Source organism: Vanessa atalanta, chromosome 3, assembly GCF_905147765.1.
Source record: "Vanessa atalanta chromosome 3, ilVanAtal1.2, whole genome shotgun sequence".
Lineage (NCBI taxonomy): Eukaryota > Metazoa > Arthropoda > Insecta > Lepidoptera > Nymphalidae > Vanessa > Vanessa atalanta.
In genome coordinates this window covers 14,359,445-14,420,670 of record NC_061873.1, presented here as the reverse complement: position 1 = coordinate 14,420,670, position 61,226 = coordinate 14,359,445, and the positions used below count along the sequence as shown (strand labels likewise).

The 61,226-nt window shown below is 38.8% G+C and overlaps 4 protein-coding genes across 8 annotated transcripts; 2 read left to right on the top strand and 2 right to left on the bottom strand.

Moving 5' to 3' along the window:
• Window positions 1-7,932: 7,932 nt before the first annotated feature.
• On the bottom strand, window positions 7,933-15,128 carry LOC125077119. Of its 4 annotated transcripts, none has more exons than XM_047688930.1 (12): window positions 14,612-15,128; window positions 14,369-14,532; window positions 13,829-14,021; window positions 13,481-13,632; window positions 13,313-13,386; window positions 11,354-11,474; window positions 10,963-11,264; window positions 10,672-10,833; window positions 10,374-10,494; window positions 10,083-10,156; window positions 9,534-9,776; window positions 9,107-9,374 (listed from the first exon to the last, which is right to left on the bottom strand). In XM_047688930.1, exons 1-10 carry the CDS (start codon window positions 14,913-14,915, stop codon window positions 10,133-10,135), a joined length of 1,617 nt encoding a protein of 538 aa, XP_047544886.1. In that variant the 5' UTR covers window positions 14,916-15,128; the 3' UTR covers window positions 9,107-9,374; window positions 9,534-9,776; window positions 10,083-10,132. The 4 variants fall into 4 exon arrangements, with proteins under 4 accessions (XP_047544885.1, XP_047544886.1, XP_047544884.1 ...); XM_047688928.1 differs by having other exon boundaries at window positions 10,073-10,156; window positions 10,374-10,542; window positions 14,612-15,126; XM_047688927.1 differs by having other exon boundaries at window positions 10,374-10,542; window positions 14,612-15,123.
• Window positions 15,129-16,544: 1,416 nt separating this feature from the next.
• On the bottom strand, window positions 16,545-19,419 carry LOC125076938 (dynein intermediate chain 3, ciliary-like). The gene is made up of 7 exons (XM_047688681.1): window positions 19,223-19,419; window positions 19,003-19,150; window positions 18,081-18,818; window positions 17,825-18,003; window positions 16,994-17,126; window positions 16,816-16,920; window positions 16,545-16,742 (listed from the first exon to the last, which is right to left on the bottom strand). The coding sequence occupies exons 1-7, from the start codon at window positions 19,417-19,419 to the stop codon at window positions 16,545-16,547; spliced, it is 1,698 nt and encodes a 565-aa protein (XP_047544637.1).
• A 2,245-nt stretch (window positions 19,420-21,664) lies between these two features.
• On the top strand, window positions 21,665-23,586 carry LOC125077084 (putative OPA3-like protein CG13603). 2 transcript variants are annotated; one of them, XM_047688882.1, is made up of 4 exons: window positions 21,665-21,992; window positions 22,736-22,922; window positions 23,019-23,098; window positions 23,410-23,586. In XM_047688882.1, exons 1-4 carry the CDS (start codon window positions 21,909-21,911, stop codon window positions 23,569-23,571), a joined length of 513 nt encoding a protein of 170 aa, XP_047544838.1. In that variant the 5' UTR covers window positions 21,665-21,908; the 3' UTR covers window positions 23,572-23,586. The 2 variants fall into 2 exon arrangements, with proteins under 2 accessions (XP_047544838.1, XP_047544839.1); XM_047688883.1 differs by lacking the exon at window positions 23,019-23,098.
• Window positions 23,587-26,299: 2,713 nt separating this feature from the next.
• LOC125077249 lies at window positions 26,300-27,494 on the top strand. Its single transcript, XM_047689137.1, has 3 exons — window positions 26,300-26,505; window positions 26,642-26,718; window positions 27,022-27,494. The coding sequence occupies exons 1-3, from the start codon at window positions 26,382-26,384 to the stop codon at window positions 27,289-27,291; spliced, it is 471 nt and encodes a 156-aa protein (XP_047545093.1). The 5' UTR covers window positions 26,300-26,381; the 3' UTR covers window positions 27,292-27,494.
• The last annotated feature ends 33,732 nt before the right edge of the window (window positions 27,495-61,226 follow it).

The window sequence follows — 61,226 nt, the reverse complement described above, 5'->3', positions numbered from 1 at the left end:
GGAATCCATCGGCCGACCTTCCTTCGGCAACAGGACCAACTTTCCTTCCTTCCAAGGCTTCGGAAACTGCCCGCTGCACAGGCACTCGTCGAACAGCTCCCGAAGCCTTGCACCCAGGAATTCCAGGGCGTCGCACAGAACACGCCCTGGAACCCCGTCCGGACCCGGCGCCGTGTTCTTGGCCCTCAAGCGGCCGAGGGCCATCTCCATCTCCCGCTCCGTGATCAGTGGTGGAGCCACTGCGTCTTCGATCACGGAGCGGGGGGCCATCTGCGGAGGGACATGCTCGCCTGGATGGGGAAAGAGTTCCCCGACCAGGCGCAGGAGGAGTTCCGGCGGCAGCGTCTCAGTGACGGGGGCGCCTTGAGTGCGGAACTTTCCGCGTACGCCGCGGTACGGGCGCCCCCACGGGTCTCGATTGAGACCCGCCAGAAGCTCCTCCCTGGCCTTCTCCTTGGCCTTGCTTATCGCCAGCTGCAGATCTTTTTTCAACTGGCGATAAGCGTCCAGCATCTGTCCCTCCAGGTCCGTGTCGAGGCCGTTGCGCCTTCGACAGCGGACGTAGGCCCTCCGCGCCCGGCAGCACGTCGCCCGAAGGTCGGCGATTTCGGGCGACCACCAATAGACGTGCCGGCGCGGAACCCTGCGCCGGGTCCGAGGCATGGCCGCATCGCAGACCTCCTTGAGCGAACTGCGCATGCGGCCCGCCAGCTCCTCTGCGCTGGCGCCCTCCGTCCTCCCCGCGGAACCCCACCGCTGCACGATGGCGGCCTCCTTGACCAGCTCTCGATCGACCTGGCCGAGAGACCACCTCGGCAGCGTAGTCGGCACCCTCTGGGGTTCCGCCGGCCTGCGAGAGGTGGAGATCTCAAATCGGATGTACCGGTGATCCGATAGAGTCTCCACCTCCTCCTCCACTCTCCAGTCGACCACTCTGCGTGCAACGACGGGGGTGGCGAACGAAACGTCCACCACGGAACCCCCCTGATGTCGCACGCAGGTGTGAACCTGCCCCCTGTTGAGAAGGGACAGGTCGGAGAGCAGGGCCCACACCTGGACGGCCCTCCCTCGCGGATTCGTGGCGGGGTTGCCCCAGGCACGCGACTTTGCGTTTAAGTCGCCGAGAACCAGTATCGGTTTCGGCGACTGCCTGGCCACCGCAGCTCTGACTAAGCCGAGGTAAGTCTCGAACTCAGCCAGGCTGCGATTAGGGGAGAAGTACGTACCGACGACGACGTACTCCCCCCACCCCACCACTACGTAGCCCGAGCCCCTCTCGATGAGTGAGAGGGGGGGGCCCGTTCCGCTCCTCGTGAGAACCGCCACGGTGTCGTCCGAGTCCCCCAGCCAGTGAGGTAGGGGAGGGACGAAGTAGGGCTCACAGGCCACCGCCAGGTCTACCTGCCACTCCGCCATGGACTGCAGCAGAAGGTCCTGCGCTCCGGCGGAGTGGTTCACGTTCGATTGTAGGAAGCTCAGGTGTGCTGGCATACTTGATTCTTCTGAGCTTCCTCCGTAGCCTGGCGGCTTTCCTCGCGCGGGGCGGTCCTGGTTCCTTGGACCGCTTTACCCTTCGTGATGGGGGGGTTGCAATCCCTGGCCCCCATCAGGTGCCCCGAAGGCTTGCCGGCCTCCGCGCAGACCGCGCAGCGCATCTTGGCCGTGCATTCCGCTGACTTGTGGCCGTCCGAGCCACAGCGGTAGCACAGGCCTCCCCTCTCCGCCTTCGACGGGCAGAGCGCCCGTGTATGGCCAAGGCCCATACACTTGTAGCAGCGCATAGGGCGCTGCTCCACGACGGCCACCTTGGCCGAGCTCCACCCGACGAGGAGGCGACCGGCAGCGGCCAGCTTCTTCGCTGCCGTGAGGGGGCAGGTGACGCGGACCATCCCCATATAGCCGGGTCCGCGCTGCATCACTCCGCACTTCACCGCCTCGGAGGAGCAGTCACCGGCGTGCGCGATCGCCGCGGCCAGTTTCTCCAAGGTGACGGAGTCGTCGAGCCCCGTCACCTTCAGGTCGGCCTTCTTGACCGGGCGCACTACGTCAGCGACCCCGTCGAGCACTGTGCGGAGCTTCGCCGCCAACCTATCGGCCTGCTCCGCTTGGGCCTTCGGCAGCTCGAGAGCCCTGGCTCCGGTCGCCGTGCGTCGCACCTTCAGCCCACCGCTGATTCCTAGGTCCTGGAGCTTGACACTTTGCTCCGCTCTCTCCAGGACCTGCGCGTAGGTGACGCCCTTTCCAACTGCTTCCGGCTGCAACGTGAGAACGATTGCAGCCGAGCGAGGGGTGGCCAGCTTCGATTTGGCTGGCTGGGGCGTCTTCGGCGGCGCCTTTGCGGCCGTAGCGTCGGCGGAAGGGGTGGTCTTGCTCCCCTTCCTGCCCTTCTTCACCACCGTGGACCAGGACGTTTCCTTGTTCGGTGGTGTCTGGAACGTCGCCGGTGCAACCGGGGCGCTTACCGTCGCACATGGAGGGCCTGCGGTCGGCGATTGTGCCACTGGTGGGGCCGTTTTCCTGGCCTTTTTCGGTATCGCCGGCTGACGGGCCGCCGGCGCGTGAGACAGCGTCACCTCTTGCGGTTTATCTGCCGCGGAGGGAGGTCGCTGCATCCTCGTAGGGAGGCGCTCCTCCAGGCCCGCCAATTGGTCCTTCATCGCCGCGCCGATCGACCTGACGATGAAGTCCTTGAGCTCCTCCATCGAAGGAGCGCCTCGCGGGGTGTTGGCCGCCTCGGTCGCCGCTGCCACCGTGGTACGCATCTCCGCGTACTCACGGCGGTGGGCCTTTAGCTCCGCCTTGAGGTTTTCAACCTCCCTGTGCAGGCGGTTGTTATCCGCCCGGAGCCTCCTGCTCTCCTCGGCCTCCGTCCGAGAGGCGAGGGCCTCGACCACACCCTCCAGAGAGGTCGCTGCGTCCTTTAGCTTTTAACCTAACCTAACCTAACCTAACCTAACCTAACCTAACCTAACCTAACCTAACCTAACCTAACCTAACCTAACCTAACCTAACCTAACCTAACCTAACCTAACCTAACCTAACCTAACCTAACCTAACCTAACCTAACCTAACCTAACCTAACCTAACCTAACCTAACCTAACCTTTTTTTTTTTTTTTTGTTTAACGAGGAGGAAATGCATTTACGCATGCCGCCCGGTCGGGGGACCGGGACGGGTATGTGGGACTCAACCGGGAACTAATGCCCCGTGCCAGGGCACGCTAGTGCTAATGCCCTGTCCTACCCACTAAAACCATCCTCGGGTTTCCACCATGCCGCCGAGTGGTGAGGCCACGGGATCGCCAAGGGCATGCAACCGCGACCCCACCAGCGGCAGCCGCCCTAAGGCGGCTGAATATTCATGGAAAGCGCGCCTAGTGCGCGCCTTCCCCCTCATCCTCCACGTAAGAATGTAGCGAACTCCCCCGAGTTCGCCACTGGAGGCTGGGCGTCAACGAAGCTGACGCCCTGCGGCGGATAAGATGGTAGGCTCCGCCGCTGACCGCCGGTGTAGAACACCTGGGAGGCTCGAGTAGCGAGCCCTCCCACTCCCTCCTAGCCAACGAGGCCACTGACATGGTCCGCCCTGACGCCGATCAGGGACGTACCAGGAGCAGCCCCGCGGCATCCCTCCCGCCAGTCTTAGCCGTGGCCGACGAGCAAGCTCAAGCCGGCCCCGTTGCCCAGGGTACACCACGAGGAGGTGACTGACATGTACCCCAACCTAACCTAACCTAACCTAACCTAACCTAACCTAACCTAACCTAACCTAACCTAACCTAACCTAACCTAACCTAACCTAACCTAACCTAACCTAACCTAACCTAACCTAACCTAACCTAACCTAACCTAACCTAACCTAACCTAACCTAACCTAACCTAACCTAACCTAACCTAACCTAACCTAACCTAACCTAACCTAACCTAACCTAACCTAACCTAACCTAACCTAACCTAACCTAACCTAACCTAACCTAACCTAACCTAACCTAACCTAACCTAACCTAACCTAACCTAACCTAACCTAACCTAACCTAACCTAACCTAACCTAACCTAACCTAACCTAACCTAACCTAACCTAACCTAACCTAACCTAACCTAACCTAACCTAACCTAACCTAACCTCACCTAACCTAACCTAACCTAACCTAACCTAACCTAACCTAACCTAACCTAACCTAACCTAACCTAACCTAACCTAACCTAACCTAACCTAACCTAACCTAACCTAACCTAACCTAACCTAACCTAACCTAACCTAACCTAACCTAACCTAACCTAACCTAACCTAACCTAACCTAACCTAACCTAACCTAACCTAACCTAACCTAACCTAACCTAACCTAACCTAACCTAACCTAACCTAACCTAACCTAACCTAACCTAACCTTTTTTTTTTTTTTTTTTTTGTTTAACGAGGAGGAAATGCATTTACGCATGCCGCCCGGTCGGGGGACCGGGACGGGTATGTGGGACTCAACCGGGAACTAATGCCCCGTGCCAGGGCACGCTAGTGCTAATGCCCTGTCCTACCCACTAAAACCATCCTCGGGTTTCCACCATGCCGCCGAGTGGTGAGGCCACGGGATCGCCAAAGGCATGCAACCGCGACCCCACCAGCGGCAGCCGCCCTAAGGCGGCTGAATATTCATGGAAAGCGCGCCTAGTGCGCGCCTTCCCCCTCATCCTCCACGTAAGAATGTAGCGAACTCCCCCGAGTTCGCCACTGGAGGCTGGGCGTCAACGAAGCTGACGCCCTGCGGCGGATAAGATGGTAGGCTCCGCCGCTGACCGCCGGTGTAAAACACCTGGGAGGCTCGAGTAGCGAGCCCTCCCACTCCCTCCTAGCCAACGAGGCCACTCACATGGTCCGCCCTGACGCCGATCAGGGACGTACCAGGAGCAGCCCCGCGGCATCCCTCCCGCCAGTCTTAGCCGTGGCCGACGAGCAAGCTCAAGCCGGCCCCGTTGCCCAGGGTACACCACGAGGAGGTGACTGACATGTACCCCAACCTAACCTAACCTAACCTAACCTAACCTAACCTAACCTAACCTAACCTAACCTAACCTAACCTAACCTAACCTAACCTAACCTAACCTAACCTAACCTAACCTAACCTAACCTAACCTAACCTAACCTAACCTAACCTAACCTAACCTAACCTAACCTAACCTAACCTAACCTAACCTAACCTAACCTAACCTAACCTAACCTAACCTAACCTAACCTAACCTAACCTAACCTAACCTAACCTAACCTAACCTAACCTAACCTAACCTAACCTAACCTAACCTAACCTAACCTAACCTAACCTAACCTAACCTAACCTAACCTAACCTAACCTAACCTAACCTAACCTAACCTAACCTAACCTAACCTAACCTAACCTAACCTAACCTTTTTTTTTTTTTTTTTTTGTTTAACGAGGAGGAAATGCATTTACGCATGCCGCCCGGTCGGGGGACCGGGACGGGTATGTGGGACTCAACCGGGAACTAATGCCCCGTGCCAGGGCACGCTAGTGCTAATGCCCTGTCCTACCCACTAAAACCATCCTCGGGTTTCCACCATGCCGCGCGAGTGGTGAGGCCACGGGATCGCCAAGGGCATGCAACCGCGACCCCACCAGCGGCAGCCGCCGTAAGGCGGCTGAATATACATGGAAAGCGCGCCTAGTGCGCGCCTTCCTCCTCATCCTCCACGCGGGAATGTGGCGAACTCCCCCGAGTCCGCCACTGGAGGCTGGGCGTCAACGAAGCTGACGCCCTGCGGCGGATAAGATGGTAGGCTCCGCCGCAAACCGCCGGTGTAAAACACCTGGGAGGCTCGAGTAGCGAGCCCTCCCACTCCCTCCTAGCCAACGAGGCCACTCACATGGTCCGCCCTGACGCCGATCAGGGACGTACCAGGAGCAGCCCCGCGGCATCCCTCCCGCCAGTCTTAGCCGTGGCCGACGAGCAAGCTCAAGCCGGCCCCGTTGCCCAGGGTACACCACGAGGAGGTGACTGACATGTACCCCAACCTAACCTAACCTAACCTAACCTAACCTAACCTAACCTAACCTAACCTAACCTAACCTAACCTAACCTAACCTAACCTAACCTAACCTAACCTAACCTAACCTAACCTAACCTAACCTAACCTAACCTAACCTAACCTAACCTAACCTAACCTAACCTAACCTAACCTAACCTAACCTAACCTAACCTAACCTAACCTAACCTAACCTAACCTAACCTAACCTAACCTAACCTAACCTAACCTAACCTAACCTAACCTAACCTAACCTAACCTAACCTAACCTAACCTAACCTAACCTAACCTAACCTAACCTAACCTAACCTAACCTAACCTAACCTACCTACCTACCTACCTACCTACCTACCTACCTACCTACCTACCTACCTACCTACCTACCTACCTACCTACCTACCTACCTACCTACCTACCTACCTACCTACCTACCTACCTACCTACCTACCTACCTACCTACCTACCTACCTACCTACCTACCTACCTACCTACCTACCTACCTACCTACCTACCTACCTACCTACCTACCTACCTACCTACCTACCTACCTACCTACCTACCTACCTACCTACCTACCTACCTACCTACCTACCTACCTACCTACCTACCTACCTACCTACCTACCTACCTACCTACCTACCTACCTACCTACCTACCTACCTACCTACCTACCTACCTACCTACCTACCTACCTACCTACCTACCTACCTACCTACCTACCTACCTACCTACCTACCTACCTACCTACCTACCTACCTACCTACCTACCTACCTACCTACCTACCTACCTACCTACCTACCTACCTACCTACCTACCTACCTACCTACCTATCTACCTACCTACCTACCTACCTACCTACCTACCGAACCAGAGTCGATCTGCATATTAAACGTATAACACCAACTTTTTGCTAATCGCTTTGTTTACATTTTACTTCAATTCTTACGCCTTAATTCGTAGCCGTTGATTGAGGGCAGTACTTGCGACTTAAATGAATATTTGTGTTTTTTGAGGTTATGGCTGAACCCATAAATAAAAAAATTTTTGATTCCTATTGTTTTGTTAACTCGCTTCTGTTGACAGACTTTTGATGACAATACATAACTAGCTAAGAAACTTCATTACAAATCAAATATGTTTACCACCCCAAGATGGCGGACCGGCAGTTTGAAATCCACCTTAATGATATGGATATCAAATGAAAAGGTTTGCTGTCAGGAATACAAATTTTTTTTTTTAAACTACACCATTAAATTAATATCACTTTTGTTACAAAAAAAAAAAAACATATTACGTTACGCCAAAGTAATGTCATATGACGCGCGTCTAGATGCGTGATCACAACGTCATATGCGTTGAATCACTCTCTTCTTATACCGATTACCCGAACCGACCGGTCGCTATTTTACGCGCACTGATAAAAAAAAAAAAAAAACTATGATTCACTTTTTAACTGTCAACTGTTTTAACTGTTTAACGGGAGACACTCCCTCGTTCCTTGAGCAGCCTACGGAAGACATGATATGTATATATGGGAAAACCAAAGACTTCTACCGTCGTTATACCCTCATAATTCGATATTTTTTTTTTGTCATCAACCCTAAAAATCAATGAAGTATCGCTCCGAACTTAATATCACAAATACCTTTAACATCGAGAGGAAATACATTTATATAAATTTTTACATTTACATTTATTTATATACAATTTTACATTTACATTAGCCTGTAAATTTCCCACTACTGGCCTCCCTTTGAGGAGCGCTCTACGCGTTCTAACAACTGGGCCATCTCGACTCTATTTATATACACTAGAATTAAAAAAAAAAAAGGACCTTAAATTCAAAATTAAATGGATCAAAATAAAAGATAGTTCATTGTGAAACATGTAATACTATAAAATTTACGAATTTACAATAGTACAATAATATAATTGTGCTCATATTGAAACAATACTCTAATATGGTTGTAATATATTGATCAACTAGTAAGTCGTTAGAATGTTTTGCGAGATGTATTGCGACGTGCTTTGCTTCGGGTATGGGGTGCAAGGTGACTGAGAACGAGGGCGTTGTAAAGGCGGTGTGTTTGAGTGAGGAGACTGTACGACTGGCTTTTGACTCCTTGGAGGCAAAGTACATTCGGGTCTCTTTTTCAAAATGGATGTATTTTCATCACTTGGACGTTGACATGTCCCATAGTTCCCATGACTTTTATTTTCTGTTGAAACATCATTTTTACGATAGCCTGAAAATTTTTTTTGAAGGTTTTTTATTGATAACCAGGATTCAGATCCTACAACACTATGACAAGTAGAGATAGCATGATCATTGAAATTCTTCAATTCTGCAGGGTTTCTTTTACCTGTAGCAATATCTACGGTTTCAAAATCAAGTGATACACGAACTCGAACGGCCTCGGAATTGGGTGGAACTTTCAGTTCCAGGCCACCAGAACCAAAATTTGTGCTTTTGTTTGATTTTTGATCTGTTGTAACCACTCTTCCCCGTCCTGCTTCTTTTAAATGCATCCTTTCACGCAACACACTTGTAAGTCTATCTTGTTTTGTCTTTTCTTCTAAGCCTTTATTTGATTTAGGTGTAGGTTCATTACATATTTGTGAATGCAATTGACGTTGCGGGTTACATTGTTTACCAGGCGCACTTCCTGGCTTTTGACGAAGACGTTCAAGAAGTGATTGCTCTCTACAGCTTACTGGAACTGACTTCGGAGGAGATAAATTCACACACCAGCTTTTTTCAGTAGATGATGACTTACATGCTTGTCGTGGGCAAACAGTGTTTTCATTACGTTTTAGGCTCTTAAGTAAACGTGTTGTAAAACGTCCTGTAGTTGACATTTGTTTCGGAGATGAGGTGCCTGCGGCATTAGACTCATCGTTTTGTTTGGCTACGTTGTAAGATAATTTTTCAGGGCTTTTGTTGGATGCACTACGATCTATTTCGAGAAAAATGCGTGGATGGTGCTCGCAAGGATCAAGACGGTGACCACGGCTTATTTCACACTTGTCAACAGGCTTTAGTTTCACTGGACAAGGAGGCGTGGAATTTTGTGTGGACTTGTCAGTGTTAATACTTGATTTTGATACTGTATAATCGCGGCCATCTATCGCTCTCAAACACTCGTGTTCGCTGGTGAGGTGATAGGGTGCAGGAACTGGAGCTGGGGGCGGAGTTTGCTCTGCTACTTCACGCTCATAGTCCAAACGACGCAAGCGCTCAGCAGCTGCCAACCGCATCGCTACTCGGTCCAACTGAGCCCCACAGAAATTTTTGTGTTCGTCACTACTCTGTCCTTCAGTATGTTTCATTGACTGCACCTAGGAAGCAAATTAGCAGGTATATATTATTGAAACTACACTGACTAGAATCGAATATATTTTTTTCCCTCAAATATAAAACTACTAATAAGGGTGATAAAAAATAATATGTATATAGGACGTAATTTTATGTTAATGTTAAAACATAAAATTATTTACCTGATTTCTATTACGTTCGCAGGATAATGGAGGAGGAGGGCTCGGTAAATCGCACGGTGGACGCTTTCCGGCGGACGGTGGGTAACAAATGAGGCGCAGGCCATGGGGGCACGCCGCAGAGGGCTCGCGGCACACCGGACGCGGCTTGGGTACACACGGTGCGCATTTTTGTACTTTAATGGGGGTGCACGATCCACGTCGCGCTCTATCTGTTTCCCTGCCGCTAGTTAAGCTTCGTACTATCTGTAACGAAAAGGAATTATATTTTTTATAATTTGTAGGATATAAGAAATAAAACTTAGATATTTTTATTTACAAGTCGGCCGAGATAAGAAGTACGAGCCAGGGCGCGAGGTGCATCGTGCAGGCCCATTCTGTGCGTTGTTATTGAGACTAATGCCACTAGTTAGTAAGCATGTCTGGTCTATGAGGCTGCGTGATCTAGTTGGTTACGATCCTTTATTATTAAAACAAAATATATAACCTTTTTCAATTTAATTAATCATTGTTCTATATTCAAATTGATACAATTGTATTACAGAAGCTTACTTTGCCATACGAGTTGGTCTTGAACACGGTGCCGATGTTTGAATCTTGACTCAGTCGACCAGGCTCCGCCACACCTGTTTATCAATATTGTGGTGATTCACATTAGATTAAATTTATACAGTAAGGTTATTTCATGAACAAATTTACTTTTAATTATTCAATTTCAAAAAATAAAAGAAAACGTTTCTCTTTAATATCGTTTTGTTTTAGATCGATTAAACTCATACTCGGCAATGGTTATGAAGTATAATGCAAAAAAATTGTTCAAAATAATTAAATGAAAAATTGTACATGAAGTGCATCGGCTGCGAGAACGAGTAAACGACGCGAGCCGGGGGCTGAGCGAGCGTGCTTTAGCAGAAATACGGCAAGTGCGGGGGCGTCATGTTGCAGCTGTGTACTGCAGCGGCCACTGCGAATGGTCCACAAGCTTACGCGACCTGAACCGTAACCTGGTGGACTAAACATTACAATTTTAGCTTTATTTTAAATCCATTGCGTAGCTGTAAAGGGGAGACGCAGTACATATTTCCTTTCACAGCTATTCAATAGTCATGTGGTATAGCCATTAAATAAACTTCTCAATTACGTAATAAAATAGTCATCATCGACACAGGGAAAAAGGTAGTGCGGTGGTAGTTCGGCCACGCTGGGTGCAGCGGCAGCTCGCGGCAGCCACAACACTGGCTTCAGGGCCGGCAGCGACACGCACCATGCACCAGCTTCAGTTGTTGCCCATACGCAGCCTCCCCTTAAATAGACACATTTATGATCAAAACAATTTATTAATGCCTCCTATCTAATTGAAAGTATTAAGATGTGTTTGAATAAGTATTGGAATGCGTTGTGTTATTTATTTATTTTATTCCAAAATATATACCTAGGATGTAAAACTATTCCAAAGATTTGTGCTTGTAGACAACAAGATGTCGCGGGCGGGCTGCAGAGAGCACGCAAGGCGTCTTCGTCCGGTTCCTCATCAGGCTGTGGCTCCGGCGCGCGTGCGCGGTTGCGGTGTTGCTGCACGCGCTGCGCAAGGTGGTCCCCGACCCACAACATGGGCATCTCCAGAGAAGGCAGCGGCCACATCAACAAGGCCTGCGCTTTTCCACGAGCACCGCCAGCAACGCCACCCGCTGCTATCAGAATTCGTTGCTTGTTCTTAGCTTCCGTGAACTCTCGCTATTTAATTAATATCTTAATGAATACACGAAGTTTAAGGAGCTTCAAAACAACACATTTATCATTCAACATTGCTGTCAGTATCGTACCGGTCGGAGCGCGCAATAATAAGATGCACGTGGTTCGCTGCTCGCTTGATCGGTTCTGTCATTAGTTTCAGTCTCAAAGTAAGCGATTTCTTCACTAGGAACTTCTGCTACCAGGATTTGTCTGCGTTTAATGGACACAATTAAAGGCATCTATGTAAACCGAAGTAGACTCGGCCTGCGCATTACACCCTACAATCTAGAATCGTTCTAAAGTTGTGTTGTATTTTTATGATTAATATTACAACCAGTAAAATAAATTTTGTCTTTCTCATGGTGGCAGGAGGCCCCATAATATGAATTACTCGTACGATTTTGATGCGGTGTTTTTTTTTAATAGATATACTGATTCAAGAGGAAGGTTTAAATTTATAATACATGTACAATTTATAGTAGAGAAACAATGATAAATTTAGAGGTTTGTAATGTTATTTCGTAGATAAACACTTTTTTTTTTGCTTACATTGCAAACGCGGGCTGATTACTACTAGATAAATCAAAATAATGTACTACAGCATTAATCTTTGTCCAATTAAGTTCCATACATTAATTAAGTTTCCATTGTGCATCTAATATTGAATAATATGATCCCTTACAGCATGGAATTTAAATGGATATTTTCGGAGATATTACAGGATTAAAATGCAGCGATTTGTATTGTCTAATGACAAAAAAGGTGCGATCGTTGTATATAAAGACATTGTGTAGTATTATTGCTGATAGGATTGCACCCGAGCGAAGCTGGGGCGGGTCGCTAGTATTGTATAACTAAGATATTTTTATTTTGTTAAAAATATTCTACATCTTTTTCTTCTTTTGTCAAGTTTACTTAAAGAAAACGGACTTGTGCCCGGTTTCTGAGGTACTACATATTACAGACGTTTTATTTTATCTGTCTGTCCGTACGAGCTGTCGGCTCGATAACTTTCAAAAGTGCGTTTCCAAATAACGTCGTGTAAGATATTCTCCGTTTAAGCTTGGGTTAACTTAACCGACCAAACGTATTTAGGTTTATCCTTTATCGATTCAATAAATTTACTTGGCATTGACTTGTAAGCCCTAAAGTTATTACGCGTTATTTGTATAGATGTTTACAAACAATAGAAGAGTACTCAACATTAATATTATTTAAATGAAAAAATAAAATTAGCATAACTCACCAGAGCCTGATTCGAAAGTAATAGAGTTTAATTCAGCGATAAGAGAAATCAATCGTTTTTTTTCCGGATAAAGAATTCAAATTGAGATACCGCTTTGATAAACGTATTATAATATTAAATTCATAACTCCAGCTCCGAAACTAATTTATAACAATGTTTGGACCTTTTCTCTTTTAAGTATTAGGCAATGTAATTACTAGAGAAAAATATTCAAATACATGCAATGCACACAGGCGCTGAAACGGCTGTAATTGCTAATGTATAACGATAATTAGTTTTGGTCAATTCTTTATATTCGAAATAAATATTATAATTCATAAATAAAGAAATAAAATGATGAAACCAGTTACCGACTCTGCTTGTCGACGACACCCGCCCAGGCGAGTGGCTCATAAGGAAGTGGCTTTCAGTTGATAGTTACTGAACTTATCTATTACACAACTTGATTGAATCCAAAGCGATTTTAATAAGTATAGTAGTAGGTAGTCTTTGATGGATCCGATAGCTACAGAATTCAGAATCCGGGAATTAAAAATAATTTGTAATAAATATAGTTTTCTTGCAGATACTAATTGAAAGCAATTTACTGGAAAAGTGATATCTATTATAAAAAGATTAATATTCGCTTCGTTTTTCTTTTCCCTTTAATAAGTATTACGAATGCTATCGCTTGACAGGCGATATAAGAGCTCTCTCTAACTCATAATATGCTATAGTAAGGAGTCATATTATGTAAACAATTTTGACTTTGGTATGTAACGTAATGGGTCAAACAATGAAATATAATGGAGTTCTTCCTTACGAAATGTGCGCCGCGGCTTCGTTATAAATGCGTAGCAGTGGTGACGTCACTCCCGCGTATTCTGAATAAATTTCCTAAAATTGACAATCTGTTAATTCCTTTTATGAAGTTTCATAAAAAGTTAAACATATCTGTGCTCTGTGAAATTGTCGTGAATATTTATATCACCTGCGTGGCTGCGTTGAGCCACAATGTGGTACAAGCTCGTCCTGGAGCCAAAAGTCGTAAGCGCAAAGACAGGAAGGCATCATCATCCACCCAGCACCCCGCGCCCCCCGGCCCGCTCGCACTTCGGCACACTATTCGGCTGCACCACTCTTCTGAAATGTGGAATGTTATCTCTAGGAATACATGTTTCAATAACGAGTCATTGAAATTCAACTTTCATAAAGTTATACTTAAGTGAAACTAATTTACAAAGTGTGGGAGGGGCTTATGCCAATGTATTAATTTTAGAAAAAAAAATACACTAACTGATTCACATTGAAGTACGAGTAGAAAATCGCTCGAACTCACCGTCAAAGTGAACAACGATCATTTCATACCGGTCGACGAGCGTCAGCCGGCCGGCGAGCAACAGGCGCGTGGAGCGCGGCGCCCACTGCGCGAGCGCAACTCCGCGCCACTCGGGACTCACCACGCCGTTCCATCGGACCATCCATTCCGATTCTATGCTTGTATTGATTTTGGAGCGTAAATGCTCCCAGATCTAACATTTTAGTAATCAGAATTCATTTTGTTAAAAAAAAAATAAAAAAATAATAATCTTAAAACTAAGAGTTTGGAAATTCGCAACTCCGATGAAATACAACACTTGTGATTCACTACCGTGTCCGTCTGATTGTCAAAGCATAATATATCAATAGTTATAGGTGTTGCTATATGTATACAGTGGGAAGATTTAGGCGTGAGTTATAGCGTAAATAAAAAATACTGACTAAGGAGGATTGGTGCGATATCCAAAAAATATATAATTAAGATTATCACGTAGAAATTTATCATGATGGGCTCAAAACGTACTATAAATTCGCTATAAGTTAAATAGATTATGTTCACCGTAACGTGTGCGTCCTCGTCAACCAGGGCGAGATATCTGTCGTTGTCGTGCAGCGCGGCGCACATCAGCGGCACCGAACTCGCACCGCGAGCCTGAAGCCGTCCGCATCGCTCCCAGCGTGCAGTCTCTAAGGCGTACTCCTTCCGCCACGACCATACCTCACCTGAAATGTATGTTTCGGGTATAAATATTCCGATACGACGGAGAACTGCAAGTGATTTTACAAAGATAATGTTCTCTACCCTTTTTCTCTTCGACGCTCTGTGCAGCTTCGAGTGCGCGCAACGTGTGCGGCGTCGCATTCGGTAACAGCAAATGTCGCCAAAGAGAGGAGTCGCAGGCGGCGCGGCGCCAGGCCCGACAGACGCCTCCGCAGCGCCACAGTTCTTGTGCCGGCAGCCGAGCAAAAACGCAGTCGAGTACAACGGCTGTACACGCTTCGTATTCGCCTACGCCTTGCCAAAATTGCATTGCTTGCGTTCGTGCCGGTTCCCTCGGCTCTTTTCCTTTATCACATATTGCTAATCCACCGTTATGTTGTGTCATCGCCGCAGATTCATTTTACGATACGTTATTACGATAACGTGAGTTTTGCGCATGAAATATTTTTAAAGCGACTATTCTCGCGACTCCATGCGCGCGCACGTGTGCTCTGTTGTATTTTTAGCTCTGTATGCGTTCCGGATCAGCGGGACGAAGCGACTGCGGGATGATTCGACTATTCTTTGTTTGTTTATAGCTTCACTAATAACTGAATAGCTATAGGACTCAGAGATAGAGTATATATGTATCTATTACAACGACGCATTTAAAAAAATGCATAATACTATCTTATTATTGCATGCAGCTCAAACATCGGTCGCCTCCACGCCTCAAAGCATTATATACGTTACTTTCGTATTAACCTTCTGCGTACACATTTATTGGATTTTAATGAATGAATTGATGGACATTTGTATGGATTGTCTGCGGCGTGATTCGGATTTTTTTTTTGTAGCTATCATCAATGAACTTACATAGTAATGTTTGCTCACTTTCGGATAACTTCAGTACAAATTAATTAATACATAGTATTCATCACAAATTAATAACCAAAAAGTTTTATATGCTGTAGTAAGTATTATGTATCTACGCCCGTATCGCACCGTGTTGCACAATCATATTTTGACTGTCACGCTTGTGTTTTGAGGTGAGTTTCGATTTTTTTTTAATTAATAGCTCTACTTGTGACTTGAATAATTTTAAATTATAGTAATTCTATTACTTATGATGTTATCGGTTATGATATATAGTTTATGAATAAAGGTCTGTCGTTAAAGCGCTTACGAAAAATCATCCAAATTAAATAAAACTCCTTTATTAAATATGGAAGCATTACACTTACTTATTGTCAAATTAAACACTGGCTCTGTTCAGAAAAGAAAATGCCCTGATCTGAGCGTCTTTCTTTTTGTACGAAGTATTTAATTATGTATTTTTACATTTAAATAGGCTTTATACGATTATTCTGAGCATCTGTCCAGCTACGTGAATAAAGAAATGCATTTATTACAATTTTAATGTATTTTTAACCCATTATTTTATTAATTTGGAATGGATTCAATATGACATATTTTTTCTGACTATAAGATACCCCAAATAATTGTCATGTTTCATCTTGTATTACATATTATTTTTGTGTATGTAATATATATGAGAATTTCATAAGAATGAAATATAAATGGTTTTCAAACTTAAAAAAAAAACAAATAATATATTTTTTTATTTTATTAATAATATTAAAATATTAAAATGCAATGATTAAATTAATATTTAAATGATTAATTGAATAAAATACATAATATGACTATAACTATAATGAATTATTTTTTAACATAGATTGTGATTGAAGTTCATATATTTATATACAAATTTAAGTAATTTAAGTAATATTTAAAGTTAAAAATAGTCGGTTTTATAAATTGAACAATATATCTCGTAAGCTAATAATGCTTTCATTTCGATGATAAAAAATACAATACTAGATAAATATGATTTGTATAAAAAAATAAACAAAACAATACAGTATTACCTTGATTTAGATTTAAATAAATAAATACATGAAGCCACCGTCTCCGCATGCTCGCAGCCCGGAGACCGCGGCGACCGCGTTGAGCGCGTCGATGGCGTTGACCTCTAGAAAGTAGCGAGCTCTTTCTTGACGAGCTGAGCGTACTCGGCGGCGGCCTCGGCAAGGTCCCGATCTCCCACCGCCAGCTCCAGCTCGGAGGCGGCCACAGTCGGGCTTCCTTCCTCCGCCTGTCGCAGCTTAAGACGGAACTCTCGCATGCGAGCCTCCAAGATGCGTTCACGTTTGCTTTCACGTTCGAACATCTGCACAAGAGTGTTTGCAAATTAAGGCGTTACTAAAAATAAGCAGTAAGTCATTAATGCCTTTGGTACTCACCGCGGTTAACAAGCTTTTATCGTTTTTGTCAGACTGAGCCATATTTTGGGATAGTTCGATCATGTAAATATTTCCCTTCCGACTTCCGCACGCCGCCAAAGTGCCCTTGAATGACGCAAGCATTTTATTACTTTCGTTATAATATCGTTGAAGACATTGAACGAATGGTTATACGCACGGCTTCATGCATACGGACGCGCAGTAGGGGCTCCTCGCACACTTGCATGGTGAGCACGGGTTCGTGCTGACGCCGCAGCAGATCCCAAGTCGCCAATACTCCGTTCCATTGCAAAACCAGCATCAACGATAATCTGTGCAGTGCAATGTTACTACTGCGTAAACCTATCTAAAATCTTAACATAATGATGTACTTTATTTTTTACTTTAACTTAATTTTTTAAAAACATAACGACAGTTATCTGTATGCCTTACAGTTTTTCAATTTAACTGGTGAATATTTTGCGTTAAGCAAAAATAAAGCAATACGGTAGAACGCCGATTTTCCGAACGCTGTTTAACCGAATCGCCAATTCTCCGAATCAGTCCTAAGCGTCACATAAACAATTAAAACCAGTAATTTTGTTTTGTTTTGTCGTAATTAGTAGGATCTCGCTAGAGTCAAGATATATTTCAACTGATATGGTCGAAACGTAAGAGGCAACACACTATATGTATTGTAGAACTGTGTTTGTTAAGCTTAATAAACTTTATTCTATGTGTGACAGTTCGTTTTTCTTTATTATCAGTTTATGTCCAACTATGTGAATTTTCGATTATCCGAATCGAGCCCGGTCCCAATTAATTTGGATAATCAGCTTTCTACTGTAGTTAAATTTACATAGTATTGTCCCAAAAAGAATTAATAAATTTTACCATGCATGACCTGACCGGTACCAACTCCAAAACAAATAGATTATTTTATATAAGAACAACATTTTTTTATATCCTAATAAAAATATTTCATTTCATATCAACGCAGCGGTAATCAAAAACTAATTATAAGATATACCTGGTAGGGCTCCAGGTTGCAGCAGTTATTTTATGGCGGTGTGGCAGCGACCATAGTACTGCAGACTCACGGCAGTCTTCGCTCCACACTCGAGTCGTCCAGTCGCCTACTGTGAGGAAGTTCTTTAAGAAGCCAGGATTTCGCTCCAGTGACCATACCGGGCCAATATGCGCTTCGTACTATAAATTTATATGAGTTCGCTATAATATTTTATAAAAACAATAACAGTGCTATTGAGTTACCTACACCACCTCACCTTGGCGGGTAATTTCTCCATAGGTGTTTTGCCTTTACGATTTCCCCCGATTACCAGGCCGTTATCAGTGCCTACCATAAAACGTGTGGGTATAGTTGGTTCATATTCAAGAACGCTAATAGCATTGGCCGTTGCCATACTTTGTACGTCGAAGGATGACTTCACAACGTCCATGATCATTTCGTCAGTGGGGGCGCTCATGTTACGGATATCCCACCATTTGCAAGCACCGTCTGATCCACCAGAGAAAAACTCTTGGCCCGATTTTGAGTTTATATATAAAACATTCTTCACAAGTTCCCTATGCGCAACATGTGGCGCGCACGCGACCGTTGGAGTTCCTCCACGCCGCTTGTCCCACACGCCTACTTGTCCGTTCATTAGTCCACCGATTAATACGTTGTGATCGCGGGGGTTGAACTGTAGGTCTAACAGTGCTGCGGGAGGAGTAATTATAATGTCAGGGTAGTTTGCATTTTCCAAGTCCCAAATATAAGATTCAATGGGAGCTCGTGCGCTATGATTAAAGTCAACGTCCACATAAGTTACGGCAAAGCTGTGGCCCTCTGGATGCCAACATATGGAGCTGATAGGTCGCCCACCACCGGCGGCCGCATCGCGATAAACATTAACAGTTCGACAGCTATTTTTCTCAAGAGGCGGTTGTGTCAACATTTCTGCATAGTACGTACCATACATGTCAATGGCGTTATTTTGAAGAACGTAATGTTCCATGCCCTAAAAAATAATAAAATTAAATAAAAACATTAACAAGAGCTTTATGCCTTATTCCTAGTCCTCATTTGTGATAATGAAGATAAGTAAATGATTTTTAAGAAAATAGCTAGTAACTCAATATTTGACGAGATGCAGCAGACTTATTTACGCAAAAGAGATCGCAATAGAAGGAAGATGGACGCACCGAGGACAATGACATGACGCAGTGGATATAGTTGTCATCTTTTTCAATTTTTCTTCGATAACGTTGAGTAGCTTCTGGGTCCACGACATTGACATCCTTGGGCCAACCTCCTTCAGCATGATTAGCGCCAGTTGTTGTGTATTCAGCTCTAAAATATTTATCACAAGGTTTTATATCTCTCCAGTATTTTACAACACTTACCAGAAGTATTAAGACTGACCGAATAGTATTGATATAATCCTCTGAAAAAGACGGTGTGTTCTGAGTGGGCTGGTGTACGGGATTACGCAAGATATATTGTTTATGTTCTGCGACATTTACAGCGATGCTGTCACACAGCTCGGGTCCCTGTTCGCAGAACAGCGGCTGGCGGCCGAAGTCACAGCGCCTCTTTGTGTACGAATACGCAATTTCCATTTAGTCAAATTTTAATAAATTAATAATAGCTAATTATGATCTCTGCGATTTTATTGCGAAAAAATAAACCGTTGACATAAAACGTCAATTGTTATAAATTTTTTTCTTTAAGTCATTCTATGTTTAAAGATCTTATAAAGGAATGTATAATAGTATTCCATCACGAGTATCTATCGTTTCGTCATTAGTAGGACTATAAATAATAATGCCAAAATACACTAGTCTATTTTATAGTATGTTTTAGTTTATAGTAGAATTTATTATAAAATAAAGAGCTATGTAATATTAATTAAGAACAATAAAAAATATTGTATTAATAATTAGCAAAAAAAAAACCACCGACTTTGAGTTCGGTAGTCAGAAGGTGTCCTGTAACTTTTTTTGCATTGAAGATATTATATCCATAGAAGATAGATATTATATCGTGTTTATATACGTGAATACTCGTTACCGGTTATTGTGATTGAGTATTGAGAAAAAAAATGTTTTTTTTTTTTAAATCTTACAAGATGAATTAGTTATTGTTTGTAAATTTATTTAATTTATTTAAGTTTCCTTGTATATTTATTTGAAATTATGTAATATTATTATAAGCCTTTGAGAAATTGCTATTCGAGTCTTAGAAAAATTACAATATAATTATTTAAACAAACGCGATTATAAATGGGAAATAGGATATTGTTTCGACATAAAATACAATATTGACTGTTTTTAATTTATAAGTCCTACCAAACCCTTGGACATTGCTGAGTCAACTGCTGTGATCCAATAGCCCTTACTTTTAACAACATCTAGATCTGATCAATGTTATATTACTTAAATAAGGTGTTTGCTTTTTCTAATAATATAAGCATCGCACGCGAGCGATGCACCGTCGTCGTGCGATCGTCATCTCGACACGTGACCGTATCAAGTCGAAGCTGATACGCGTTCCTAAATGATTAGATTAATTTTACTGCTGCATTGTAATTAATGTGCGGATAAATAATAAAAGTCTTAAATTATCAACTGTTAGTGTGAGCTACTCTCCATCTTAGTATTGGATTCATTTGAAATTTGGCTTTAATTATTTGCTGTCTGCCTATCTGAACGCAGTAAACTAGGAAACTACCGAACGGATTTTTATACGGTGTATAATCAATCAAGGTTTTATGTAAATTGAGTGAAATATGGCGATGATTGTAGAAGATGTCTATAATTAAAAAATGTCTATAAACGCGTGGGTCACAGACAAGAACTAACTATAATAGTGAAAACATAAAGTATTACGCATTCTATAGTAGATGGCGCTACTAGTTTGTAATCGGTGATATTGTCGATACAAACATGGATACAAAATAAAGTTCGCCATTTTAACCAGTATAGTTGTATTTATTACATCCGTTTATTAAGTTGTAATGATTTTACATAGATTTGTATTCGACCCGTGGGAAGGACGGAAAATAGTATTGAATCTGCAAAAAACAAAGAGAGAAGCTCCACGGTTGCTTTGAGTTGGCGAAATCGGTCAATTTCTATCGTATTATAATTATTTTATTTCTATACCTTAATAGCCGTGTGCCCGATGAGATATCCGATCGGTAACATTGGGTTGAACATGTTTCGAAACCCTTTCCATACCCATAAATATAACTATAATTTATGTACGAGCTGCTCACAAAAAATTAACTACCAGGAATCAACTATAAGATTACACGGAATACCTCATTTTGAGGTCAGATATGAAGTCGACCCGTTATCGATTCATAGATACTGCCACAAAAATATAAAAAAAGTTTTATTACAACTATTTACAGCCAAAACAGTTAATCAAATTAAATTATTAGTAAACGTAAGTTACAGTTACATAAGCTTAATAGTTTATACTCTAGTAATTATAAATATACATAATTCAAAGCCTGAATAAACACCAGTTCCAAAGTTTTCCTCTGCAAGAGTAAAGAACACACAGTAATCAGTAGGCGCCCTCGTGTAATGCTAGGCTGATTGGTAGGGAAATGGGCCACCTGATGGTAAGTGGCTCCCACTGTCCACAATTATTGGCGACCGACACACGACAATAGTAAATATTACTCTTGATTGTACAATATATCATGACGAGTGGGTGGTACTTCCCCAGATTTGCATAATTTTCGTTGATAGAGTCTGTGTTTTGTGTAAATGATTTATTCGAGTAGTTTTAAATTGAAATCATTTTATTTGCCATGCATTCAGCAAAATCTATTTATATTTATAAATTTATGCCACATTAGACCTTCTTACTGTTTGACAGAATTCAGTTTGCGACGAGATCACAGACAGCTGTACTGTTCGATATCATTATCTCATTTCTCTTTACTATCACCACCATAGTGAGATAAGTTAATATGAATACTTTGTATTTATGTTGACAAAGTGTAAAACTTACAGTCGTGTCTCGGACATGTAATGTACATGAAACAACATAGGTAGTTAGTTTGTAAGACAAAGCGAGAAGTCTCGCCGAGGAAATGGTGGGTAATCAGTTTCCGATGTTCCGTTTCGCGACTCTCATGGCCCGACAACTTAGTTCACCCGTCGCTGCACGAATTAAGGTTGGATTCGATAAAAGATTTACATGTACTACTCTTTCCTGCTTAATGGCATCATAGATGCCAATTTAACTGACAAAACTGGCGAATATCTTCTTACGGGGGATATTAGTTTTGATCTATAACATCCGTTAATACGCCGTCAATACAAGTATGTATGCATTGCTGCCACTAAATATACTACAGAATGTCTTTCAACGTTCACAGTTTTTCTGTCGTTAGACAATACAAACCGCTATGTCCCTGCGTTTTAAATCTGTAACACCTTCGAAAATATTCATTTAAATTACACGCTGTAAGAAGCCATGTTGATCTATATTAAATGCACAATATATTTAAGGTACTTAATTGGATAAAAATCATGCTGTATTGCTTAAATCCGCTTCGAAAATAAGCCATTATTTCCCGTAATAAGTAAGGATAAAAAATGGTTATTGGGGGTTATTCCTAAGAGATAGACATATAACATCGCGGACTTTTTTGAAGACCTTTTTAAGGTGTACAATACTGTGCTACATTATTTTGATCTATCTCGTAGGGTTCAGCCAGCGTTTGCAATGTAAGCGCAAAAAATGTGTTTATTTACGACATCTCTTCAGAAACCTCTAAAATGATCTTTGTTTCTCTACTATATAGTGCATTGTTTTATACTATGTAATGATATACGTGTATATATGGCGTGTTGAACTGTTCACGTTTGACGTCGTGTAGCTGTTCCTCTATCAGTCGACAGTATATTTTTGTAGAGGTACGCAGTCTCACATCCACGCTTCGGTGTCGCCGTATGTATTCGTATCGCAAATCTCTTTCACTGGTGTGAGTGGAACACACGCGCGTGGACGCTGCGGCTGGCAGGCATCACGCTGCCAGCCAACGCGCGGCCGCCCCCGCTGCCTGTTCGTACGGCGGTCAACCTAGGTGGCGATCTTTTAGGTAGATTATTATTAATTGTCTTACTGACTTAAAAAATAAGTTGCACTCGTAATTGATAAAATGTTAATAAGAAATGATAATTTATTCATTTTGCAGGTGAGATCATCATTTTTTCTTTGGGTTCACTTATAATTATTTTCGAAGTCAATCGTCAGGCAAATAAACAAGAGGACAAGGTAACCGAAATACACCAAAATCTATTTTTATTAGTTCCATTAGTATTTCCATTAGTCTATAAAATAAATTTGAATGTAATTTCTTTTTTCATATATATTGCTGTATTTTATATAACGAAATATAATTATATAATTCTTTATTCCCATAAAGAATTAGTATATGGTCCGAACTCTTGTTTAAACATACGACATCGTAAACGGTAGTTGGTACCCGCAAGACAGGCTTGCCTAGTGCGGGACCACTGGATGTTTTGTGACTATGTTAACTTTTCATGTCAATAAATTTATTTTTATTTTTTTTGTATTTCCAGAAGTTAAACAAGAAGTCAGAGTGGTTGGCGGTCGCTTTGTCTCTGGAGGAGCTGCAGCGCGAACTGGCGCTGCAGCAACTCGACATCGAGCGCTTTCACTCTACACTGCTTCAGCTGAAATCCCTCCAGGAGCAAACTAATAGTCCCTCGGAACGACGATGATATAGGGGACAATCAATATCATACTGAAGTTTAATTTATTTTAATTTTTTTTTCTTAATTATACATTACTAATAAAACTACGTACTTGGTTATTGTTTTTAGTTTTGTGTAAGATAATAATAATAATATAAAATTTTGCATTTATTTAGAAATAAATCAAATTTTTAGGCAACGCAGCGGGTTCGTCTTCTTTACAATTCTAATGTTTTAAATATTGATATTTTTATTCTATAAATTAAAATGATTGCGACATTAGAATCATCTATCTTAGAATATCTAAACATTATATTGGAATATGAGCTCAAATAATTTATAAGAAAATTAATTTAAATTTTCATGTATTTTGCTTCGTTATGGAGGTGGTTTATTTGAGTAACAGGAGAGATTGATTTTCTTTATTCCGCGTAATCTACGGCTAATAAAACAATTCATAAATCACGGTGGATCGGTGAGGAGGTAATAATGGCGGGTAATGCAGACGAAGATTAATTACTGCGCCGCCGCCGCGTCCTCGCCAGTCGTCTAACTTAAGCCGCCGACTCAGTTCTCGTCATAACTTTATTTTTCTGACCTTAAAAAAACTTCATTAAGTTTATCGCTGACCGATGAAGTATTACGTAAATATGTTTCAAAGGCAGGAGGAAATATTTCTATTATCTGAATTGACTGAATTTTTAACTACTTATCATGAGGACTGTATTTTTTTCGTGTTGTTGCTTCGTCGCAACTACATTATGTATATGCGTGCTGTGTGTCTCATTAAGTATTAATACTTTAATTAAGTACTCATGGTTTACACAAATCATGCCACTTATATAAATATTAAAAATAAAATCAGTTGATACATGTACGAGTTTTTGCTCCACGATATCTTTGTTCTAAAAATGCTACTTTTTTATCTATCCCTATTTGTCAGATCTTAATTCGAAAAAAAAAATCATAACAAAATTGGAATACTTTCGAAATCAAAGTAAATTTGTTATACCTAAACTACGAGACTAGCCCTAGCCTCCAATACGGTGCTACGTCATAGGATATCATAATTAATAATGTCACATTATTATTATTACATATTATTTAAATTATTATTGTAATTAATTGATCAATAAATTGTACAACTTTAGTTGATATTATTTTATAACATTTAATACTGGCATGTAACACTATTTCTTATTTTAAAAGTGATTGTGCTGTGATAAGGAAAACAATTGGATGATTGGGGCATTGTAAAAATATAGAGAGAGATTGAAACATCATGGTACAACATAATTTTATTTTGCCATCCCGAACTACTGAAATTACACTATGTTATAATTATATATTCAACTGTACAAACTTAGCTTTATAGGTAATCATTACATAGTATAAAAATATCCAATTACGTACTCGTACCTTAAATACATAGTGTCTACATGTAAATTAAATGAATATTTTCGAAGATATTACAGATTTAAAACGCAGGGACATAGCGATTTGTATTGTCTAATGACAAAAAACTATGAACTTTGTATATAATTTATAGACATTCTATAGTATATTCAGTATCAGCATTGCACCATTTGTATTGTATAAACTAAAAATATGAATTAAAGATCCACGCCGCGTCTCTTTCGCGATATACAATTGACGCGCACCTCAGTAAATGTTATTTTCTAGACAGTTGTAAGCATGTATAAAAACTAAAAAGGTTTTGTTGTGAATTTTCAGCGATAAGAAAAATAAAAAAAATTGCATTCGGAGAAGAAAATAAGACTGTCTGGCTCGAAATACGAGTAAATAATCGTAAAATATAAAAGACAAACTCACAAACGAGTGATTAAAACCGAATTTATATTTGCCAGTCAAAATATTATGCCGCCTCTACCTTTCCGGTATTTTTATGTTTCATTCAATTTCAAAAAGAAAATATCGTTAATTAGTGAAATAAACAAACAATGGCAGTAAACGGTAGATGATATCGTGATTATAACAATGACGACGGATTATATTTTATACCGTCGCATAAAATATTAAAAAGTATTTTACTGTATTTATGAATGATTTCAATAAAATATTAAGTTAATTGTGTTTGTATTTTTAAAGTAGTTCACGATGATTCTGATAGAGTTAATTTAATCTGTCTTTGTAATGTTGGACGAGTAATCCAGCTCTTAACTCAGTCAATTTCATGAATGTCATGTGGACCTTGTCTAAATTATTTCAATGCCAAGAACATGGATGTCATAATGGGGATTTCAATTAACTGCTGCAGTATTACATAAAACTGCGTGTTTGTTACTATGGGATGGTTGGTGAGATTTAAGGTAGCTTACGTCGATGAGTAGCGACATCTGCAATGAAGTTGCCTCATAAGAAAAAATGGAACTGACTTCACTTCGTCCGAGCCATCACGGAGTATCGCGGAGTATCGCGCATCAGAGGGTAATCAGAGGTAATAAACAACAGTAAAACCAGTCGAGTATGTTTCATTTTTATTTATAATAATTTATATATTTTTTACAGCAGCGAATCCATTTTAACCAACATAACTCTATAGTTTTTAAATACAAACCACCGCCTGTTGCTTTGACTAAAGTATTCAACATACAGACTCCCAGCCAGTGGCTACATTGTATGTATATATAACTGTGCGTTTGCAATTATATATAAATTACCAGTAAGAGAGCCTTTAGACCACGTGTAGCTAATTATGGCGTAGCAAAATGTTCGGAGGCACATTTTACGGGTGTTAGTTACGTAATGAGCATATACGTCGACCGTGCACAATATTTACTTGTAGTCGCGACAGTCGCTCACACAACTCTCTCGGCATGGACGCGACACAACTCTCCAAGATGCTGAACTTCCCCGGCTTGTGTCGGCTGTTGGCACTGCTGGCGGTGTTTCCCGCCGCCATATCGGACAACCTCCCGTACACCACTATAGCTGAAAAGAGTAAATACAATTTCTAAACTAAAGTAACTCAAAATGTGATACCGTAGTCGACTCGTATTTAGCTTTTATTAATAAAGAAATATTTCATCAAAAGTTGACCGCAAAATATTTTAAGCTGTATTGTTTCGGTCGCTAGGTATCGCGGGGTACAGGGTGAAGGAGACTTCGAGCTTCACTATACCCAACTACCAGTGCAGCGGCTTCATTGACGAGGTAATCTTTACATTATTACAGGATTCAGGGCTCGAATCCAAAGTGAATGGAGTTAAAATTGTCACGTGGATTCAGAATGGGTTAAATTTTATTCATATTTTATAATATAGTTAAACAAATGTATATTTACCAACAATAATTAATGGCGCGGTGGAATACGCTCCTCTACTCTCGTCCTCTCGAAATGTCTTTAACTATATTGAAGAACGATCGACCAAATTATGTACAGTGTACGAATACTTCTACCACAACAAGTTGCACGCAAGTTACGTTGGTCTTTGTATACTAATTGTATTTTTTCAGTCTTTACTGTGTGGCGTCGGTGGTGTAGCAGGAGCTGTGCGGGTGATGGTGAAGGAAGGCACTTCGTTCCCAACGGTCCGCATCAACCGGCACCTACGCAACGTCACCATTCTGCGTTCTCAGGACACATGGGGCATCTGCTCGGGACAGGCTGCGGTAGAAATTTACGTGGGTTGTCTGGTGACATCGCCTCAGAAGCGGCTCCGTCGCCGTCGTCGCTCTCTAGCCACTCTACCCACAGCAGCCGCGCAGCGAACTCTCATTGAGTAGAACAAGAAGCAATTGCATCGACATCATTACAATAATTCAAGTCGAATGGGGAAAGCGAGTCCCGTTTATATTGTTATTCTTAAATATTGGATTTCTTAATACGTGAATGTAGCGATCGTCATATTTACCGACTCCACTGTTTGCAAAAGCAATTGTTTCCACTTAAATCACACAGTAAAGACAATTCTCAGATTATTCTTTTACTCGTGATGTTTAGCTGTTGATAGTGTTTTTGGGTAAAACACAGTCATAGTCCATGTACAAAGTATTCACAAATGATAGATACAAACCTTCCCCGTTTATCGGTCTTCTTTTTAGTGAAATTCGCATCAAAATCCGTTGGGGAGATAAGAACGAGTAAGCGGAGCTAAACACTGAAACAGAAAACGATTTTAAATATTCAACGATAACCACCTGAGGATTCCGCGTCATTGGTTAAAATAAATGAAAACTAAAATAAAACTAAGCTTGTACAGTACATGAATACTTATTCTGAGCAAGAATATTTCGACACCTAAAATTTATACTACGCTAACTCGAATTTTAGAGAAAATCGTTTTTTTGTGCCAAGTTGCTTAAAATATGATATTTTATATGTATTAATAAAATCGTGAAAAAATATACAAAATTAACGAAGTTACAAATTTATACGACGCTAACTAAAGGCAATTTTTTAAATGAATCAATTTATATTACGCTAACTATTATTAGCGGAGTGTGCGCACACTTTCGAGTTAGCGTAGTATAAATTGTTGGTGTCGATTTGTAGATCTTAGAGTGATAGCTTAAAATTAGCATGTTTATCTTTCAGCTCGTGATTAATCACAATATAAATTACATGTTTACTTGGCGTCTTAACTCTATCATAACCATCCACAACGTATTATGAGTGTTGTATATGTAATTATATAATATATAACGCGGGAAATAAGGACGACGATGATCAATAAAACTGTATTTTTTAACTAAAATTTTTAGTTTATTTTTTGTTTGGGTTCACTAGTGCTGTCTCGGTTGTGCAAACTGAGGGGTAGTGAGCATTCTCGGCGTGGACGTCACTGAATTAGTGCTTGAAGTCAGAAAGGATTTAATGAGCCCGGGCGGACTTTGAGATTTCGACACATTATTAAAATTCTAGAAATTTATAAATAAAGAGACTAATTGTTCATTTTAATGAATTCCATTTCTTTCGTCAAAGCCGTGTCACGGCATGTGTCAATGTTGTCAAAACATTTATTATATTTCTACATTTTATTGTTTAGTGTTTTTAATTTCCGACGAAACAGAATATATCTTACCCCATCTCAACCCGCGGCTCACAAAGGATTTACTTTTGTGTTAATTGTGTTTTTCAGTGATATCAGCCGAGTTTGGTTCCATTGTCTTTATAAAATATTCTGACTAATGAAATTCGTGAACTATTGTATTTCTTTTTATTTATTATTCGCTGTCAGGGCCTGCAACCAGTGCTTTGGAATCGCTAAGCATTTGAAATGTATTTTTTTTAATATTTAAGGGACGGTGGAGATGTAGCATATTTGAGAATCAATATCCGGTTACTCGGCGATAGAAATCTAAAGTTAAAAAAGATTTCAATTTGTTGAAAAATAAGATATCGTGCAAAAATAGAACGCAATTTGTTTCGGCTTACTCTCCAGTACGCTGCTGCTGAATATTTTCGTCTAAAGGATTTTCTACTGCAATAGACAACAAAAACAAATACAATTTATACAGGGTAAGAAGCAAGTAACAAAATTAAAGATTGATTTTTTAACAGACTTTGTTAGTATGTTTTGTCTACTGTTCGTTCGTTCGTTCGTTGGCCAGTAAGCAATTACGAATTAATCGATTAAATTTATAGTTATTATATTATTTGTCTCATAAATTTTAATTATAGTTAAATTTATAAGCAATTTCCGAGCGGTTAGAATACGTGGATCATAGTCGAAGGTGCTTAACCGCGGACAAGCTACTCCGAATCTTCATGGGCAGCATATATGTATGTTACGAATACAATATCTCACGATTAAGCTCTGTAGCAATGTAACGCCATCGTGATTAGCAAAAAGCAATACTTATTATAGTGAAATTCACAGTTTTTATATTGGAGTTTTAATCGCTCTTAATAAACTTGAGACATATGTAATGGTGAATATTGTAATAATAAAATGACTGGAACTCCAACTGACAATGTACCCTCGTTCGTAACTGTGTGCCAGTACGTGAGGATGCGTTCAAACGGCGAAGCGTCGATGTATGTACGCGTAGGAGTCGCATCGCGTCGGCGGGTTCGTGCGTAGCGAGGCGTCTGATTGCGTCCGGCGCGACACAATACACTATTGTTGCACTTCTGTAGAGGAATAAACGGCGACACAAAAGACGTTTGCTTTTTATAATGAGAAGGGGAGCAAATAAGTTTATGTCGATCTATGTATTCCATGGAGATGCTCTGAGTCAGACTCGTCGCACATTATAGGTTTGGTAATAATTGTAAGATTAACGAAAAAGGATAATATTTTAACACTGAAATATTCGAGAAATTTCGCGAAATAATTGGCACTTTCAATCTGAGCACAAATATTCCCGACGTCCCTCCTATGTCTATATATATATATTTCGAAGTTAGAGAATATTAAGTTTCAATTGCGTGTATTCGGTTAACAGGTTCGTCGGTAGTTCTCAACAAATCTTAAGTAGCCTCCGAACAGGATTTCATTAAGCGCTCCGTTCCGACCGGCGCGACGGGGCTGCGCGCGCAGGATGCAACTCTCGAGCGAGCAGCTTGTGTTTACTTCAAAGCAATTGTACTAGTCTACTAGTCTACACGCTAATTAAACTGAACATGCCCTTGTATTCTCAGAGAGCGAAGTCCTAAAGCGAACTAGGTTGGAATGTGTTTTTGCGGCGTCACGGAGTCCCGGCGAAGAGCTCGTTTAATTGTAGACGAAGTATGAACAGATGGGAGCGATAGCACACGTCTGACTCGAGGAAATCTCCCACTTCACTTTGGTGTTGTTAAACTATTTACTCAGCACAATTTATAGCTCGGCAGAGTTAAAATAAATAAAATATCATTTAGATGACAATATGAATCGTTTCTACCGGGGTTGGAACTTTGTACCGCCCATTCGCCACTGGTTCTATCACCAAGCAGTTCATTGCTGCCTTTTGGATTAGAGTAGGAGGCGTTGCTTTGAAGGAGTTGGAATAGTTGCTACAATAACTAACGGTGTATTTATATAAATTACATATACATAAATACCGTTAGTTGACTAATTTGCTCGCCTGGGTCGTCTACTTTAATGTCCTCGAACAATTACTTATTTTTTATATGAAACTTCTATTGGCGGCCAGCAGCCGCTCCACCCTCGTGTGTCCGCGGCGCGTTAACTTTATTTTATTCAATATTTTGTTGCTCTAAATTAATAAAAAATACATTCATTTTCCTCGATATATATTATTTTTTTAATGAAACATTTAATTGTTTCATTAAGACGCGCACACACTACTTCTCTAAAAGACGATACTCTGTATTATAATATCGGAGCGAGCCCGTCTGATGTTTGTATATCCATACGTAACTGGGAGTAATGGACCATTACTTGGCCACACTAACAGAGTGCGCGCATAAATCGATATGTCGCCACCAACTGCGTGATCATGGTTTATTAACTTTATTCCGCTTCGGACTCGGAACATTCGTATTCGAGAGATCATCATCATCAGACCAGTGGGAAAATGCACAAATTGATTTCTAAGAGAAGTAACAAGTATCATTTTAACTTATGTTAGTTATATTTCATTTTTAATCAATTTAAAGATTAAATAATTCCATTTATTTTAAGTACTTGGTAGTGGGGCTTTGTGTGAGCCCATCCAGGTAGATATACATCCACTAATCAGATTTAAAATGTTGAAGGGAAAAAAAATCTTATTTCCCAAAGTTGGTTGGTGTTTTCAAATCGAATAATTTTGCAATATCCTTTAATTAGACATTGCAGCTCATTTTTGACATTTTTTTTAAGCCATAATGATTCATGAGAGTGTGCTAGCGAATACATACACAAGGTTTCCGTGCCGTTCCTCAGTTCTGTGTTCTAGTGTTTCATACTCACACGTGCTGCGATTTCATTTAATGATTACGTTGAAGCAAGTTATTTTAAATGTTATTATAAACTTATTAAAAATGTAGTTAGTTAGCTTTATGAAAAGCAACAATGCTGTGTAGAGCACTTTCATTATTTAAAGAAAACATTCAAATAATTAAAGTGATTACGTTGGAACGACACTCGGGTCTCGGTTGTAAACGTCAACAATATGACGCACACTTTCCTCCTCTGGGGCCACCTACTGCGAGCTCTTATTGGCGAGTGCTCATCGCATCGCACTTCGCAGCTCGTCCCGGCGTCCCGGCGTCCCGGCGTCCCGGCACCCTCGACGGGCCAGCGTGTTGCAACAAGCGAGCGCGTTATTTCTTATCTTCAAAAGTGCAAGGACACTTATTCACTTTTGTAGACGTTTTGCTTGTATATACATATATGTACGTAATTATATTGTATTTATTTAGTTTATAAGAACATAAACTAAATTATGAATAATTATTACAGCTAACACGGTTAATTTCTATATTATTGCTGTATTTCATGTAATATTTCTTCCCATGGTAATTGGAATCGCCAAAAATTACCGACCGCTTTTAAATTAATAAAATTTCAGTACTTTTAAAGGTCGTTGTAATAATTCCTAAATTCTTTCTTGAGCTAAAAAGTTTATTATATTAAGTATTTCAGGACAATTTACTTTATTTGCTTGAGATAATGAAACGGGCTACACTAATGATAATCAACTAGATGAATGGAAACGGAAGGAAATATTTTTATGGACGCATCCATTATCTGAATTTAAATGTAGGTTTTTTACTGAAATAAATAATATGCTAAAGGATAAATAAAAAACATAGCGGTATATTAAGCAATACAATTTTAAAGCAATCCACTTTGTCTGAAATAACAGTTCCAACACAAAAATAAAACCGTTTCTACTTCAGGGAACTCGTTACTAAGACGAATAAACAGTCGCTCAACTATTTCTTTTGCCGCTACAAGAATAGCACCAGCGTCAAGCAGTTAATCCAATTCATTTTATTAAAATTTCTAAAGAGAGGGAAAACACATTTCGGAAAATGAATATTTAAGAAGTAAAATAAAATAAAACGAGGTCACAGAAGTAAATACGTCACCTGCGGTAGAAGTCACAGTAAGCAAACTTCCCCTAACTGCTACTTGACGAGTATTAGTTAAGTCGTGCACTGAGATGTTCATGTATCTATGCGAGCAACGCGGCGCGAGCTAGTTACCCAAAAGTCTCTGTAAAACAATTATAATAAATGCTTAGCTTAAAAGATCCGTGCCAAGAGTATAAGTCAGTTTTGAGTAATAGGAAACATTTGGTTATGGTCGTCCACGTTTCTAAATACTGATCAACTCAGTAAAGCAACAGATAAGGTTTAAAGCTTATTCCCTGATGCTGTTCTTATTCAGTTAGTCGGATGCACATGCCGAAGAATATTATCAGACAGATTGCTTTGATTTAAAAATTGGGTTGATTCGCAAAAAAGTTTGCAAGAACACGCATGTGTAAGTTTATATGGATAAATCAATACAGCTTGCACAATTACGTGCTTTCTCGATCATCGTAATATTTAGGAGTATTTTCGGCACCGTTTTTTTCATCTGTAGTCGCCACCACTCTGTTTAATATAACATCACTTTCACAGTTTCATATTGCAGATAGTTTTCATTTTTGACAACATGAGACAAGGTTACTATGAACTATGTAGCCTTTGAATCAAGTCCCATAATTATACTGGTACACTTCTTGGACCAATGAATTCTAGAAAGTGTATTCATTCGATATTATTTGAATTTTGAATACAAATACGACGTATAAAGTGACGTCGTCTTACATAATTGTGTTTCGTTACCACTGCGTGCAGGGGACGTGCGTCCCAGGCTGCGATCTACTCATTGCTAAGCTCTTTCTTTATAGGTTTATTTTGGTATAGGACGAGCAAATGGGTCACTGATGGTAAGTGTTAATCAATGCCCATAGACAATGACAACTTCAATCGCCAGTGCGCAACCTTAGCAACTAAGATTTGTCCCTTGTTCCTATTATTACACACACTGGCTCACTCGTGTGGATGATACGTGCCATGGATTACCATAGATCCCAATGACATCAGCGATCCCATTGCAGCGATCTTATTGACAAAGTAGCGTCTTGGCGTGCTATTTAAATATTGATTTTTTGATATAAATTGGATTTTAAAATTCTTTCAAATCATTAATATTAACGATAAATATTAATAACATTATTTTTTTAATTTAAATGTAATAATATAATAGACGATTTCATTCAATGACATAAACCAACGTAATTATTATAAAATTATCTTGAATAAATGTCTGAAAGAAAGAAACTCCTGAAGTCGACGTACTCACATCGCAGCGAGGACACATATACCTACGTAATGTCAAGTGCAATCATATACGTACGTTGCTGTGTATATTTCCTGGGCTGTTATTAGTGAGTTATAATGAGGTCGCCGGTCCCTCGGCCTCTCGACTCCCGGCGGAGGGCGGCCGCAGTGTTTCATTAACAGTGAGTCCCGCGACGCGAGCCGCACTCAATCAAGTCATTGCTTACACCTCGATGGCCACCCTCAGCGAAGTAAAAAAATAATAATTAATGGGTAATTCGTCGTGTGTAAAACTTATCGCGCTGTTTAGGTGTATTTTTCCTCAGCTCAACGTATCGTTGCCAAAAGGTAATACTAAAGAGAACGTATTCCGTTAAGCGCTCGGACAAAGTTGTCGTAAACCTTGAATGAGATGTCAAAAAGCGAATGTGGACATTGTACGATATCAGGTTTCACCTAAAACCATGAAAACAATAGTTTTCTAGAAAAAAACAAGCACACCGAGCTCGTAAGATTTCATTAGCACGGAATCTTAAGCCGCCGTAAAAAGCGTAATGTAAGAAAATAAAACCCTTCTGAGTGGACTGTCACGACTCACGGCGGAGTGTCGGCGGGTCAGCGCGCGGGGTCGGCCATTATGGCGTGCAATTACTCATTCTCGCATAATAGCTTTTGTTATGCCGCGTTTAATTATTTTGCTGTGGACGCGCTTTATTTAATCTTTTAATTCTGTTACTTGAGCCTTTGTCCTGGAAAAAACACCAATTGTGTCTTATTGTGTTGGGAGCTCGAGGTGTCCGCCCCGGAGACCTTTTGTTCAAGAGGAAACTCTTTGGAATTCGAGTAACACTGATTATCGAGTCTGCGTTTTGTTTGAAAATGACTACAGAATGAGTCATAATGCAAATATCGCCGAGAGATTTTTTAGAATACATTTGATTCATTTCATTGACACTTAATTCCTATTTGCTGGAGTTATGAATAATGCACAGGTGTGGCGCATTACTGAGAGTAATCCAAACCGATTCCCAAGCTGGATTATAATGTAGAGACTAATTGTATGTATTGTTTCAATTTCAGTAATATTGTATTAAAAAATATTGTATCAGGCCACTATCAGGGAAGAATGAATCGCTATAAATCACCGTAAATGACGATTTGCAGAAGAGTAATTCACAGTGCCAGAATCAACGAGGATTCAATGTTGAATGTAAGTGACATAAAAGAAAATTGAGAAGAAGTAATTCTGGAACTGCATTAAAAATATACTGCATGTCTTTAGCAATATCATGAAATATGTCAATAATAAATTCCAAAAACATTATAACGTTGATAAATTTCCAAGGTTCTATTTAACCAGCTCTCCTGCCGAAAAAGCAAAAAGAAATAATTTGGAATTTGAGAAGAGCATATGCCGGCCGCCTATTTATTTAATTCAATGATGCTTTAGATAATATGAGATGGGGCCAATGCGTCTATACGAGTAGCAACATTGAAGGTGGCAGGGCCGTTTTTCGTGTTGTCATTAAGAAAACCGCGACGGAAAAGTTTTGAGACACTATTACGAATTTCGTAACAAATATTATTTTTGAAAAAGCTGGGGTCAAAATGAAAGTATCTATCTGCTACGGTAAAAAAATAGGCATCTCTCGATTCGATATAAATGCAAATTAGAGACAACAACAAACAGATTTGAGCAATATGGATGTACACGAGGCGGCCGCGCCCGCTTATCATTATCATATTATGTAACTACTTACTTGTTACTTCTTTATATAATTCATAAAAAAGTTTCATTCATATCGACAGATGTAGCGGACAATGACTCATTAATGTGACTAATAAAGCTGAATATATATATATATATATATTTTGCATATATATATATACAAAAAATATTTTGCATATATATAAATACATATATATATTTTGAACGCCTTTTTCAAATATTTTATTATTTAAATAGGTAATGCGATATTAGTATATAAATAAATTAATTTATAATTTACAATAAATAAATTTTAAAAATATATAAGAATATCAAACAAAAATCCCACAAAGCCCCTTTTTACTAGGCTTCATATGTTATTAATTAAATAGACATGTAATAGTAATTACTAGTTTTCAGTCTTTTTCGAGAAATGAAAAAAAATGGCCTCATGGTAAATCGTAATAGTGGTTTACTTGTATGCTTGTTATTATACTGGAATAATCACCGACAGTACAATTTGCTAACGTTCGGCAGAGTATTGAATAATAATTGATGGCGAGCTGGCGAGCATGCAGCGTCCGACCATCGACTGCTTAATTATATTCCCTATAACTTACATTACACAATTAAGCATAAGAGGGAAGAGCAGGAGGGGCGTGAAATCTCTGTTCCCAAGGTTGGTGGCGCATTGGATATGTAAGCAGAGGTAGCCACTTACCATCAGGTGTACCGTCAGCCCGTTTGCCACCCGGTGCCAGAAGTAGGTGTTCAGTCTATGAATTTCTTAAAATAAGCGCTAGACATGATTTTACTAACGCTAGACATTATTATGCTGTACGATACTATTTCTTTCTTATATATTATGGTTGTAGCTCTACTGTATAGTTTTGTACATGACTTTAAATGACGAAGCTTGCACCTGCAAAGCATATAATTAAAATATCTACTACAGTCACTTGGCAAACTGGTACCGTTACAAAATTTAAAACTTATATAAATAAAAACAGCTAAATAAGGCATATTTCTCAATTGTATTGATTAGATTAAAAATAAAAGAGCGTAGAATTAGTATTTATTGACTTCTAGAGGCAGGAAATATAAAAAGTAATGTTATTTACTGACATACTCTATAATTAAAATGGTGAAAAACTACTGAGTTTCTTGCCGGATCTTCTCGGTAGAATCTACTTCCCGAACCAGTGGTAGTTATAAATTTAATTTAATACGTACTGGGCGTACTGGAATAAACAAAATTTTGATTTTGATTTTACATAGATTTAGTGGGCTTAAATTTCTAAGGATTTACAGGCCTCTGCTACACGCAAGGTGACATTCAAATTAATCTGGTGGGTGTTACGATTCAAAGGTGTGCCGAGGCTTTTACTGATATGATCAGAGACATGAACTGCAGTTCCGCACCACCAGGGTTCTTATTCAACGTAGTACTAGATGTTGTCTCGGCATGCACCCAGGACCAGCTGGGATGGCTGATGTTCGCTCATTAGTGCGAAGTAGTAGCGTTTACATGGCTTTATATATTATACAGATTTTTTAACTATAAGGCAACCAAATCGCAAGCCAGTAAAGTATCCAGCCTAAGCTGAACCCTATTTAATACGCCTGAACACGCAATGAGAGCTGATCATGTATAGATTGCGATCAAAACATTAAACGAAACAGAGGAACGTGTAAATTGTCGTGGCGTGATTATTTCAATGTGAAACTGTTACGGAATAAGTTCAATAATACGGTTAGCAAATATGTTTTTCGTTGGGTAAGACGGTTCTAGTTCTCGGCCGGCAATTACTCGTCTCCGCGCACTCCTCTCTGAGATTTTATTCACAATTTATTGCATTCTCCGCCCCGAGCCGCGTCTCGGCGACTAATAACAGACATCAGACGCGCTTCGTAAATGAGTCGGTGGCTTTTGCCGCGGAAGTAATCTTGTTTGAGCTTCTACTATAAATGTTGCTCCGCGACAAGTAAACTGTTTCTTGTTGACAATTTTCTCTTCGAAATGCAGATATTTTACGTTCACAAGAACCAGATTTGCAAACTAATTTCAGATGATTATCGTTAGGATTACTTTGTAATATTTTTTAAATTATTTTTAGAATAGTGACTTGCAAACGGACCGTCTTTTAATTAAGCGGGGTCTGTCACAATTCGTGAACGTGATTCGAACGGGTCAGGCTTCAGTTTTAAATTTCAGTGATTCGACTGAGACTGTCGCGACTAGTGCGACAGTAGTGCGCGCGGTGTCGTTATTGATGGAGAAGTCTGAAAGCCGCAGCCAGTGTTTATCAATCACTCAATTTGCGATGCTGCAGCGATATCACCGCGTCAGCTGAGACGAATATAATTGAAGCGAAAACGCATAGCGTTTCTCTTTTAATTTTTAACAGACTCTGTGCTCGGTTTGTTACTGTAATTATACTCAATGTCATACTAGTTTGGTGTTTAGTTTGGACCATGAACAATAAAAAAATAACCGTTGGGTGCATATCAACGGACAGAAACAAAGCAAATATTATATAATATGAATCATTAGTATAGTCTTGGGACGATAATGTTAGTTGGGTATTTATTTTCAAAGCGAGTAATTGCGTCTTGTTTTGCGTATGTATCTATATTTTCAATCTAAGTGAAAATTAATTAATGAGTTTTATAATACGTGTATATGTGTGTAATAAAGACGGTGAAACAATTCCTAGCTCGGAGACGAATGTGTCTGCCGTGATCGATGAGGGGCTATTACTCAGCCATAAAGCTACGACGCGACTGCCGCTGGCTTCGGGGATACCAGCCAGGCAGCCACACACTCTACGTCACTTAGTGTCGTTGTTTAATGGACAAGGTTATCATTTAATTAAAATATCTGTATATTATATCTTTCGATAAGTAATTGAGATTCTATTAGACTCAGTTCGATTTATCAGCGCATACTACAGCTAACATGCACCGAAGGCGATATTTCGTGGTATTCCTGGTTTAATAAAACCTGAAATAATTATAATGAATAGCTCTAAATACTATCTATCTACCACGATACCTACAGTACTGCGGTCGATATAAAGAAGAAATATTTTAATTTATTAAACAAATACTTCATAGGATTAATCATTTCGCTAGTCACAAAATATTTTAGTGAAACGGAACGGATTCCGTTTATAAAGTAGGTACAAACTTGCGCAAACGGCTTGCTTATTATTCACGGCGGAGATTCAGAGATGCCGGAAAATGAGACGTAATTTGACGTCGAGAAGAAATTGTAAATATCATAAAACTCGCTCGCAAGTTGCATTTAATCACGAACAACGTTTTAATTTCGTTCTCTCATATTTGATAAACTAAAATTGTGCTAAGTTTGCGAGGACTGGATTGGTCATTTTAAATCTGAATTCAGATCTGTCACTTCACGCTTACGACGTTTAGTTTATTGACCTTCAATAGACTTAAGCAGAAAACGACATCATAGGTTACAGTACCGTAACGATAGTGCTCGTAAAATATTTTCATAGTTTACAGTTTCGTGACGGCATATAGATGCTATATATCTTATACAAATACCATCTGATGAAAAGTGTATCTTACCTTGTTAGGTGCGTGTGTGTGTGTGTGTGTGCGTCGGTAGAGCCTTTCAGTTTAATTGCGTACCGTGACAAAATGCTTATATTGTGACTACTATATAAATAACATTTGGATTCTAAATAAATAAATGATGTGTGCGTCAAAATTTGTCGTCGCAGAAATTTTGACCTTAAATAAATTTACGAGAATGTTTTATAGAGGACAGTCGCAGGCTCGTTTCGGTGTAATGTTTTATGATATCATTTGTTTTTATGACATTCATAACGTGCGACGTGGCCGACTCGCATCGTCTTTCTGGAAGCGATGGCGGCTACTCGAAATAATTGATTTATATTTTGTAATCCATGTTTTACGGTGATAAAACAAGGTGGACTAAATTGTATTTTATTTCAGAGATTTAAGTTCATCGTGTTGATGGTGATAAAATTTCCATCTTAAGTATTGTTTGGAATTATTGTCAACCTCTGACATAACAAATTATTCCTAGCCCCTAACTGCAGCTGCCATTGAGAACTATTTTGACGGAAAAACTCTACAGGCTCTTCAGCCTTACGAATCACTAAGTTTTTTATGTTTTATTATTTTATTTACAACTAAGTTCTACCATTAAACATTTGCTCGTCGTTGTCACGTGCTAATAGCGCCGACGTGATGACTTCCACGTGTAACGTAACCTCAGACACAGGTACCGTATTTAGGAATATTATAACATTTTACCCGTAGAGTGGCGGTACATTAAAATAAAACACTAAAAATAAAATGAAAACAAGATAATTTAGTGAGCCGGCTGTAACCGGCTGTAACCGGCTGTAACGTGCCCCACGGTAATACCTGATGAGGGATTTCTTTACAACTCAGTGAGCTCGCGCGCTGCACTCGATGCAATAAATTGAAGCGCCGCCAAACTACGAGAACGGTGTTTTATTTCAACAAAGACTTTTTTATTTACACAGAAATAATTTATACGATGCCTTTTGCGTCCAGTAGTTTTAAAGCCCAGCGCTATGGGAGCCGTTTGATCGAAACCGTCCACACACTATAGCTGCTGTCGGAATGTATAAATGCGTTGTTTTACTGCGACTGATAAAAATATCTTCGAGTATCGGTTAGGCATGTTTAGTTCTCTTTTGGTTGGAAGAGATCGCGTTTTAGCGATAAGACTGCCTTTCCGACGTTTTTTGCTTATAATTTTTTTAAATAAATAGTTTCATCATATAATTCTTCCTACCTGTTGACTGTCTCGTTGGTCTATTAGCGAGATATAAAGCCGGAGATTTTGAGTTGGTTCTAAGAAACTCTGGAACATGGAATTTGTATAGTCTCGTGCATCATCACTCGTCATAAATCGCGGTAAGGTTTATTTCATTAAATTTATTTCGCGAAGTAAGTCATACGACATGCAAGAAATAGGATTTGGCTTACTTGTATTAGCCCTACTTAGTATTTTTTTCAATGAGTTGGTGTTGAGGCACTCCGTACTGATGCCACTTTCAGTCAGTGGATGACAGTTAAAGTCAAATGTATTATCTTCACCACACTTCAACAAATACAAATAGTCTGTTTGTAGCAAAGATAAACGTCAACCGGCGCTTCATACTCTCGCGGATGCCATTTAATGACTTTCATTAAATTTGATTTGGACATAACGTGTGTCATAAATGCTCCACAAACCGCTTCGGCGATATCGGCTGTCAAAGGCCGGTTCTGTAGTCTGCAGTGTTCTATAACTTTTTTACTTCACGTATATTTTATTTTTTATTTTATAATTACTAATGGATTTCCATTGAAAACACCGCAAACTAAAATATTACTGCAGCTTTCGTTTCAATTACCTCTGACTAGCAATGAGCGAGGCTTTTATGTGTTATTTAAAAACTGTAATACCTAGAATTAATTTATATTTATGTACATATTTATTTCAAATTTATTTTAGAAATGAAGACGACCAAATGCTCCTCCTAATGGTGGTTGCTCACCTTCGTGACTTCAATTCTAAGATGAGTAATTTTATTATCCTCGATATAATATCGACCAACCGGCCCATTTAAGATGTGCGATCGTTACGTTTTGTCGTACGTATTCACTTCGTTGTACTTTATAATTTTTGCACAACTTGAGTTTGGTTATTAAGTAAAATTTTTAAACAAAGCTATTTCACCGCTTATTTTGTGTGGGTCAATGATTATGTTTAATTTTGGAAAACATCTTTGTTGTACCCACCATACAATATAGTGTTCTTACGTGTTTAATAAAAGCTATTTTTATAAGATTTTATGCATTAACTCAGAATGCCAAAAACCTCGACCCAATAACAACTGTTTTCGGGCCAACTAAGTTAGTCGAACTGAAAGCTTTGCGAACTCATGGCGAGGCGGCGATGAATAGAGAATAGGCAGTAAGCTGCTTCATTTTTGCCGCAAAGAATGGCTAGAGAGGATGTCCGCTTGGTAACAACATATGTATATATTGACTGATACCTGTACCTATTTCCGCAGTAAAACAAATGAAATATTACTTGTAAAACTAAGAAATTGTTGTCCCTCGTCACTCTTCGACTCGGAATACAACAACCAAGTGTTGCCGTTTGGCGGTCGAATATATGACGAGTGGGTGGTACCTAACAAGACGGGCTTGCACAGAGCCTTAGTCAGCAAGTAGAAAAGAATTTAAAAAATAGAAATTTTAGTATTGAAATTTGTATAGTAGTTAGGACTGATATACATTATTTTAACTAAAATTGAACAGTTCCTTTTAATGATCCAAAATTCATTGTTCAGAAATACTTGAAATGCTCAACTCAAGTCGCCGAGACAACGCCCCGCTGGGATCAAACATGTGTTCTGAAATAGAATTCTATATTTTTATTTTATCATCTAGAACTTAAGCATCTAAACACGACGCGCTTCTTATCTTAACGATATCATCTTCAAGCTAGTGTTTACTATAAAATCTGGTAAAATATATTCTTATAAATAGCATAAAAAATATTATTTCTAATAAACCGGTAACCCAAAAAACTAGCGCTGAGTTACGATGTCTTCTTCCTAGGATCTCTCCCATAATTTATGTCTTAAATTCGTTCCTGTACTTACATTTAAGAAACAATTTGCTCTCGCAAGCGTTTATGATAATATTATTGTAAAGTCTCCATACAAGTAACAATAATACATCCAGACATTACATTTCAAGGTGTTCATGTTAAATGTACTTTCTCGACTTCACATACAACGCTTATGCTTAGAATAGCTACTACACGATAATGTAATTAGTTAATAAGATTTGATATCAGGAGGCGATGAAATGGGAACAAACACCGAACGTGATACGATCTTAAATTGTGTTTACACAACACCATTACCCAGAAACGCAGTGCATATAATTAATTCGCTCGATACCTTCATACAATCGCATAACAAGTAACTGGCTACCGATACAGGCAATGCAAATAAAAGTGAACACACGAAATGAGTAACAAAAGCGGAAATATGATGCAATTCTTTTCTCCGACGAAATAGTAAATATCAAGAGGGCCGCGGCAGAAATCGCAGGCCGGGGGAGAGGCCGGCGGGGGAGATACATCGTATTAAAAGCTCTAACCGGATTTAAGTGCGGACGAGTACGATTTTAATTTCATCTCTCAGCTCCTCATACCTCTTAATGTTATATTAAACAGACTCGAACGGCGCGAGGATTCTGAATAGCCTTTTGCACTCGGCAGAAGAATCTTATAATATTTATTACTTTTTATACCGCGAGTACGAAACTGTAGCGCCGAGTGTATTCTACCGAAATTGGTTGCATTCCTTGTTTCCATAAGTCTCTGGTTGTCTGAAGATGGAGAGCTTTTACATGCGCCATTTAGAGTGGGAGTCGTTATAAGAATCGCTTGGCAATAAAAAATTTAAGATAAATTTTAAATATCAAAATAAGAAATGTATCACAGAAGGAAAACCTTCCTTTCTGCAATGGATTTTTCTGCAGGTAACTTGCCTTGCTGATTTGACTTTTGCTCACTTCGTTCGACTTTGTTCGACGCGGCTAAAAAAAGCATGATAGACGTAATGCGACAGAGGGTGGGGGCGAGAGGGCGTGAAATATAAGCTCATTTGATCCTGAACGATGACGGCATCAGTCAGGGAGCGACGCCGCGGCCGTGGGCTTAGAAACGAACATTACAGGACTGACAGTTGAAACAAACGACCATTACTTTTAAATTACATATAACAGATACCGAAACATATTCACTTTAAAAACAATTACTGTGAAATAAAAAAGATGACATTGAATGTATGACAAATGATAAAGCATAACTGAGCTGAAAAAATCCAATGTTGGAATGAAACTGTTAAAACTTTGCTTGTTATATTTTTTGTCCACTCAAACGTGCAAAAGTCTTGGCAGACAACTGAACACAATTTCTCGCTGTTTGATCCGAACACGAACAAAGGAGGAAGCACAAGAAACAGACGGAGTGGACGGTCCTCATTAGCATCACAAAGACCTTCGCAGGAACGTGAAACAACACGACCATTTCAAGGAAATATGCGCGATAAGTATTGTACAAGTTACTAATAAATTGCATTACTTTACTTACAAACACTAATGCTTCGTTAAATATATTTTGTCCTTTTAATATTACTCACTGCCAGAAAAGAGGAGGAGAATTAAATAGATGGATATTATTCGATTTGCTTTCCTTGCAAAATATTCTTGTACTTATCTTGTATCTATCTCGGCTGTATTGTATCGAATACACAAACATTAACGAAAGATTTATTATTAGTTTAGACAGGAAGTAAGTTCATTAGTTATCGATCGCATTATTGTTTCTAGTTCCCGAGACTGAAAATGATATCGAGCATTCCCAGCGGGCTCAGGAAATTGGCAATCATGATAGGCGAGGCGCAGCCCTTTCGCGGGCAATTAGCCCTTCTCTCCAATAACCAGCGGCGAAAGAAGTAGCGTCCAATTAGGTATATGTTACATTCAGGTAATCGAGTTACACTTGCGGGCCTTCACGTTGATTGGAATGGAAATTGAGATCGTTCGGAACACAGCGCGAAAGGAAACCAACAAAAGTGTTTACGTTGAAAACTTTTTACTCTGTTACGTAAATACTAAGAAACGTAATTACAGAGCTCCCGCTATCAACACTTTGTATTTTTTTCGAAGATATATCGTATAGTTTTATAACGGTATATTTTTTAATAATGGTCAAAATGTGTACTGGTGGTAAGTGGTCCGATGCATCTTTTCATTACAAGTAGCCATATTTTATCACTTAGTTGGCGACAGAGTTATCTATAGTGTCATGCTCTTTTTGTGTTAGCTGCCGTCCGGGCAGGAGCGGTACCGCCGTGACATAGCCTGAAGGGTAGTCGGCAACTGACGCCCCAGCCTTCATTGGCGGACTCGGGGAGTCCGTCACAGTACAGACGGAGGCAGAGTATGAAGGCGCAACCTAACATCCTTCGGCGCCTTTAAGACGGATCACCCACCTTTCAGCGACTGCCGCTGGCCGGGCCTCGGTGGTGAGCCGGCAGGCCGGCCGGGCTGTCGGCTTGCGGCGAGGCGGAAATCTGAGGAGTTTTTAGTAGGTAAGAGGTTAGGGCCTTCTGCCCCTGGAGTCCCACATACCCGCCCCGGTCCAAAAAACTTTATTATGTCGTTGAAGAAAAGAGTTTACCGTTTCTGTTTTGTTATCTCCGCAAGTCAGTCAAAATATATCAACATTATCGTTCAGTAGGACGTCACAATGTGTCCACGTAGATAAAATCAATGTAAGCTAACAGCTCGAGCGTACCTAATAATAAAAACGGCTTGTGTACCAAATTAGCGTTGCGACGAAATTTGAACTTATGTTGAATTATTTTATGAAATATTAGCAAAAACAAATCAAATCGTTCTAAAAGTAAATAAGAACTTGAAATTCATGCAGAGTGAGGGAATAGAGAGCGCAGCTGTGTTTGCGCACACACTTCACTCTACAGCTCCCAGCAGCCTCCCCTGAGATTGGCCGCCGCGACCGAAATTCGACGGGACCACATCATCGTCATCTTTTATTTTGGTTTCAAAACCACGCATCTCTCATACACGACTATAATGTGTAGTTCGACTTCTATTTTACGATCATGTATAGTCATATCATTATATTAAAGAATATTGTTAAACCATAAATTTAATTAATATTTATTTCATAGCGCTGATAGGAAAAAGACCGGCTTAAAAAACTTGATCCTGTTAGGATTTGCAAAATGCAATATTGCATTAAAGGAGTTGGAGGTGCTCGATGGAATTTCTTATGAAATTAAAACTTCATCGCGGAGCCGCGGATACTTTCATCAGTTAGAACTTGCTCCGAATAATCTTATTACTTTATTTACTATGAGCGAACAGAGCTTTAAGCACGCATTACAGAGTGTTTATACTTATTTACTGATATGAATTGGTTGGATATAAATATTAAATTACAAATTAATAAACTTTGAAATGTGTTATCGCCCAGAGAACTTTTTGCCTTTACAGATTTTCTTTATATTGCAAAAATTCTCGCAATATCATTGATTTCATTTCATTCATCGAGTAAAGAGCAAACGTAAACAACACGAACGTTAAGTAGCGCAGAGCATTTGTCTGTATTTAAGTCTTCAGTCCTCTTTAGTACAATCGACATATTTCAAACTTTATTATTATGATAAAATATAATTTCGGGTCGGCAGGTTTATAAAATAAATGTTTGCAGTGATTAAGTTTACTATAATATTTCTTCACAAGTAAATCGACTAAGGTATTATAGTTTAACGCTCCTCAGATTATGATTTGTTTAGATTTTCACGATTAACGGACACGGCTTGCGAATGCTATTATAACTATTAACATTAGTACTCGACTAAGACTTTTTAACTATTTTTTTAACGACTTAACTATTTTTAACAAGAACTGGGTAACAATATCCCATAATTTGATTCAATGTAAAGCTTTTTCCGTCATATCGTTTCATTGTCTGAAATCAAAACCGACTGTGAATGTTTTCTAACAAAACTCTGCTGGCTCCTTTGCAGAAGGTGGATAAAGTTCACAAAAGCCCAATACGTATACCTTTATAATTATAGTACAATCAACGGCGACTCGATGTTGTAAATGAAATTTGCGCTAATTTTAATAATAAATTTATAAATATAAATATTGGACTACATAACATACATTACTCTGATCCCAATGTAAGTAGATAAAGCACTTGTGTTATGGAAAATCAGAAGTAACGACGGTACCACAAACACCCAGACCTAAAACAACATAGAAAACTAATGAACTTTTTCTACATCGACTCGGCCGGGGATCGAACTCGGGACCTCGGATAGGCGTAAACCTGTGTTTTCATGGGTACGCCTATCCTACTATTACCACTACTCGACCACGGAGGTCGTTAAAAATTTTAAAATTTTAAATATACTCATCCTCAGCAAGTCAAAATAGCACATCGATAAACAACGTGTCGAGGAAAATGCGGTATGTGCTTTTTGGAACCACAACCCGTGTTGTTATACCTTTTTCTATCGCAAAAAAAAAATAAACTACAAATTTACAAGAATAGTCGAGTGCGGAGTACGGGCCGATCTGCTGAGCGCGTCTCTCGCCTCGAGTGAGGCTGCAATCAGTCTGCGCCGGCCGCCGGCACGTCGCGCCGGACCGGATAATTACGATGACGAGCGCCACATTTTAGGCGTCTTAATGTGTTTCCTTGCATTGAGGAAGAAGGAAATAAATATAACGATCTCTTTTTGTTCGAGTTCAGCGAGAACTTTTTGTGAAGCAGATCTGTACAATTTGAAATGCATCAAGTCGGCTCGTTTTATACATTTTGATGATGATTTTGACATAGTTTCACGTTTGATGGTTCCGATATAAAATATATATGACTTTGAAAAATAAATGTGCTTCGACTTCAAAAGTGCTGAAGAGGAAAAAATAACGCTAAAGTTAATAAAAAAAGGTTTTAAAATCAAAAATCGAAGACCCTGGTCGGCATAAATATTGAGACACACCGTGCATACGACACAGCCCGGGTGTACTGCCGTACTACGTACGTCCGTACGGGTACGTCGCTCGACTGCCCGTAATAAATAAATCATCGGATCAAAATATAAAATACTTTAGCGAAATTAATCACATTCGAGATGGAGTATTGCTCACATATTTACAGTTATGTTCGCGCAAAGTTAATCCATTAAATCGCATCAATAGTGACAGGAATCAAATTTATTTTTCGCGCGGCCGCTCCGCTGATGGCGACCGATGCATTATTACGGCCGGTATTCATCTGAACACTCATTTGGGCTTTACATTCGCAATTTGTATTAAAACAACAATTACCGTAGTTTATAAAATGTCATTATCTACATATGAATTGTAAGCGGAAGTCGTTACGGGACGAATCAATTAATTAATTTTACCATCAATTCATGCATAACATTACTGTTTAATTCGTAACTTAATTGATATAAGACTCGGCGTTGGCGTGTTGTGGTTTTAAGGGACAAATCCGAACAGCATTTATTCATTATGATGATAATAATAGGAATAAAAGAAAATTATGTTGAAACAAAAGCTAAACCGCCAAGCCTCGTCAGCTGTTCGATCGGTAAACTTACGAGTATGGATAATCGCTTGCCGGGAAACTTAACACTACGGCGCTATTGGACCCTTAACTCATTGGCTTAGTTTCAGAGAACGGTGGCCGCGAGTCTGTTACTTTCAAAACGTCAGCACGAAGGAACTCCCGAGTATCGTATTGGTCTCAAATCAATGAAAAAAATGCCTTTATTTATAAGAAATATAATAGCTTTTTACGAGGTACTAGCAGAGTTATACGGCCGACGATATCAGTAGGCGAATATATACATCTCATGGGTTAAAATACCCGCTATATATAATAGTTTTGGTGACATTCAAACAGACGTATCAAATTTCATTTCAGAAACAGTTGTCACAGATATCTACTAAATGTTGGTTTTGGAACGAAGTTCGTTTACGCGGCTTAAACTAGAGTGAACTGGCAGGAATCGTCACGAAAGGAAAATGCTTTATGCGCTCTTTGCTTTCTCTCTGTCTCTGTCTGTTATATTCAGTTTTATATAATATTAGTTGAACTTATTTTTTGTAATTGTTTTAATTTATAGGGAATTTTTAATAACAATTTTATTTCATTGTCTGTTATTTAAAATATAATATATAGCAAAAGCTACTCCGTTCCAACTCAGTCTCCCAGTACATCTCTCCTTTTTTTCCTGCACTCAAGGGGATTCGCAATTTTTAAGTTTATTGTTGAAGTAAGTTAGAGTTAGAGTCTATATTTTCGGGACAAGGGCTATAACATACAGACACGTCGTAATGATAAATGGTTCCTTTCTTAGGATTGCAGTTGCTGATACAAATTTTCGGTCGATCCGGAAAAAAGTTATTGGATTTTCAGCAAGAAATTAAATTTAGATTATAAACAAAATTAAGATTATAAATTGTTTCTAAGAGACAACTTGAATATGGTATCAATGTAGTTTTAATGTTATTTGAAATATTTATCATTGCGACGTGGTCATTGTTCGCTCGAATACTTTTGGGCTATAAAGGCTATTATAGAAGCAATAATTGTCCGCCAGTGTCGCAATCGTGAGGTTCAGTTCAATAGTACGTTAGAGATCGAAGTAGCTTCGGCAAGTCTTGAGTTAGTCGTTGCCCTCTCGTGTACCAAATGTGTATAACTTAACTAAGTTTATAACTGTAATAACTAGATTGCTCTGCGTGCGAGCGTTGCATAATTGATTTAGTGACGGACTGCTGTCGGCGGTGACTGAAATAAAGACGAGAAAGTCGTAGGTTGAAAGTACAACACATACACACCACACAAAGTGGTTGTGGTTGATAGTATACAATTATATCTAAGTAATAAATTATTTATTTTGCAGCACAACGTTATTGCAAAATAAGAAGCAACCAAATAACTTGTTTTTACTTGGCGGTAGGGCACAAAGGTGCGAGCCCGACCACAAAAACAAACAGTAACTAAAACATTTTTTTTTTTTAGCATTAGCAGCCCGTAAATGTCCCACTGCTGGGATTAAGGCCTCCTCTCCTCTGAGGAGAAGGTTTGGAGCATATTCCATCACGCTGCTCCAATTCGGGTTGGCGGAATACACATGTGGCAGAATTTCGTTGAAATTAGACACATGCAGGTTTCCTCACAATGTTTTCCTTCACCGCCGAGCACGAGATGAATTATAAACACAAATTAAGCACATGAAATTTCAGTGGTGCCTGCCTGGGTTTGAACCCGAAATCATCGGTTAAGATGCACGCGTTCTAACCACTGGGCCATCTCGACTCGACAAAAACATAAAAGATGACAAAAATTAACGGCCTCTTCTACCAAATGCGTAGCTCAACACCAGTACTTAGTGTTTGTTGTGTTCGGGTTAGTGTAATTACAGGCACGGGCGTAGCCAGAGGCAGATGATTGGATTCCCTGTTTTTTTGGTACCAGTGAAATCGAAGTGTAATAGGTTAATAAATAAATAATGTTAATGGATAAAATTAATCATTAAACTCTTTAAAATTTTTTTCCAATCCATTTTTACGCCATACATATTTTGGAAATATTTTAGACAAAAATAAGTGAATGACGGTACATTTCGTTCCTCTTGTGATTTTGATTCGACGCAGGATATGAAACAATGAAGTCGTATTTGAAAAGTTGCAGAAAAAATGCTCAATACTCCAGCGCCTCTCTGCATTGTGACATTATAAATATCTGTGAGGATATCTTCAAGATATCCTGTGGGAGGAAGTCCGTTATTTCAGTACTGAATGTTTATGGCCATGGTGTTGATCACTTATAATCCGGTGGTCCATCTGTCTGTTCGTCTACCTATTTTATATTACAAAGCTCGTACAAATATTTAACTAGATTTTTGCTTCGTTTGGTTTTTTTTTTTTAATCGAAATGTATTGACTGTCGTATACCCGGGGTATAATTTAGCTTGTATGGTTTTTTATGGTATGTGTAATTATCTATTATGGTAAAATTTTTAGAATATTGTTTTAATAATATAATCCTATAAAGTTATCAATTCGTTCGTAAAAAGTATATTGTTGGTTTGGTTGCAAATGAACACAGTCACTACACTACAACTATAACTTCGTGCAATTATTTACAGTTATTAAGGAATCCGACGCGGAGGCCGATAAGAAAACTCGTTTGCGAGCAATGTTTGCGAAACATTCGCCATTATAATTTATTTATTTGGTTAGGATGTTCGCTTGCCTAATGAACCTTTTTGTTCGTTGCAAATATTTAAATATGTAAATCTGGTCCAGCCCCGATACGACAAGCGGGGTTAGCGAGGGCTTACAATTTACAAACAGTTGATACAAAAGCTAACTGATCGACCGACTGACGCGACAGAGCTATTGAACAACCAACGAAGACAACAGAAATACAGTTTTTAGTTTTATTTTAATATATGTTATTTTAGTTTAATATCAATTCGTTAACGACTGACTACGAAAAAAAAATGCCGCTATGTTGAGACATTTCATACAAATAATTCATTTTGACTTGACTCAGCTTAAATATCACCAGCTACTGAATAGTTATTCTCACGCTAAGCATTAATAAGAAATGCGTGTAAATGCAACCGAGCTGTGGGGTGCGTGAGCGAGGGAGTCTAATTGCACATTAACATCCCACGGTGGGCGGAGTTTTGATAGTGTTAGGCCGAGAGAACGCTGACGCAAAGGAAGCGATAGAAGAAGGATATTTTACTCATCAATCGTATATTGTTAACGGAGTTAAATGCTAAGACAGGGTACTCATTCGATGTACGAGTACATATATAAGGGATATATTTATTTGACTGCAAAGTATTTTTTATATTTTATTATTAATACACGTATTTTATGAATATAACTCATTTAGAAGGTAGCGTTACGAGTAAAGTTTAATCTCTCTCAGCGTCTCTTTAAAGTTTAATCTCAAATTCAGCTCAAAACGAATGTAGTCGTACGTAGCTTTCTCATATTTAAATTTAAAATCCTAATTTAGTTTACTATCAACGTTCGTGTTTTTATTTCAATCTGTAAAGATATTTTTGGCTCCAGCGAATGCTGGCTTTGCTAGTCTATTCCCGGTAAATATTCAAAGGGTTGCGAACTCGCGAGTAACGGACTTGTTGCAACGTCCCCTATTACTTATTTACCTTCGAGAACGTTCCGACGAGCCGAGCGACTCGACGGCTATTTATTTGTTCAACATAAACACATTACTTTAAATTGTGCATTCTTACTTCAATTTAAATGCCGACTTGTATTTTTTAATTAAAATCATTTTATTAATATACACCCGCTAAGCGCAATTATTTATAAATAGCAGAGGCAAAGGTACTCCCGAGATATCTTTCCACAATGTCGTCAGATCGCGATATTGAAATGGAAGCGAGATAACAAAGGCTACGATCATCACAAGAATGCTTCATGATTGCTCCGAGTACTGCGTAATGAGTGCGTGTATAAAGGGCGTAGATTACGGCGAGGTCGCTCGCAGGCAGAGTTCGAGTGCGTCGCGACGTGTCAACCACCTGGTTATGACGTTGCAGGTACGGCAGCGCGCTGAGCGGCGCTACGCAAACATTTTGGATGAACATTATATTTAATTATTTTACGTTTTATTATACGCTTATACTAATTTAAGTCGTAGTGACGCTTATGTCTATAATTACACAAACTCATTCCTTCTAAATCGGATTCCAGTAATACTAACTGACGAGTCACATCCCTACCACCGCTAAAAACATGGATAATATGTTAAATAGGACAAAATTAAATAAATTCGGCGGTACCATACACCACAGCAACAAGTATATATGTTATTGAAAGAATAAAATATATAATATTCAAACAATGTAATAATTTTTTTTGAAATCACATATGTCATGTAACCTCTGTCAACCATCAGTTGATATTTGCGTCGGAATAATTGTAGGTAAGTTATTAAAACCAACGCTCACAAAGCGAGACAAAATCTCTCTCGCGTGTCGGATCGCCGGTGTCGGGGCGCCTCACCGCTGACGAGCCTTTTGTTAGCGGCATCGACTCCGATACGCTGCGAACAATGCGTGTACTTTATCTGGAACCCACACTACATCGTGTCCCCTTTCCCAGCTCTCGTCCTGGCTCAGTAATATGTGGCACTGTTGGCTTGCTCAAAGGCTTTGAGTAAGCCTCACAGCGAACCAAGCTCGCTGCACTATGCTGGAGCGAAGGACGGTATATTTAGGAACGTACTAATTAGACTTTATTTTACGATATACAATATTCATTTTGGGCGTGTAGCCCTTGTGTATGTGCATTTGTATATTGTTGGGTGTGTATATACATTCTTATTTCCAGGTATTTTTGCGATGCTGACAACAAAAATAGCAAAATATTTACTAATTAATGAAAAATAATTCAAATGTGTTTTATATAAAACTTTATATTACTACCAACTCTTTGAAGTCAGTGCAAAAGCTTCAATGTTTTTGCACTTTACCAAATAAGCCTTACCTCGCCACTCGTAAACTAACATCGTTATTATTATCAATTCAATTTGGAAGTACTTAATTCCCTTAAAAATAAAATCTAATATTGCTAAACTTAAAACGTAGCAGTAATTTATTTGGCATTTCAATTCATAAAGCGATAGGGTTAAAAAAATATTATCGATATATTTTACAGGAATCAACTGAACAATGAATTAACATTCTAAAGTTCTTTTGAAAATATTGCGTAACGAAATTTCGAACTCTTTAAAGTTAAGTTACGTCAGGGTCGATGAAAGTAATGATTTAAAAGCAGAATTTTTGTCAGGTAGGAATTACATGGTTCAAAATAAATTTACCAAAATAATACAATTAGTTTGTATCATTATAAAATTATCTATTACACCCAGCAAAGTGTTCATTACAATGAATATTTCGACAACTACGACGTCAAATATTGAGAAACAAAAATCGATGGAAAATAATGATATTTTTTTAATGACATTAAGAGTCTATTAAAAAATACATATTAAACACATGATTATTATTCAGTCTTCTATTAGATATTTTTTTGTTATATTTTCTACCGCTTATTTTGTGGTGAGAACGTTCCAGCTAGCAATTCATAAATTTGGGTACAGGTCGCTATTATAATAATACTATGTGTATTGTTTGTTTGTTTTGAAACAACAATAGTCATCAACCATATTAATGTAATTAATCAATTTAATCTGCTCCGCAACACACGCTCTGCGTCGGCGATGTGAACACTTTGCAAAAGAACAATTATTTCATTGGATCTGGTTAAAGCGAGAATAACATTTGCAACTCAAAGACAGGGCGTGCAGCGCCCCCCTCACTCCCTCCCCCCTCGAAGTTTACGCTACTCTTTATGTTACACCTGGTTTTAATATTTAAATGTTTATATGAATACTGAATTTGTTAAAATGGCCTCCACTTATAAGAAACATTATTTTTATTTAAATTGCCTTCGTTATATGCGTTTACAAAACAAACAAATACTCATTTGCTGCAGCAGCGCGTCTTAATGTCAGTGTATCTATGAACACGGTATTTCATTATATTACTTAAACGAGTGAAAGGGCGTTATTTCCTATTAATGTTAATTTAGTGTTCGACGTTTTCCCTCTGATGTTTCTTACCGATTCGTGTCGGTAGGAAATAATGTCCATTTGGTTGAAGTTAACATTTTCAATTGAAATATTTATATACAGTATTACTCACTAAGAACTTGGAAATACTTCAAATTAAATCAGACAAGAAGGCGTTGCTACACTGATGAAAAGTATTTGTTTTGGTGGGTGATAGCTATTTGCAAGCTCGGATGAGTAGTATCACCGAATCATCTTATTTCGTTTTTCCGCCAAACAGCAAGACTAAGTGTTGTAGTGTTCCAGTTTGACGAATTACTGAGCTAGTGTAACTAATAAATAAATAAATACGTTGATATATATTCAAAAACTTGTAAAGAGTGTAAAATTAAAATAATAAAATGGATAAAATCTACCACTACTACTCACACTACCACTACCTACTCACACCAACATGCACATATAACAAACACACACACACACACACACACACACACACACGCACACACACACACACACACACGCACACGCACACGCACAAATGCGCACGCGCACGCATGCATACACATACATTTTAATCCCACATTTGCTTCCTTTTTGGTAATTACTTCTCTTATTATTACTTTTTTATATTGTTTCTTTATTATTGTTGTACTTTAAATATCTTGTATACTTGTACCTAATTCGTGATATGGAAGAGCGGAGTTTCCTGGCACAGGCTTTTCATATGCTTAAAAGGAGACTCCAACAACTTTATATTTAAGTACAAATTGTTAAATAAAACATACTTTTTACTTTTACTTTAGTGTAACTACAGGCCCAAGGGGCATATCACCTTAGCTCCAGTTTGGTGGCATATTGGCGATATAAGGTGTATAAATATCAAAAAATGATTATAATGGAATACACATCTTTTTATTTGCTTTAATGAATAACTTTTTGTTCTTTAATAACTTTGAGTAATGTATTCGACGCTGCGCTCTCACTGAACGAATATTATTAAAAGCTTACATATGGTTTGAAATTATAAAATGTAATGTTTATTAAAATAAATATGAAACAAACAAACAAACCATCATATCTGTAACGGAAAAAGTTGTTTAAATTTATGATAATAATAATTATTATGTGGCTGAGGATGGCGGTAAAGACCGTGCAAAGTGAAGTGGGATTTTCGTAAGGCAGAGCCTGGCAATAGCCGGGATTAATAAATGCCAGACAGAAGAAGAAGAAGAAGATAAATAATCATTGGGTGGATTAAGAAATTAAATTCTTTGCTAAAATAGTATTTACAATATAAATACATTTGAGTTTGAATATAAGCCCTAGTGAAGTACATTACTATGTACTTCACTAGGGCTTATATTTTGCTTTGCTTAGATTTGATTTATTCACAATTAAGTCACTTTATAGGTATTGTGTTACTGAATGTTCTCCTGAATGTCAATATTTTCGCATCGCAAAAGTGTTAATTTATTTAATTACACAACACATCGTTTATCAATTTCATTGTCTGACACTTCCGTGAGCGTTTAGTGGAGTGGATGGGTCTTACATAATTGTAAACTCGTATTCTAATAGTGTATGTATCCTCTGAAGCTTATAACCCCGTTTCTCACGCCCCGGCCCAACGGATTGGTGCGTGACACACTTTTCCCGGCTTCTTAGTTTTCTGCCTGGATTAAGCCCGGAGATTACCCGCACACCAATAAATATACGATGAGAAACACCCCCTGGTAAATTCATGCTGACACAGCTGGTCTTTTTGTCAAAGTTTATTTTACTTTGGCTTTTATTTCCAATTGTTTTCAATTTATTTATTTATTTTAAACTTCATTAACTTTATTCAGTCTCGAGATATAACGATAAACAAAATTATAATAATAACTACAGTACAGGAAACTGTTATTAAAAAGGTCTGCAATAAAAAATGACAATTCGTTAATGGACAAAAAAGTCGATAATAGTTAATTATGCATAGAATTAAATTATCATTATTTATTATTTATATTTTAAACATCTGTTAATAAGTAATTTGTAAAATGTTTGTTCTTCTGATTCAAATTGCGTAATACTTATCATCTTTGTCATTTAAAAAACGCTCATAAAACGCTCATCTTGGTACAACTCTTCGCCGATCACCTTCATAATTAAAACGTGTCGCATCGTGTTATTCTACTATTATACGTCACTAACTATTTGTTATTCCCTTAATAAATTTAAGTTATTATGAAACTTACAACATAAAGAACTTAAACTATTTTATAATATACATACCGTACCCGTATACTTAAACCCCCTTAAATTTCACGTGTCATTAAAAACTCGTTCTTAATGGCGGCTTTATGAAGGCAGCGACACATAATGTGAATTTAGTAAAAGCGAATTTGGTCGCGATCCTCGAACGGTCTTAAGCTAAACTGCCCCCTTAAAGGAGGATCCTCGCCTAAGAGCTCTTTTACGACTTTCATGAAGCTCCGCGCGAGTAGTAACAGACCTAGATTCCGTTATAGGGCTGTGATGACCACTCGAAAGAAGTAGGCGATACTTTGAAAAAATCTGTAAATATAATGAAAAATATGACAGTGTATACATATTACATAAGCTGTAATTTATCTATTGCTGAAATTGATATTAGGATAGCCTATTAAACTCTTTTGAGTTTTTCTCGTATTCTCGTATTTAGTAAATGGTTTAATTTCATAGACGCAAGACGGAGATGGGATGGCTTAGTGTTTCGAAGACTTTAATCAGAACAGAACCCGCACAATGCGACAATGAGCTTTGATATTCTGAATTGATATTTATAATTTATCTCGTGTTCGACGGCGAAGACATGACAAAGACATCGTCAGGAATGTGCGTCGGATAAAAATCTTCCAGATAAGTATCCATCAACCCGCATTGGGGAAGTGTGATGGAACGAGCCCCAAGTCTTCTCAAAAAGCAGAGGAGAATTTATTTATATCTATATCTAGCCCCGCAGTGAAACATTAACATGCCGTTACTGTTTCTTTAGATGTAAAATGTGTGTTTTGGAATGCCCAGCCGACATTTCCTAATTTGTTCCAATTTCACCTTATTAAACATTCAACATCTTAAACTCTATAACAAAGCGAGTCCTGCATAAACTATCACAATCAGTTGTAGTGACGTCGCAGTCCCTGTACAGACTCAGTCCCTACTCAGTGACAAGCGACGCAAGAAATTAGCTGCTGTCTTTGATGTCCTTTTGCAGCGGAATGAAAGCTGAGTGATAATTCAACTTATCAACTTTGAACAAAGATGTTCTGTATTTTTTGCAGCGTATACATGATGGTAAGAAATGGCATCACATGCCATAGCTACTGCACCGGCATCGTCAATGCAGTGCGACACTTACAACAAAGGTTTCCCTTGTGCCTGCAATAACCCCAATAACATATCATACAGTCTCGATCGGTCTTCAAACCGGAGCACAGGAATACTTTAAATCGAAGAACTGGTGATCGGGTTGTACCCAGGTGAGCTCAAATCCCCAATTCCAGTTTAAATTAACAAAAAACGAAATAAAACATGATTTAATTATTACGTTACTTAACAATAACATTGATAAGCAGTATGGCTCCAGTTATATAATAATGAAACGATTAAACCAACGAGCGGAGACGATCTCTTTTTAAAGTCCAATTTGTTGCAACATCACTCATTACAGCCCACCGGCCGGCCGCCTAATATAATTTCACGCAGTGGTACCGGCGCTTGTTGCTGCTGTGTCCGGTGATTGATATTATTTAATTATTGTTCGGGACGTTAGTCATCAATTAAATATTTAACATCCATTTTGATTTCATTTGTGTAATATATAACTTGGGCTTAGTATTTCTCTTCGCATGCAGATACTTTGGTAATTTTATATCGTTACACGTAAACAAATGTGTCTGTGATCCAATATCGTTTCAAAATTAACAAAGAGCTCTTTTTAATATTCATACTTAAACGTAAACGTAAGTTCATGGGTTGCGACGGTCTGTGTCCGCCGTTTCATTATTAAATTAAATTATTTAGACACGCGTCAGACACAATACGTCGAAAGATCATAGCTTTTGATATTGGCTTTACATTACATTGCATTAACAGCCTGTAAATTTTCCACGGCTGGGCTGGTTTCTTCACGATGTTTTCCTTCACCGCCGAGCACGAAATGAATTATAAACACAAATTAAGCACATGAAATTTAGTGATTTGAAACCGAAATCATCGGTTAAGATGCGCGCGTTCTAACCACTGGGCCATCTCGGCGCAGTTGCTTTTATCGACGTTTTATTAATAATCGCGATTAAGTTTTCTTGGAAATTTTATTGTTCGAGTTGGTCTCGTTGATCGTATTTCTGTGATGCAAATCTTATTACGAGGAGTTCGCGCCGCGCGCAGCGACGCAGCGCCGCGGGACTGCCTCCTAATAGAATTCAGACTTTAATATTATTTTTTTCTTTTCAGTCACATTCTATTACAAAGTGCAGTTAACGTTTTTACTATTTCATGTTTTCTGTAACTTCTGTTAAAAATAAATTCTTTTTCCAAATGCTGATTGAATTGTCGACCAAACACTTTATAGTTGCAGATTTATTTTTACTAATAGGTAAGCATTGCGCTTCTATATTTTAATAGAAAATGACTTTGACACAAATAACTTATGTAAATTAACAGAGGATTATTTAAAACGACAAACGACAGCGACATTACAAATGGATAAACATAAAAACGAGGATCACTATTACATTATGACAAAATAAAGTTACGATAAACTACTGGCGGAAATTGAAGAAACTGAAATAACCATAAAAACAACAGCAGTAACAGAAGACTTAATTTACTCCAGAAATCGTAATTATCGTGTATATTACTATTTATCAGTACAGCTACAAGCGTGGGACGCGAAAGTTGTAACAAACAAGAGCACTTGAAGCATTATTTACATGTAGGCCAACTTTTCTATATTATTTGTGTAGCTCATGTGGCCACTCGTCGTTACTATTATCCCAATGTCCTGATGTGAACAGAGGTAAAGCAGATATCCGTTATGTCTTTTGAGTAGCTGTTGTTCATTGACGCCCTCCGTAGTCGAGTAGTGTGTACACCGGTTTTCATGGGTACGCCACTCTGAGGTCCCGGATTCGATTCCCGGCCGAGTCGATGTAGAAAAAAGTTCATTAGTTTTCTATGTTGTCTTGGGTTTGGGTGTCTGTGGTACCGTCGTTACTTCTGATTTCCATAACACAAGTGCTTTAGCTACTTACATTGGGATCAGAGTAATGTATGTGATGTTGTCCAATATTAAAAAAAAAAAACAGAGTTTACAGGAGTTTTACGAAATTTGGACGAAATATGGGATACTCGACAAAATGTATCGTGTGATGTAGTGTATTGTATGTTCATCTTATCGTCACTAGCGGAATTTTTATTTTATGAATATTGCCGATACGGGTCTTTGATATTGCTTAAACTATTTGGGAACTAAATTGTTATGTAGCTACACTGGCTCGCTGAGCCCTCCAACGGGAACACAAAAATATTAAGTATTGCTCAGCGGTAGACAATAATGTATTTTGAATAAACGTGACACCTTATTCGCTCGTAAGCGGCGTGGGGAATGTTATCCGAGTAATCGAAAATAGTCAATTTTAATATACGGAATTTATTTCGTGTAACAATATGTCTGACAAATTCTGTTCGGCGCTTCATACATATTGAACACACATTACGACACATTTACGGCTCCTATTGTGTAGTGATGTTACATTAGTAGCGGGTCCGGTGGTTCGACACATGTAGCGGTACGTCTGCCAGCTATGTTGATATTATACGTGTGGGCGGACTTCAGTTTTTCACAAGTATTAGCTTTGTATTTACTATTAATCTTGTACTTCTTAGAAATATAATAATATCAGGAAGCCTTCATACTAAAAATGTTCTGAAAAATAAATTGCACAATACATATATATGTCGGAGGAAGCCATTGATGGAGTTGCTTGTTGATTGAACGATACTGCATAAAATTGTCTCTTTATCATCTAAACACATTTTAGAAATCTTAATATAATTTAATACGAATTCTTACATTGTTGTAAAGCCTAAAACATGTTTCTAATAACGGATTTGTGATTATATTTAAAGTAGGAAGTTATTAAGTAGCCATTGTCAACTGAATTACTGTTTAACGCATAGTGTGCAATGTTTAATGTTTATTGAAATTGTAAAAGGTTCTAATAACTTTTAATTTGATCTTACTTTATAAGTTACGTTTTTCACAGATTAAATAACATTATTATCGTAATTTAAGTAACGACCAATCAGAGCAGACCACGTGGCTTGAGTGAGGTCGAGGCGTCATCTTTATATAAGCCAGTTTGACGGTTGTCACAAGCGGAGTTGTAAATTGGGAATGGATCGAGTTGGGTCCTTGAAGTTGGTTTATTGGTGGTGTTAAGAAGTGGCGCTTTGAACTCACTGCTCGGCCTTAACAGTTAAAACATCTCTTTCTGATTATTATTAATTATCGGTTTGAGAGTTATATTATTTTTTGATAATATTTGCATAAATACATAAATGTCAATGTACTTGATATTTAACATTATTTCATTGTTTGCGTCATTGTCATCATTATTTTAAATCATGCCGTTGTCTCCTAAAAAGATACAATTAACTTATGGTAACTAGAGAAAGAAATTAAAAGTTTGATTAAAAATTATCTAAGTATCGCGTAAAAAACGCATCGATTGTCGTTTAATATTTTGTAGTACTGATTTTTCGATCATTGGACAAAATAAGTGTTTCTTTTAGAAATATTTATTTAATATTTCTTTAACCCCCGTCTGGAGACATCTTTAAGATCAAGGATCTCAACAAATATGTAAAATGACGATTCAAATATGCTTATATGAGTGTATAAGTATATTTTGGTTTTAAAATAACCCAAATTCCAAGACAATATTTTTTCGAAAAAATCTACTAATAAAATCGAATGATATACAATTATAGTTATAACCATTCATTAATTCCAAAAAATAGCAAAGAACACATTTTATTTTTCACAATTTAAATTAATAACTAATAATTTCGGGATAATATTTTTTTAAATACCTACAATGAAAAAATCAATGAAATCATGTCCTTTTTCTTCTTTTTAAACTAAAGATTTTAATAATAATAAGGTAATGAACTATAATTTTGCACTAATAAATATATTTTAAACTTCAGCACATTATAGGAATTTAATTTAAAATGGTTATTTTTATTACTAAAAGTATTTAAAATGGGCTATTTACTTTATTTTAAGTAATCAAATTTTACGCTTCTTAAAAATAAAATGATATCAATAAACCAATTACACGAGACACAGAATAATTAAAATTGAAAAGATATCGCAGTATTCGGTTTCCACAATTAATTTTATTCGCGAGTAATTTATTCTCACGCCGATAAAATTC

Bases quoted from the DNA above. Each gene is read 5' to 3' on its own strand.
- LOC125077119 (XM_047688928.1), bottom strand. From the start codon at position 14,915: ATGACACAACATAACGGTGGATTAGCAATATGTGATAAAGGAAAAGAG. The intron at 14,022-14,368 runs GTGAACATAATC...CTAAAATGTTAG, and splicing joins ACGAGGACGCACACGTTACG to ATCTGGGAGCATTTACGCTC. The intron at 11,475-13,312 runs GTAAGGAAGAAC...CATTAAACGCAG, and splicing joins GAAGCCGCGGCGCACATTTC to ACAAATCCTGGTAGCAGAAG.
- LOC125077084 (XM_047688882.1), top strand. From the start codon at position 21,909: ATGGTGGGTAATCAGTTTCCGATGTTCCGTTTCGCGACTCTCATGGCC. The intron at 22,923-23,018 runs GTAGATTATTAT...TTCATTTTGCAG, and splicing joins CCTAGGTGGCGATCTTTTAG to GTGAGATCATCATTTTTTCT. The intron at 23,099-23,409 runs GTAACCGAAATA...TTGTATTTCCAG, and splicing joins CAAATAAACAAGAGGACAAG to AAGTTAAACAAGAAGTCAGA.
- LOC125076938 (XM_047688681.1), bottom strand. From the start codon at position 19,419: ATGGAAATTGCGTATTCGTACACAAAGAGGCGCTGTGACTTCGGCCGC. The intron at 18,004-18,080 runs GTGAGGTGGTGT...ATAAATTTATAG, and splicing joins TGGAGAAATTACCCGCCAAG to TACGAAGCGCATATTGGCCC. The intron at 16,921-16,993 runs GTGCGTATAACC...GCGTCATTCAAG, and splicing joins GCGTCCGTATGCATGAAGCC to GGCACTTTGGCGGCGTGCGG.
- LOC125077249 (XM_047689137.1), top strand. From the start codon at position 26,382: ATGGACGCGACACAACTCTCCAAGATGCTGAACTTCCCCGGCTTGTGT. The intron at 26,506-26,641 runs GTAAATACAATT...TTCGGTCGCTAG, and splicing joins CACCACTATAGCTGAAAAGA to GTATCGCGGGGTACAGGGTG. The intron at 26,719-27,021 runs GTAATCTTTACA...GTATTTTTTCAG, and splicing joins GCAGCGGCTTCATTGACGAG to TCTTTACTGTGTGGCGTCGG.